This window comes from Folsomia candida, unplaced genomic scaffold (assembly GCF_002217175.1).
Source record: "Folsomia candida strain VU population unplaced genomic scaffold, ASM221717v1 Fcan01_Sc005, whole genome shotgun sequence".
Lineage (NCBI taxonomy): Eukaryota > Metazoa > Arthropoda > Collembola > Entomobryomorpha > Isotomidae > Folsomia > Folsomia candida.
This window is the reverse complement of record NW_019091197.1, coordinates 9,470,793-9,542,484: the sequence shown is the minus strand read 5'-3', so window position 1 is coordinate 9,542,484 and position 71,692 is coordinate 9,470,793. Positions and strand designations below refer to the sequence as shown.

The 71,692-nt window shown below is 36.2% G+C and overlaps 6 protein-coding genes and 1 long non-coding RNA gene across 14 annotated transcripts; 3 read left to right on the top strand and 4 right to left on the bottom strand.

Annotated features, from left to right (window-relative positions):
- Positions 1-10,190: 10,190 nt before the first annotated feature.
- LOC118435872 lies at positions 10,191-16,112 on the bottom strand. Of its 3 annotated transcripts, XM_035852364.1 has the most exons (5): positions 15,776-16,112; positions 14,461-14,604; positions 13,427-14,101; positions 11,389-11,697; positions 10,191-11,289 (listed from the first exon to the last, which is right to left on the bottom strand). In XM_035852364.1, the coding sequence occupies exons 1-5, from the start codon at positions 15,950-15,952 to the stop codon at positions 10,852-10,854; spliced, it is 1,743 nt and encodes a 580-aa protein (XP_035708257.1). In that variant the 5' UTR covers positions 15,953-16,112; the 3' UTR covers positions 10,191-10,851. The 3 variants fall into 3 exon arrangements, with proteins under 3 accessions (XP_035708257.1, XP_035708256.1, XP_035708258.1); XM_035852363.1 differs by having other exon boundaries at positions 10,192-11,697; XM_035852365.1 differs by lacking the exon at positions 14,461-14,604 and having other exon boundaries at positions 10,192-11,697.
- A 5,553-nt stretch (positions 16,113-21,665) lies between these two features.
- LOC110850531 lies at positions 21,666-35,010 on the bottom strand. 6 transcript variants are annotated; one of them, XR_004834943.1, is made up of 10 exons: positions 34,717-35,010; positions 34,496-34,580; positions 32,760-33,066; positions 32,627-32,692; positions 32,194-32,341; positions 31,420-31,683; positions 30,800-30,841; positions 30,219-30,467; positions 22,293-22,501; positions 21,666-22,120 (listed from the first exon to the last, which is right to left on the bottom strand). XR_004834943.1 is itself a non-coding variant. In XM_035851999.1 (10 exons), exons 3-10 carry the CDS (start codon positions 33,055-33,057, stop codon positions 26,329-26,331), a joined length of 1,293 nt encoding a protein of 430 aa, XP_035707892.1. In that variant the 5' UTR covers positions 33,058-33,066; positions 34,496-34,580; positions 34,717-35,010; the 3' UTR covers positions 25,814-26,328. The 6 variants fall into 6 exon arrangements, 2 of the variants coding, with proteins under 2 accessions (XP_035707892.1, XP_035707893.1); XR_004834944.1 differs by having other exon boundaries at positions 22,110-22,216; XM_035851999.1 differs by lacking the exons at positions 21,666-22,120; positions 22,293-22,501 and adding exons at positions 25,814-26,427; positions 28,757-28,883.
- LOC118435646 lies at positions 26,426-28,726 on the top strand. Its single transcript, XM_035851998.1, has 2 exons — positions 26,426-27,051; positions 27,142-28,726. The coding sequence occupies exons 1-2, from the start codon at positions 26,715-26,717 to the stop codon at positions 28,581-28,583; spliced, it is 1,779 nt and encodes a 592-aa protein (XP_035707891.1). The 5' UTR covers positions 26,426-26,714; the 3' UTR covers positions 28,584-28,726.
- Positions 35,011-35,599: 589 nt separating the features above from the next.
- LOC110850530 (putative uncharacterized protein DDB_G0289981) lies at positions 35,600-36,171 on the top strand. Its single transcript, XM_022097966.2, has 2 exons — positions 35,600-35,752; positions 35,823-36,171. The coding sequence occupies exons 1-2, from the start codon at positions 35,729-35,731 to the stop codon at positions 36,054-36,056; spliced, it is 258 nt and encodes an 85-aa protein (XP_021953658.1). The 5' UTR covers positions 35,600-35,728; the 3' UTR covers positions 36,057-36,171.
- A 5,940-nt stretch (positions 36,172-42,111) lies between these two features.
- Positions 42,112-42,976, bottom strand: LOC118435836. The gene is made up of 2 exons (XR_004835029.1): positions 42,764-42,976; positions 42,112-42,458 (listed from the first exon to the last, which is right to left on the bottom strand). It is a non-coding gene; the product is annotated as an uncharacterized LOC118435836 (long non-coding RNA).
- Positions 42,977-44,722: 1,746 nt separating this feature from the next.
- On the top strand, positions 44,723-48,050 carry LOC118435519. Its single transcript, XM_035851688.1, has 2 exons — positions 44,723-45,100; positions 45,217-48,050. The coding sequence occupies exons 1-2, from the start codon at positions 44,833-44,835 to the stop codon at positions 47,514-47,516; spliced, it is 2,568 nt and encodes an 855-aa protein (XP_035707581.1). The 5' UTR covers positions 44,723-44,832; the 3' UTR covers positions 47,517-48,050.
- A 14,548-nt stretch (positions 48,051-62,598) lies between these two features.
- LOC110850529 (putative nuclease HARBI1) lies at positions 62,599-63,812 on the bottom strand. The gene is made up of 3 exons (XM_022097965.1): positions 63,666-63,812; positions 63,046-63,577; positions 62,599-62,954 (listed from the first exon to the last, which is right to left on the bottom strand). The coding sequence occupies exons 1-3, from the start codon at positions 63,810-63,812 to the stop codon at positions 62,599-62,601; spliced, it is 1,035 nt and encodes a 344-aa protein (XP_021953657.1).
- Positions 63,813-71,692: the final 7,880 nt, after the last annotated feature.

Here is a 71,692-nt window from a genome sequence, read left to right as displayed (position 1 = left end):
TACCCCAGTATACCGTATCATATCCCTAATTTCCAACATAAAGATAATCACTAAACCCGATAAGATGGCCAAATTCAGGTAAAACAATGATCTTAAATGTTTCAAGAGAATAAAACCATCCCCCCCTTCCCCTATCTTGTCAGGTTTTCCCCATCTCGCTATCTCGGCAGAATGAATCCTAAAAGCGTTCGAGTTAATGGAGTCTTGAAACATTAAAATCCCGCTCTGCAGATAGGCATTATGCAACATGATGGCTTTCCTTGCTAGCACAAATTTGAAATATGTATACACCGTGTTGACATGGGAAAAGGGAAATTGGTCACAAATATACGTCTCATGTTCCCCCTTCACTTTCCACGAATCCATATGCATTTGCAGCCTTTCCATATAAACCGGAACCATGTTTCGCACATTAGTATCTAGATAGCCCAAACTTGACAAGTTTTCCCACCTTGTGAGATACTGGTCAGAAATAATTTTTGTGTTCCGAACAATAAGAAATGACCTTGTTTTACCAGCGACACCGTGACGTTCCAATTCTGTCGAAAAAACCGGGCTTTTCTCATCTATGGTCTGGGCTATGTTAAGATTCGCCGAGTGAATGATAACTATTTGCGAAGAGTTTATAAACTCTCCGACATTCTTGTACCTGAACGGTTTCGATGGTGTCATGAGGCTTGTTGTGAAGCACCCCTCATAACCCCAGGAGAGGAGGAGGGTCAAAATGACGAAGGTGACGTGACCCCGGGTGAAATTTCGGATGGGTTCTCGGGTAAGGAGGAAGAAAAGGAAGTAGGACGATGATAGCCAGACGGTAACATGACTCCAAATCTTGTCAGTGGTAGAGTTACTTGTTGCAACCGCGGTACTAAGGTCTTCGGTGGTTAACGAGATTACGAAAAAGGCTAGAAGCAGCCCGACCCATACTGGTGTCTGGAAAGGGGTAAGCCAAACTTTCAGTGAAGTCAGTCGTCTAGTGTAAGGACGGCAATATTTGATAAATGCTTGAACCTCGTCTTTCCACATGTACCGGTTCGCAAGACCGTGGGGTGGATCTTCGGTTAAAATGAATTGTAACGTGATACCAGACATGTCCGGGACCCGGCGGAGGCTAAAATTAAGATTGATCGCTAGCTCGACAATTTCTTCGAGATGGCTATGGCAAATTGGAATCCTTGAACTGTAATCCTGGGACTCGTAGTAACCCCTAATTCCACGATGTCCATATAAGTGGCATAGCAGATCATTCCTACTTCCCGGGCTCATAAAGGTGACCTGGATTCCTATATGGTCAGTATCGGTGGGAAGGAGGGGCGTTTTGTAGAGTTGGCGGAAAGCGAATTCTTCTCGAATGGGTTCGAACTTTTGCAGCTGTCTCGAGTAGTAGTGTCGGATTGGGATATCCTCGATTTCAAAGTGATTAAACGGATTCGATCCGTCAGACTCGATTAGGACGAGGTATACCGAAAAGGGAAATGTGAGACAGCCATACCAACAAGACATTCTTGGTACACGGTTACTTCGAATTATCAAAACAAATATGAACTCAGGTCTGACAATGAGATGTCTTAGTGAAGGCACATATCCGCCAAATACTATTTCCTTATCAAGGTCCGGTCTATTTCCATCCTCTTCAAGTAAACTTCTGCTTAGAAGACTGACACCGAGGTTGCCATTGTGTCGAGATATTAACGGCAAAGATGTCACGGGCAGGAGTGGTACGACATGTAATGCACGGTTAAAAATAACCAGGGAATAGTGGGCACTACTGGGGTGGGAAAATTTGAGAATTCTGTCATCCTCCAACGCCATGCTTTCCACATCCTGTCCAACTCTGAGATAGAGAATGCAACCGGTTCTGCTATCTGAGGATGTTGCGCCTTGTAGCAGGGAAAATAAGGGTAAGAATGTCGCAAAATTAGGATGGCAAGTAGAAGAACCCATGATAAAAAATGTGCCCAAGCTACGCAGGAAATTGCTACTGGGATAAGAATCAATTGTTAAGTATTCTGGCCACCTACTTGTCGAGGAGGATAAAAAAAGTTCCAATGCAAACAGACCCTCGTCTGGATAAGGTTTAAATATGTAACCTCAGCATAAAATTCTTCTGGATATTCTTAAGAATTATGAACATAAGTAATACCAACATAGAATTTTATGTAATACTGTTATGAAAATCGATAGACCACCATGCGCCGATTTGGGCGCTATCCATTAATTATATAATGCAAGAGAGGGTACGTGGTGGGTAGCGTGAGGTGCGTTAAAATTTGGGAGACAAGTTAAGAGTGGGCGTAACTGCGTTACAAGGGTGTGAAAAATCCCAATTTTTACGTTATCTATGGATGACACTTGGGTCAGAAGTTGTGCAAGTTATTAAATTATTCAAGCAGATAAATCCATATTCTGTAAAATTGAATTTTTTCAAGCTACATAATCGTGTATTGCTTCTTTCTATCTAGATTACGACACTCTTCATCGCTATTATACAAACATATATATCTAGTAAGACCAATGTTACTTATGTATACAATAGTTAAGAATTCAAGCTTACGCGACCAGGCCTAACCAGCAATGGAGAATAGTCCGGCGTTATACAATTTCCAATTTTAATCCAGTCAATCAAATCTGGTCGTAATGCGTCAAACAATTTTCTTAAGGATTGAGAATAATTCTAAATAAATTTTTAAATATAGGAAATGGAAATTTTGGAATTCCCAAATATCATATTTTTACTATGAAATTGATAATTTGACAGTAAAACTTGTCGATGGCATCCACCTCGCTATGTTACCAGGTCATGAATCTTACCTGATCGTGGAATTACCCGATCGGATAATAAATATGTAATACATCAGCGCCAATAATTAATTTATGAAACTAAATACAATTCGTAATCCTGATAAAATAAAAGCATTACATAAGCTTATCGTAATATTAGTACATACATACTCAATTCGTATAATCAAGCAAGAATTGATCACATCAAATATTTATTTATAATACAGGAAAATTTGCCAAAGCACCTAACCTAACCAAGAAGGGATAAATCTCAATTTACAGATATCTTCCTTCACTAACCTACACCACAGAATTATGAAAGGAGTAGATCAAGTAACTCACAACAAATAATAGCGTGTCAATCAAACACTTTAATGTATTCGTTGCAATTCATTTTTTCGAGAAGATAAATATTGCCAATTTTTAGTGAAATAAGTAGACTGTGGACTTGAAATACTCAGACACTTTGTAATTGGCCCTGTAAATGGTCAAGAAATAATTTTTAAATTATGAAATTCATGTAGAACATTCGTTTGGTGTCTACCTTTATAGTTTAGTAAACAAACTGGATTTTAATCCATTTTGCTCGTATTTGATTTTTTTCTTGACATCCTTCATCAATGACTTTCCGGAAGACTTTCCAACTTCTTCACTTATTTTCTGCCACTTTCCATTTTCCAATTTTGCTCGGATTTTGATAATATTCACATTTTCGTAATTCGTAAAGAAAGTTGCTCTATCATACCCAACTGAAATCCCAACTTTTTTGAAATTTTGAATATTTTTGAAAATTTCCTGAGCAGGGGTCTGTATTGAAAAAAAAATCATCCGAATTCGACAATGTTATAGTCTAGACAAAAATCTAACATATTTGAAAATTGATATTGCGATAAGTTATAGGGTAATGCAATTTATCCTTATGTAACATAAATTGCTTAGGGCAATGAGTTTTGCATAGCTTAGTGTCTAAATTAGTATACATGCTTTCAATATCGTATGTAATTAACTTATATTTATGTGTGACTAGTAATTTAATGTCTTCTATTAGTAAAAGTAAAGGTCTTGTATCTAAAAGTATTGATGGAATCTGGTTCATGATCGGTTGTAAAATAAAGTCCACCAGAGCACTGATATTTCTGTTTTATGAATTACAGGTGTTGGTAATTGGTCGACCTGGTGGTATTTTGTTGTATTTTTTATGAATTTTTGGCAAAATATAAAATTTACAGGGTTTATCATCACGGGCTTTTTTTCATGATTTTCACATCTCTGAGGGGGTGTGGCAGACGCAAATGGGGTCATGGCATCTAACCGCTTGGTGGTTTGACTATACTCATATAGTACTTCAAAATACCAAACGGGCTTTCGATTTGGTGACTCACATATGTGAATCACCCCTCCTTAGTCGTTATAAGGTGCGGCAGTCCGAGTCTCGGTATCGTCATCTGGCACATAATGCACGGATAGCGAGAGAACACATAATTCATGTATACAACAGTCCACCACGTTACAAACACAAATTACGAGGCAACCAGGTCTAAAAGCAATTCAGGGCTTGACTCTTTCCCTCCCTCCGTACGAGAGAATTCATGTATGAGTGAGGATACATCACGGCGTGAAAAGCGATTCCCTCTCTCTCTCTCAAGAAATGAAAATAAATGTATCGCGCGTCCAAAATTTCTCCAGCACAGCTACATGGAACAATGGAACAGATCGTCATGATCATCATTATATATGCAGTATGTGTAACACTAAATAGGAGTAAGTAGTCTAATAACTTTGTGCTTGCATTCATTGGGGGTTCCATCTCTCTGGTAAAGGGTTCGATGATCAGTTTTTTTCTGAAATTGGATGGAAATCTACAAAACTGTGCAAAGATTCAATTACGAAGCTATCCTGAAGACTATGGGTATTGTATCATCTCTTAAGAAGCAATAGGACAAAAAAGCGTGACTTGTCCTGTGTCGCCTTATCATGGTGAACTTGTAGCTCCAACTATTTTCTAGAAAATTTCCAAGTTCTTGGCCAAAAATAACAATAATTGTCGAAATGTTTTTGAACCATAATTTCGGATACAATCTCATCAAATATTGTTTGGAGTGTAGGTTAGGTTTAGCAATTCCCACTTCTTCCCACACTAATATGAAGTCAGATTACGAAATATTTCTAATTTCCCACTTCCCACTTGGACAGGAAGTGGGAATTTCCCACTAGTTCCCATCCCCATTTCCCTGTGGTAATTCCCACTCCGAAACCCTGAGTGTAGGTGTTGTTGTAATTTTGTGCATTTTGCACTTTCTTGCTAGATTATACAACTCGCGCATGTATGTATCTATCAGCACAATGCTTGCCAAGGGTGACAAATTTTAGTTTGGTTAATTAAAAGATTAAGTAATTATTTACTTTAGCTTGTTTTATTAGTTAATTATTATTTTTTTTACTGTTACTCGTATATAAATTATGAGCATGCTTTATTCATAGCAAACATTTACATATAATAAGGTTTTCCGTTAGTAAGTGTTAAAATAGTTTTATAGAATTTTAAATTTTCCAGATATGTTCCAACTATTTAAGGTATGGATTGCATATTTTTTTCGAAACTATGCCGCCCTTTCCATGGCATCCGCAAACATTTGCATATCAGTGTAGACTGGTTGGGTTTACTCTAATATGCAGACTTCCTTTGGGACGTAAGAAGTAAGCTGTTTTTGTTTCGTCCATGAACCAATATTGTTATAGAACCATTTTCGATAGATATCGGACATAACTCTGTTGTGGATCAGGTTGACAACTCTGAAATTATTTTTGGATATTTCGAAAATTATTAACTGTATGGAACGCATTCATATCGATGGGTTTGTTGAAACAGGAAAGTTTATCATTTGAAAATTGTATTTTACTGCATATCGTCGGCTTAATTCTAAATGGTGCAAAGTACTTTTCTGCTTAGGTTTATCATAGAATTGACACGGAATGGATTGCAAAAGTTATAATTAATTTGGCAGAGAATTTGGTTGCGATATATTTTGCATGTTCAAAAAAATAGTTTTAGGGTTTAATATTTAAATACAAGTTTGAAAAAATTGAGCAAAATGAAGTCGTGATTTTCATATACCCCGCAGGGATTACATTTGAATGGATGTCGCCTTCATTCTAAAGATTAATATTCTAATAAAATTAAATAATTTTAATAAAATAAAATCATTACATTTATGTATGTATTGTGTATGAACTACATAAATTCCCAAGATACGAATTTATTTGCAGTAGCGCATCCAATTTGTCAAATTCTCGTACCACTCAAATTTCTCCGTGTGTGAATTGGGTGTAAACTTTGCTCTGCTATACTCTGAATCCAAGGGGACCATTATTAAATAGGAAAGACAAGTGTCGTGTGATTTCCTGACACTACTCGATAAAAATCACGGTGTAGCTTGAGAAACGGTCCCCTTGTTAAATTGGAAATGTACAGGTAATAAAAATGCCATCTGATAAGTGTATACGAGTTGAGCTTGAGCGAAATGAGAAGGCTTTACTCCTTAATGCCATTTCACTGCCTAGGTAGTCTCAAGGGCTTCCACTCTAAATAATCCGGTAACAAAGGGCATTACCAGGCGGAGTATTATTTACTGGTAAACATTTGTTAATAATCACCTAAACTGGTAGCATCTTCAAATCCCGCGGCTTAACCTTTTCCCAGCTTTGTTGTAAAATTACTACGAGTCGATGACAAATTTATTACCGTTGAAAAACAGTCACATACACATTTGTTTTTCCCGCATTATTTAGAGTTAGAGTGCCCGATTTATGCACCTTCAGGTAGCTGACCTTATGCATGAGGTAGCAACCCTTCCTTTCTTATTTGTCAGTGAACAATAGACCTGTGTAAATTTATAGAAAAGGGTCAAATAACCAGATTTTAGTCCAAACTATCTAGTAACAGTGTTACTTTTATTTTAAATGCACCTCACCGCATTCTAATTCGAAGTCAGCATTACCTTGCACATTTTTAATAAATATTTATTCATGTTTTAAGGTTTGGAATATTTTTCACGATAATTAATTTCCTAGACACGTTTTGTATGTATGTAAATACTCGTCATGTGCATTAAGAACGATGGCCGTGTGCCTAATTTGCACATAATTTAACCATTTTAAAAACTGAATTCATCTCCATGAAATTTAGAAGTGACATTACGACAAAATCCCATTTTGCCGTTACCCTCCCAGAGGTATTTTTCCCATTTTTGGCACGTTTTTGAAAAATGGATAATTTTTCAAAATTGAATTATTATATGGAATGAATAGCATCTGTCATGATTTATTATAGGATGAAACCCTATAATGGACAGAGTTGCGTTAAATAATGCAATAATTATTTAAATAATAAATAATAAATAATTTTCATTTTCAAAATTATTTAAATAATAAATAATAAATAACCACAAAATTCTCAAAATTATTTAAATAATAAATAATAAATAACCACCAAATTCTCAAAATTATTTAAATAATTAAATAAGCAGATTATTTAAATAATTAATTAAAGCACTAAATAATTTAAATAATGTTTCCTTATTTGATACATCCTAAATAATTGTTGAAGTAGTACTATATCAATTGTTGCAGCCAAACACTAGCAAAGATAGCTTCAAATAATTCACTGGTTAATTTGAACGCTTTGCCCACTGGGTTCGGAAAACCCCGGGTTTGTCTAGAAAAACCCTAACCCTTGGGTTTTTACGGGGTTTTTGGGGTTTTTTAGGTTTTTGGGGTTTTTGTGGGTTTTTGTGGGCTTTTGTAGATTTTGGGGCGGATTGATACAAATTTCTTCAAATTAAGTATTAGAGTAAAACTAGGTCAATATTCGAATTCAGGTTGAAATTTTAAGCATTTTCATATGTGACTTGGGTTCTTAAGTCTAAGGTTCATGTTTAACATGTAAACCAAGTAGGAAATCAGGATTTGCTTGTTAATGATCTGTGGAAATTCAAGTAGCATATGAAAATGCTCAAAATTTCATTCTGAATTCGAATATTGACTCAGTTTTACTCTAATACTTAATTTGAAGAAGTTTGCTTCACTCCGCCCCAAAATCTTACAAAAACCCCTGAAAAACCCACAAAAACCCACAAAAACCCCATTAAGCATTGGGGTTTTTCCGAGATTTGATACCTCAAAAACCCCAAAAACCCGGGGTAGCGTACCCTGTTTGCCCACGAAATCATGCCAGCATAAGTAAAATCTGTTTCAATAGGAGTATAGGCAGAGAAGTTGTTTTAAAGTTAAAAAATACTTCTAATTATTGAATATGAGAACAGCTTTTCAATATCAAACTCCCTTATTTATCTTCGAAGTATTTTAAGCACTCCAACTTAATCCGATCCTTCGAATTATAACTAGCTAGCGGCCAAACGGTCCGAAATATCAAAGCGAAACCTCGTCGTTTCAGCAAGTGCATTGGTTTTCTTGAATTTCAATGTTCAAACTTTTGGATTAGACTGAAGTTTTGACATCATTTTGAGAAATATTGCACTTCAAAATTATTTAAATAAGGCAATTATTTAAATATTTAAGAAACTGTCAGTTGGAGATTATTTAAATAATAAATAATCTTCGCACTTATTTAGTTTTAAATAATAAATAATAAATAATCTCCGGGCGTTATTTATTTTTAAATAATAAATAATTTTCGAGCGTTATTTAAGCATTATTTAAATAAAAACTTATTTAAATAACGCAACTCTGATAATGGATGTGTCTTGTCTGTGAGTCAGTCCATCTCAATTCCTACTCTGCGAGGAGAGTCATGAGATATTGTCTATCCACGCGATGTAACACTAATATAGGGTTTGAAATGTAGTACTTATGCGCCAGAGGGGCGTGTATATGTATGTATATGTATGTATGTACTAAAGTCCCTATAGTGACCTGAATCTGACCTCCAGAGGGGAGGTCACCCTTTCTATTCGGTGCAAAGCAAATGGTTAAGTGCTATGTAAGCAACAATGTGAATCTTCAGTAATAAATAAATAATTTATTGACCAAATAAACTTGTAAAATATTATTTAAGGAGAAGATTGTGGAAAATATGTTGCTGCTGAGAGAGATTAGACTGAAGTTGTTTAAGGTAGGAGAGTTTAGACTGAATTCTGAGAGAGAGGAAGAAGGCGAGGAAGAACCTCGCTTCCCTGAGAGAAAGTCAGATTGGGAAAACCTGCCAGGTGGCAGGAAGGATAGAGTGTTCCCGGGAATGGGGCATTTCCGGACCCGTATCACTGGTTTGATCACGACCAGTGGTACGGGTTACAGCGACCTTACGGATGGTTATGCCCACCTAAAGTGCAGAGGTCAACGCCGCCAACCTTACGCCGCCGCCGCCGGTACTATTTTACGCGCCGCCGCCCCCGGGAGAAATTTTCGGCCCGCCGCCGCCGACGCTGCCACAGGCAGAAGTTTGGGGCCGATTTTATTTTTTCCTCAATACCTAGATTTTGGTCGAATTAAAATTTGGAAGGTCGATATTTTGTCAATATTTCAGTCCGAAACCATACCTTTCATTATATGGTCACTTCTGATGCACTCACTATGCGTATGCATGACGAAATTTTATTCGATTTTGTCCAGACAAATTTAAATTATCATTTTTTGAAAATATTTTGGCTTTACCTTAATTATGTCCTTGGATTTATTAACATTTTAAAAATTTCGACTTTTCAGGAAACCGTAGAAAATTTTACTAAAAATTACGGGTGATTCTTAAAACCTTTCCAATGAAAATATTTTCAATTTATTTCAAAAAATTTCAGAAAATATATTTATCCTCAAGATATTAAATATTTGTCGCGTAACTTGTGGCCAGAGTCCGGCTAAATATGTTCTTAAAAATCCTGAAATATTTATATAAAATGTTTAATCAAATCGCCGAAATACGTATAAAAATATTTTTAATTACTTCTAAATTTCTTCAAATTAAATTATTTGACTACAAGAATGTCAAAAAAGTTTTTACATTTCAAAGTGACAGATATCCCGCATTTCCACATGCCTTGCTGTCAAATTTATGTATACGATGATGGGACAAAATTAATTTAGTGCATACTTTAAGCACCCAATGCTACTGGGCAAATAACATGTGAAGTTAAAAATTTTTGTACATCATTTATTAAGTAGCGCAAGCTACTTTATGCGATCGGTTTGTTAGTCTGTCTGTCTGTCTGTCTGTCAACACTATAACTCGAGAACGCATCAAGATAATCGAAATCGGTTTGCGGCATCATACACACGACCCCAGGGGGAGGATCCCGTAAATTTTTGGACCACACCCCCTCGGCGCCAGGGGGTGTGGTCGCAGTGTGATCGGGGCAAAATGAGATTTATAGCGCAAATTAATTCTCAGCATTCTCAGCATTATTGCGCTACTTATGTATCGTGCTTTGCCGCACTTTATTAAGCATGAATTTCTGGCGTTTTTTACAAGAACATATTAATATTTTTGACAAAATCGCCGAAGTATGTAACAACATATTTATATATACAATTCTTCCAAATATGCAAAACATGTGAAAGCCTTGTGGCCTATTGTTGACCATAAGCAAGATCCCAAAGTTTCAATTTATTCTGATTATTATTAAAAACAAGAAGCACACAGAAGGATTCGTACGGAGGTCAGATGTACGTAGGCTTGCCGTGAGAAAAAAATCGCTGAAATGCGTATTTAATATTTATGAAGAAAACGGCACAATATTTTTTATAGATATTTTATACTAGCCTTATCTACAAAATTGTTTGGCATAGGCAAACTCTGTGAGACACTGCTCTACTAATTACTCAATAAAAACCATATTAATTTTTTTATTATAAAGAGACGACGTATAAGGGATCATAATAAATAATTGTGATCAACACACAAGGTAAGCTAACTATTTATTTAACTTTTTATTGAGATAAATAAATTATGTATCTATGAAGTCGCAATTTTTCAATTTACATAAGGTACCTACAAAAAAGAGGCTGTAATTTTAACGATTATAAAACTCATACCCTGTCCCATCCATGTTCACTGGAAAATTAGGGAATATCATTTAAAAACTTAAGTCGATGATAGAACACGACTCGCCTAATCCCACCAACCAGTTTTAGCCCTTGAGCATAATAATTATCTGCGATCGTCTGCTCGAGATACTCCTCAGGGGTGAAGTCGATACCAAGCAGGGTTTCACTACAGCCTGCCGGAGCTGTAGGAAGCACTGGAAGTGGTGGCGAAGGCGGTGGGTCGTCGTCCTTCTTCTCCATCCTCCTTCTCCCCTCGGGGGGCAGTAGACTTGTCGCCGACCAACCACTATCAGAAGGAAAGAGGGACGGATTAAGTTTTATTATGGCATAAGGGTCCGTCACGAATAACAAAACATCGGGATCGGACGGAGAAGGAACTGATCCTGCATCCGGTTGCTCGTCTGGGCCTGATCCCGGCGTATAGGGATCTTCGCGTGCACCTATCTGTTCAACCTTTTGTAAATCCACATTCGAATCGGGATCATTGTTAATCGACGGAATTATCAAGTCAATTGATTCTCTATGGTCTTCTTGTAATTTTTTATCCGTCACCTCAGCAATTTGATTGCCACTTTCTTCGCCCACTATCTGGATAACGTCTGCCTCGAGATCCAGTGAAGGTGTCCCCACTACCCCTTCTGGCAAATCTGCGTCAACTTTTCCCTGCTTTGCTGGTGTGGGTAGCATCCTCGAAGCGATCGGATTAAAGAATGTATCCGGCTTGTAGCTGACTAGATCCTCGGGGAGGTGCAAGTCCAATTTGGGGTAAGTTTGGCGCAAGATGGCAGACGTGACTGGATAAACACCCATGTGCGACAATCCCTTAACCGCATTCCACAGATTTATGATGTGTTCGCTATTCTGGAATTTAAAAATGGAAATGACATATTTCGTCAGTAACTGTTGAGGTAATTTGTTTAAGGATACCATGTAGGGTCCTCCTACATTATTTGAGACAATTTTACCCCCTCAAACAGTAAATGCACTCTCAATTTTATAATTATTAATTAAGTCTGAAGTATGTAACCTATACTGAACACATACTGTGAATTGAGCATAGTTTACTAAAAATGCAGAGGTATAAGGTGGTCCTCGCCGATCTTGGCCGGACTAATTTTAAATTGTTCACGTTCAGAAATAAACCGACCCGTATGTTTCCTTTCCCCTGAATGGGCACGCATTCGCGTGTAGCGGGATTTTTAAAAAAATCAGCCAAAAACTGGATTTTTTAAAACTTTTCGTATTTTCCCAGATTTCAAAAGTTAATCCCAATTTTTGTTCAGAATTACTTCCCCGGAAAAATTCATTTGTAAAAATTTTCAAAATTGGATATTTTCTTTCATGCCATTTCTGAATTTTTAATAACTCAAAAAACGTTATTTTTTGAAAATCACAATTTTCATCAAATTGAATTTTGTATATTCTCAGGGAAGCAGTTCTAAGCAAAAATTGTGTTTAATTTTTGAAATCGGGTTAAAATTAAAAAATTTATAGCGTTTTGAAAAGTCGAGATTTTGGCTGAGTTTACAAGCAAATTTGAAATGACAAAAAGTTTCCACTACGGGTTTCAAGCCAAATATTTTTTTAAAACTTTGAGTTCTGTCAATTGTCTCACGAAGGCAATGAATTTCGATTTATTTTAAATGTCACGGTTTACAAGAAAGTTACAAAATGTTATGAACAAACACGTAACAAAAAATACATTTGTGATGGGAATTAAATAAAATGTGTGTTATTTGTAATTTATGTTTGATTAAATTAGAGAGAAATGTTAGGAAAGATGAGAAATATTATGCTAAACTATTAGCTATTTATGTATTATTCAAAATACCATTTAGTTTGAACTTCCCACGGCTTAAATCAACCAATCCTGAGTTTTTACCACTTGTTACCAGTTTATACCACTTTTTACCATTTTACCAATTTTTACCATTTTACCACTTTTTACCACTGTGATGGTAAAAATCAAACCAAGTGGTAAAATTTAAAACACTGCTTAAATACTTAAGTAAGGCTTATTTCTGAAAGTGAAAAATTAGAAATTAGTCCGGTCAAGATCGGCGATGACCAGCTTACACATCTGCATTGTAAGTACAGAGTTTATTTACTTTTTAAAACGGCAACATTAATTGTACCTACTGAATCCGTCCAAATATGTTCGTTTCTTATTTACTCATCACGCACTAAACTATGGTTATCCCTTCACCCTAAATTTCATTCACCAATCAACCAGTGTACTGATTCTGCGCATTTATGTACGAACACAAAATATAATAATTATCATAAATAAACTTGACAACTTCCAAAATAATTTATGCATGTACATATTTATTTTGGAAGTTGTCAAGTTTGCTGCGCTTGGTGAATTTTATGTGTTCTGTGTTCGCTCACCAATAAACATTTGTAAAACTTCCTGAGTATTGAAAAGAGAGGACAACGAGGGGAAATAGTTACTTATAAATTATCAGGCTGGGTTGCAGATTTCCCAAGGAGATTAAACAAGTTTGGAATTGCGCCCATTTGAAAACCTGCAGTAATCTGGGTCCGCGTGTTGATTCGCTCCACAAATGTTGCGTATTATAAAACCTACCTCATATTTATCTTGAGACGCTGCCGTTTTAAACAATCCCCCCAATCGAGCGTCCACTGGGGTGAAGGCGGTCTCTGGGGCCAACTTCCTGTCACGTTGCAGCACGCCAACGTATATCCAGAGAAGCGCGAGCGCCACGACGTGTTCGTATCGAGGTCCAACTTTTTCGCACATTTTGTTCAGCATTCCACAAATTAGGATGGACGGATCCTTGGCGGTCGAATATTTGGGGGTAATGACCATTTCAGCGATCAGCGCGGGTAGCCCCGCCAGGCCGGCGGGGGAACAGATCTTATGACACATGGCTAACTGCAGTGGATCGAGATGAGCGGCAATGTTGTTTTTTTGGACCGGTTTTTTGTAATAGTCGCAAATTGACGGTTTTACGGGGTCATATCCATCCATCTTTTTGGGTGGGACAAGTTTGGGGTAAAAGTCGAAAATTGACCGTTTAACGGGTTTACCTCCGTACGCAGTTAGGCCAATAAGATCCACTCTAGTCAATATTTTTCCCTCAGGTTGAAACGTATTGGCTTTGGTCAGGATGATTTCTTCCATTGTGCAACGTTCGGAGCCTATTTTTCGAACATCTTTTTTAACCATTTCCTCCCAGACGGGACCCAACTTCCCGGAGTGGTGAATCATCACCATGATTTGGTGGAGGTCGAGTAAACTCTGAAATTTTAACGAATAAGCAACGTTTTAAAACAAGGGGATTCTTAAACATCATAGTGACGTTATTTTTTCGAAAAATTTGCAATTTGAGTTTTCGTTTAGTTGAAATTAGACTTTAGTTTGCGTAAATGGTCCATAGCTCGCAAAATGTCTACGAACGGTCCTTGGTCCAGCATGTTAATGAATGATGGACCAAGGACCGTTCGTAGACATTTAGTTTGCGTAAATGGTCAACCGAAATTTGAAACCACTTCGGAGAAACGATTCAGGTTTATAGTTTTAAACAGGTTTCCAAACTTTTTCGTAACGTATTCAGATAAGATTGTTCATGCAAACTAAGGGAAATACGAATTACAAACCTTGGCATGATTTTCTATGCAAAAAGTGAACAATTCCTTAACTTTCCGACATCTTTCACCTTGAAAGAGGGAGTTCTTTTCTTTGCTCAGGACTTCAGCATAAGCCCAACAAAACGCGACCCATTGGTCGCCGTCGACTAACGGCTGCAAACAAAATTGTCAAATTAACCATTTTTTTATTTGTAGGACTCCTGTGCAGTTTTTTTCGATAAAATTCTCTGCAACTTTTAAATACCAGAACTTAAATAAAAGAATTAGATTTTTTAATCAATATTTTCCTCGATGTAATTCTCATTTTACATCGTTGTAATTTTGCAATTTTTAGTGACAAGAGATGAGAGATAGATGGTCGATTAATCCAAATATTTTCCTGATGACTAAATCGTCGTAAAATTGGACATGAAATACTAATGTCTGAGGGATTTATGTAGACATTGTTTGCGTCAGGAAATGTGTTACACGACCAATTTTCCCAAGAAATTTGTGAATCCGCAAATCTCAACTAAATATGTCGGAATTTACGCGTTCATGGGTGGGTAGCTTTTAAAATTGGTAAGTATCACAAAAAAATAATTTTACCAACTCTAACAAAATTCAACTACACCCTTCACCTGTCGTTTGAGTTCAGGTAGTCCATTATGTTTTTTAGAATCTACTGTGACCTAGATGAAGGAATCATTCATATTTCCGTGCAAAACTAATTTTTGGCACCACATTCGCCAACTTTTACTGTTTTTAATTTTAAAACCGCCATAACTTTTGAAATCCTGGACGGATTTTCATAATTTTTTACGAAAATCATGACAAAGAGTTCAACTTTAGAATGCCAAAAAATTATGGTTTTTAAGTTTGTAATTTTCTTAAACAGGGATTCGTCTAAAAAATGGTAAAAATATCTCAAAGATTCTAAATTTTAGTTTTTTTATTTTTTCCTTATTATTTTGACTTTGGTGACCATTTTTAGTATACAAATTTCAAAACCTGACGTAAACAGCAAAAGTTATTAAGGTGGTCGAAAATACAGAGTTTTAAGTTTGGCGCCACGCCATAGCGCCAAAGATTAGTTTTGCACGGAAATATGAATGGATCCTTCATAAATTTATGGTCCTAGTAGATTCTAAAAAACATAATGAGCAAATTTTGTAGTTTCCTAAAAAAAATATTGATACGATTTGTTAAAAGTTTGCACAATTTACTGAGTTTATAATGTTACCAAAACCTGCGCGAATTGCCTCAATACATTTTACTTTTTTTGTGAAAATTCTACGAAATTTTGTCATAATAATATTGATACACGAATTTTAAGAATCATTACCACTCTGTCCTCGAGATATCGGAGGCATTTATGAACGTCCCTGTCGCGCCTAACCAGACTGACTAATTTCTCAATGTAGACGAACTCCGACCCCTTGGGAATGTTGCAATTTTTATATGTCACATTATATTCTTCGATTAATTCTCTAAAAGCGGTAAAGTTTCGTTCTGGTTTCATATTTTTATGGACACTTTACACTTTCTAGGCCAACGTTTTAAAGGATTTGGAATTTATTAAAATTTATAATTTCCGAGAAATCTGTGTAATTGAGGAACATGTGTTTATGAGCAGCTTTTATGTACACTCGATCCTTTAACTGGGTGAGGATGAGTTTGGTCTAAACAAGATTCAGCGTAAGAAGATATAAGTTCAGGTTGGAAATGCATGACATACAAGAAGAAGAAGCATGTGAATGGCCACACAATAAAGACATACGTCAGCCCAGCCAGATTCTAGTGTTACTAGATAAACTGTTATACAGAAGATAAGTTTATAAACCTGGTCGGATACCCGTGACATAAATATGTCTGTCAGCAGCATGCGAATGGCCACATATCTATGTATGCACCGTATGCACATACCTGCAATGGTGAAGGAGTCAGGGCAGGGGCGTAGCCAAGGGGGGGCTAGGGGGCTTGAGCCCCCCCCCCCAGAGCCAGGAAAAAATAAAAAAATAAGTGAAATAAAACAAAATACGAAAATAAAAATAAAATTTAAAAACTGAAAATTGGGTCACAAATTAAAGGTATAAATGTGAAGTTATTTCATAATAATAACCGATTATCTTAGTTTTTAGATTTAGGTCGTATTTTCAAGTTTTTTTGTTAGCAAATTTTTCTTTAACAATTCCCATGCAGTCTTTCTGCCACATCCGAATTTGGATGTGGTTTTTTTACGGGCTTGCACATAGTTTCCGCTTTTAAATAATCAAAATCTGGCTATTATGATGGTCATAACCAGCTTATGTATTAAAACACATAAGCAATGGTCGTTCCCTCACATTAAGAAACCCAGATAAAAAAGTTATGTTTATTCAAGTTATGTTTAAATTTGTCTCCTGAAAAAATAGCAAATTCATTTTTGAGGAAATTCATTGTGCTAAAATTGGAAGTGAATTTGCTAATTTTTTAAAAAATTCACGAGATAAATTTAAACATAACTTGAATAAACTTAGGGTAAAATTCATAAATTCTTTGTAGTACCAAAAATTAACTTTACATTAAAGTATCAAATGTTGCATTTCTCTCAAAATTCATGACGTCGACGACGTTTTAGAATTTGCATATAAATACATTAAACTAGGGTTGAGTGAGACGATGAAATGGATTTTTAAACCTGGACATAGAACATGCGGTGCAAAAATCACATTTGCGCGAAATATTTGGCGAGAGCTGTACTAAAATATGTGGCTTTTCTTACGCTTTTTCAAAAATAGGACTGCCGTTGGAACGATGAAATGTTTAGAATTTATTTATCTTTCCCTAATTTCATTCCTATGGTTATGCAAAATGGCGATGAACAAGTTTGCCAGTTTTAGTTCGTAAATTGTGAAAATCCGGAAAGTTTTCTAAATTTTAGTTTTTTCAGTCCCATCATAATTTGAAAGTTCAACTTATTTTATAAAGTGCAAAATTTTTTTTAAATATTTGTTTGTATCGCAACAAAATTGGCGGGAATTTGAAAATTGAACTTCACACTTTCATGAAAACGAGACAAAATGATCCTACTGCTCTTTTAACGCATTTTTTAAATGATATGATTATTTTTCCAAGTTTCAAAAAAGGTTGTAAATTTCCAGTTTATAGTAGAACAGTTATTTTGTTATATATAACAAAAGAACTGTTCCAAGCCCCATTGGAGATTTTGAGCTTTTATGAAACTGGAAAAATTGTCAACTGGTCGGTGTGCTGCATGGAAAAGTTATTTTGGACCACGTTAAAAACCGAAATTTCCAAACGCTTTTGAAACTTGAAAATATAAATAGAAGGAAGGAAGCTTATGAAGGAAGCAATGAGGGTATTCATGAGTTCGCGTGCTCGCATTGCAGCATAAATTTTTCGAAATTCCGAATATTTCGAAGCAACGAACTGATGACACTTCTCAAATGAGAAAAATTTGTAAATCTCCACTAATTATCAAAGTTTTGCATCTGAAATTTGTCAAGTCAGAAATTTCAGAAATTTCAAAAGCCAAAACTTCGGTAACTAATTGAGATTTACAAATTTTCCCATTTCAAAATTACTCATATATATATGAGTAATTTCACATATATGTGAAAAAAAATAATTTGGCAAAATAATTTGTCGAACTCAGCACTAGCCCTGGAGATGCGCAAGTTCCCGAATAAATTTTCCAATCAATTTTTGCGAACTTGCGAACTTTATTTTTACAAACGTTTCTTACGATGCGAACTTGAAACGTATACCCTAAATATTTACAAATACGTAACATAGAACATCATGGTTATTGTAGTTTATTATAAATTTTAGACCATTCTGTTGCGACAAGAAAGGAATTTTGTTTAAGAACTTCTTTGCACATTATAAGAGAAGTCGTACTTTTAAACTATTTTTCGAAAAAATGGGGGTTTAATTTTTTCCCCAGCTTGGCATTGGCGAATCAGTGTCCGGCTAAGTCAGGAATGTGGCAGCATTCTTCCTAAATATTACATTCTAAAACAATGGGTTAAGTTTTCTTCCAAAAATTACAGAAATTGAGTTTTGTCAAATCTTGCAAACTTCGGTGATTTTTAGCAAAAAACCGTGACACACCCTACCCAATATTTTTTAATTATATTATTTAGTATAAATGTCCCAACATTCCTGACATGCCTGGATACGGATTGGACAACGCCAAGGTTTCGAAAGAAATTGAAACCCCATTTTTACCACAAATTGTATCGTATCTTGCAAGTTTAGGTTATTTTTAGCAAGACAACTATGACACCTCACCGGCGGCTTTTTATATGTTATGCCCATATGTTGCAAGTATCTAATCCAGTCAATAGTTGGACCGATATCGATGAGTAAGATACGATAAAAATTTAAAAACTAGAAAAATCTGGACATTTTTCAGGAATATTTTGGCATCCGCGCTAAAATTTTTCCTTGGGTTATATTTTCATGAGTTCGTTTATTAATGTTTTAGTGCATAATGTAAGTGGCTTCATTTTTTACCTCCGACATTTCCACAGATTCGGTTGGGTTTTAAAGATATGGCCCAGCAAACGACAAAAAGATGAGTAATTAAAAATTTTGGTTTTTTTCTCAGAAAAGTGGTCGCCGGTAATTTTTTTCAACTTTTCGTAATTTATTTATTATTGACCCATTATGACCTTCAAAATAAAATAATAAAAAGTTGTGGCCATTTATGACCCTCTGATTTCCTTTAAGAAAAAAACTAAGCAAAATTCACGGAATTAAGCAGATTTTCACAATTAAAACTGGCAAACGTTTGGATCATTTTTTAGTAGATCGACGCGAAATTACGGACAAATAATAATGCATAAATACTTCATCCCCATACCGTTATCTATTCAAAACCAGCATTAGAATTACACATTGATTTGCAGTTCTCGCCAAATATTTGGAATGATTTTCGAAACATATTTTCGAAAAATCACGTCCTCGAGAATGAGATGACGTTATTTTACAACGCTTCTGTCGTGACAAAGTTTAAGTTACACTATATTATCTGTCAATTAAGATTGTATGGAAGGAAATTGAGATGCGACAGAGCGTAAGGTAGGACTGCCAATGAGTTGAGTCGAGTTGAGTTAGGGGGTTAACTAAACTCAACTCAATAAGAAAAATCGTCGACTCAAACTCAACTCGACTCAAATCAACCTCAACTCAAACTCGACTCGACTCAAATGCCAACAACTCAGACTCAACTCATGTGAGTCGACTCCATGAACCTGTATAAGTTATATACATTCATGGTTGACGCACGTCTGTAGCGTAGAGTATTTATTTATTTAACTTCTATTTAATTAGTCATTGTTAACAAGGTTTTGCAGTGCAAAATTTGCACTTTAGATTAGAGGTTGGTTTGGTATTAATTCGATACTAATATATTAGTACTAGAACTGATTTAGAGAAATTTTAGTGTCAAGGTAATTTTTGCAGTATAGTATACTGAGTATACATATTTCATTTCTGGTCCACCATCGAAAATGCTACATATTTATATATACCGTTAACTTGATACTTCAAAGTATGCGGCCAGGTTATGTGTATTTCGTACTCACGAGTTAGACAAATATTTAACCCTTAAGGCTAATAAAATTGAAGAAACTATTTTATTTGTCGTCGAAATTATGAATTTGAAATGCACATGGAAATTTAAGCAGGGTGACGTTTAGCTTCATAATTTCGACGACAAATAAAATATTTTCGTCGAATACATAAGTACATATCTAACGCAGTACAACTATTAATCTTGCACTTGCAATCAAAAATTTGACAAAATTCCATTTTTCTGCAAAATCTTTGACCACCTGAAAAAAGACTTTGGACCATAATGATATTGCGAGAGAAATATGAGATTGATGTCCCATTTGTCTCCGCATGTCGCTTAACAAATCTTGGTCAACTTCAGATTGTATATTTTTATTTCAGCCTGCCTAGGAAATTCTAGCAATCCAATATGCGAATTATTTAGAGAGAAAGTAATTAACGACGAAAAACGTGATTAATTTTATCGCAAATGGCTGCCATTATATTTTAGTGTCTACTTCCGTAAGGTGAAAATCTTGAAATGCCCAAACCAGCATCCAAAAAAATCCTTAATGAGTTGACTCATGAGTCAACTCGAACTCGTTTTTCGTAACTCAACTCCAACTCATTATTGCTCAACTCACTCATTTGGAACTGAGTCGAGTTATACGCTCGACTCAAACTCAACTCGAACTCATTAACTCATGAGCCAAATGAGTTGACTCGAACTCATTGGCAGTCCTAGCGTAAGGTTCTCTACAGACAAGAATTTTTGAGAAGTTTATTTACATGAAAACTTGGTGGTTCTTAATACATAGGGCTAAACTAGATGTGCTAATGTGTTTATTCGGTGTTAAAATGTTTTACTTAAAATGGTATGAGCCATTCGGTAACTGAATGTAGAAATCTTAAAGCTAAAAAGGCCCATTTATTTGGGTAATATGTATTTTTTTGGCTGAGCCCCCCCCAGGACCCAATCCTGGCTACGCCGCTGGGTCAGGGGCCCTTCCGTGTAACAAAAATTTGCAACGCACGAGAAGCAGGGTTCGTATGTTTGTATAAATGCTAGGGTAGGTTATCCGACGGATCGGATCGGATCGACGGTTCAACGGATCGGATACTCCATTATGTATGTCGGATAATCCGATCGGATATTCGGGCCAATCCGATCCGAATCCGACGGATTTCCGATCGGGTCGGATAGCCACCTGTAAATTTTTAAAAGTCAATCAAATCTGCTAATTATACATGTAAACTAGAATAATAAGCTTATCTAAGTAAGTGCTGTAATAATTAATTACAAAAACAATTACACTTGATTTTACTTAAGTAATTGATAACAATTATTTTTATAATCAGTTACTTCATTAACTATAAGAAACAATAGAGAAGGCAAAATTAATTTGTATGATGGCTTAAAATTTGTGCAATTTTATGTACATGAAGAATCTGAAATAATATTGGGGTGGCCCATGTGTGCTTTTTGCACTACGAGCCAAAATGTGCGAATTTTTTGCGAATTTTGAGAAATTTGTATTTTGTCATAAAATCGTCAAATGTAGTGTAGTGTAATTCACGAATTGCAACCCAGCAAATCCTTCTCTAATTTGGCCACGTGTTTATTTATATTTTTCCATGAAATATGAAAATTATGAACAAAAACTTTGAACGAATCTTTCTCTCAATGTTTTATTACTGAACGTTAATTCTTCTCAGCGACATGCAAAACACAAATGCTCATAAGGGAATATTTTCTAATTTCCTAATATATTTTTATTTTTTTTATACTAACATATTTAGTTTATTATGCCATTTCAGCTTGATTTCGCAGGTTAAAAATTTTTCCAAAACGTAGGATGTCTGATCGTCAGGTTTTCTTTTATTTAAATTGAAATGTTCTTTACGTTAGGAGCGCGATTTCGACAAAATTTTATGCGAGAGGTACAGGTAGGGTTAGAGGTCTTAAAAATGGCTTGTCGTTTTGCACCTTTTAGGATATTTTTGGCAATATATTTGTTGCTGAATTTCAATGATGTTTCCCGGAGTCCACGTCATATCTCTATCTTGGTTTTGAAATGGGTCGTAAGGGGATCCCCACCCCCACCCTCCAGACAGACCTGGGGGGTAGCTACATAAATAAAATAGTTACAAGTACACTCTTACAATAAATCATGTTTTTTTTCAAGCTACGCCGGGATTTTGACAGATATATTAACGAATAAATCTGAAAATTGTGGTCCAAATGACTGTAATTTTCGCGTTTTTGAAAGTTTGATATTGAAAAGTAAACTTGAGCTTACCATCCTCCATAAATTATGAAAGGGTAGTTGCTCTGACGTGCCGATCGGGTTTTTGTGGGCGTTAATACTTTTGCGGTGCGATGATTCCCCAAATTTAGATCAGATTTGGGACTTGCCAATTTCTCAGGTATATTCTCCACCATTGATGCGTCCTTTATCGAGGCAGATAAGACTAATAGGATTGATGATAGCAAAAATAATTGCAGAACCTGATTTTTTAAAAAACGGCGGGTTATTCTAGATATATAAGAGGACAAGAGTACGCACGTATACACATTTCAAAACGCCGCCCTTTCGAAAACTAAATGCACTGTGAATTCTTTGTTAACCCCTTCGCTCCAACAACAGCGACTTCAAAATTTCCTTAGATACCATTTTAATTCCAATCTCAAATCTCAAACATATGAAAAAGTAAGTGAAAAACTCGAAACGTCGATACAAGAATCAAAAATTCCACTTTTTTACATGGTGTTGGTTAGGAAAGGTTTAAATATTTGACAGAAAAAGTCTACAAAAATTCCACCTTTTAGAATCGAGTTTTCGGCTTTTTGAATTGCAGTTTTCCATTTTTCCATTTTTTCCTTGGTTTCAGGTTGTCATCGAACAATTTTAAACTATACAAATATGCAGAGTTGGGAAAATCTGGATTAGGGATTAGTGATTATTAATCCGGATTAGAATTAACTAATCCCTAATCCTTAATCCAGCGACGATATAATTTTTAAACTAATCCTTAATCCCTAATACACAATTTCATTATTGGCAAACTAATCCTAATCCCAACAAGAAAGATTGAAAGTAATCCTTAATCAAAAACTAATCATGATTCGGGATAATTTTTTTACGAAAAATACTCTGGTTGCCTATGAATTCCTCTCCCTTCTACCCTGAATTGCTCTATACCGTCTACTTATCGTTCAATTTCCATGCAACACTATTAAGTATTCTCCTGGTTCGACTAATCAATCTTACAGCTGCACTTTGCAGTCTGAAACTTTTCTAATTTTCTAGTAAGCTAAACCAAAAAAATTATTTCCGGCCTACATTAATTAATGTTATGTTCCATCTAACTCTTCCCAATTTAACTGTCATCCTGAAATTTCTAAATCTTTCAACTGTTTAAAACCAGGATACTTATTTCTACCGCGCAGCAGATGTAAATTACATTCAAAGTAATTATGGTTCCGAAAGACTGAATAAATTAAAATTAATCCTTAATCACAAAAGTAATCAGTATTATTTAAAACTAGTCCTTAATCACAGGACTAATCCGGATTATTTAATCCTAATCCTTAATCCGGATTGTTGTTAAGAAATATCTAATCCCGGAAAAATCTAATCCCGGAAAAATCTAATCCCAGAAAAGTAACTAATTCTAATCCTAATTATAATCCAACAATCCTGAGAAACTAATTCTTAATCCTTAATCCGGAGCAAAAAAACATTTAATCACCCAACTCTGCAAATATGTATACTTGGTCCTTAACGGGTTAAGTAAATTCAATATAAAATCCAGAGTAAACTTTACTCTCTAACCTCATATTGAAGTTAACCTCATATTGCATTTTAGTAGAAGTTAAGTTAAATTAAGTTTTGAGCGCATTTATGAAAAGAGTAACACTATTTTTAACAGTGTATAAAAATATGCAAAGAGAAATATACAAAGTGAGCAACGTTTTCAATATACTTTTTTTTTACTCGTGATGGTTTATAGATTTTGTTATGGGAAAAAACTTCCAAAAAATCAGAGATACAAATATATAATAAACTTTTGAATATGTGTGTAGTTAAATATGGATTTTAAATACCTACTAATAATAAAATTTTAAAATAAAGTCAGAATCAAAATGATAAAAATACAATTATATAAATTTTCAAGTGGTCCATTTACCAGCAAGATTTTTTTAGATTTCCTCACTGTTAAAAATGTGCCCATCTTTGCAAATGATGCAATTTAATCGTCTTGTTACCCCGATGGTGACAACGATACTAAACATGTAGAACAAAGGCTGGCTTCTTGGGGAAACATTTGATTAGGTAGAAACCGGTATTCTCATTCATACGCCAATCAGGCCGACACTATATTTATGCAAATAATGACTATCGCAGAATCAACATTTTTCTGATAGTTGGTCGCAGTGGCCGTGGAGGCGCGGGGACACCGGAAATTTGTGTTTGCATCGGGGATTATCCATATAGTACGTCATCAAAAATTCTTGATTTTAGCACCCACCCACCCAATGTAAACATTAAAGGATAGGGAATTTTAACATGGGAAAGATAGGAGGACCAAAACCACCCACCCACTAAAATGATGACGTAATATATGGACAATCCCATTGTGTATTTAATTTATTTATTTTTATAGGAATCAAAAAGTGGGCTCGCTTTGTTGTGACAAGATTTAAAAACGTATTTAATTTTTTTTTTAACAATTGTTCACTCATTTGAAAATATATTAGAAAATATTATTAATTATTTATTCATTTTATTTCGAATTCGCCCAATTAAATAGATTTCCCAATAAGGTGAAAAATGAGTAATGAATAAAATTAAGCATCCCTTCTTATTAAATACATACGAAATGAATAATTATTTAATTTTCATTGGTTCGAAAATTTGAAAACTTTATTCGTGAATTGTTGGAATAATGAATGAATATTTTGTTCATTTTATACGTATTGAATTGATTTGAAACACTTAGGCCTTTATCCCCGTATTGTCGTTTGTGTTATACGAGGTAGTTTAACGGGATCAGAAGCAGTTTGGGGCCGCACACATATTACGTGGCTCAAAAATTTTCTAGACCCTCTTCAACATGGGTCATAAACATTGGTACGACATCATACAAGGTGTATGGAGACCCCCCACCCCCTCTCGCGCGGCGTAATCTATGCACGGCCCCTGGGACAATTAATTGATCGTCAACAAAATAAATAGGTACAAGAGCATTAAAAACTCGTTTCTACCCATTCAATGGGTTGGAGAGTGGCTCATTTGTTGGACACGGGTACCCGGGCGTGACACAATTCGGGTACCTGACGAAACTAAAAAATCCGTTGATGACCTTACATACATAATCAAAATTCCAATCGAAAGGATGTACGCAAATACGGATGATTAAATCTATTTTGACGTCAGAGTGTCACTGAATTAATTATCAGACAAGTACGGGAGTCAATATATATTAAACGTAAAACAACTCGTTTGCCATCCGTCAATGACTTTGTGAACGGATGTGTTGTCGTGGAAATCTGCAGAATTAGTTTAGCTGAAGGTACGTTAACGGGGCTTCCCCCTTTTCGAGGTTAATTGGGGTTGGAGAAATTTCCTAGTCTCGAGAGATCAATATCAAGAGGTCAATATTGAATTGACGATTGTGTGTCCTATGGGGGGGAGAGGGAGGGTCGTGCAGAAAGGATGGCGCCAAATTTTAGAAGAATTCCTAATTTCTGAAATCAGAGGGTTGGTTTTTTAATTATAAAATTTATTTAAATAATACGATGGAAATGAGCATTTGATTTCGAAAAACTCGATTATATTTAAATTAGTATGGTTACATATTTTTTGGGATGGAAATATAAGGAGGAACATGAGAATATTTGCATATAAAAGGAGTTCCTAATTGTTAACGTGTCTACAAATTTTTGTAAATGATAAAGTTAACACACTGATAAATTTGTTAGTTGGTAATGATTTAATACCAGTTTTTTAGGGGTGTAGAAATTGATTGTAATTGCGTCAAGATTTTGAAATTTCTTTGAAACCAAATGTTATTTATATGCACTCTTAGATTAGAAACTGGGTATTAAAAGAAGTGAGCTGTATTGAGATGTGAATCTACCACTTTGGCACTGGGGGGTTGAACTACCCTGGTAAATCTGGTATTAAAATAATACTTTGTCGTAATAATTTTATTACTAATTGGTATTACATTGTATACTATATTAGTATTGACAATAATAATTTAATACCAAGTCACATATCAGTCTACCGATTTAATTCATTTGCTTTTAAAAAATTATTTTAATTTTCGTCAAAACATTGACTTTTTTAAGTGTTTTAACAAAGTTTTCCAGCAGATTCGTTTATTAAGTAGCGTTAGCTGGTTTATGTGATTGTTTTGCCCGTCCGTCTGCAGGATAGGATTTAAATATTAGCGACTCCTAAATTGATGGAAAATGTCTCCTAAATAATATACAAGCTGCCTACATGCAAAACGCCTCCTAAATGAAAAAAAAAATCTCATATGTATTTACATTTATCTCATAATTTGGTTATCTATGTAAAACCAATTCTTATCAGTTTCTTCGCTGTATGTTCCACACATCATTCTTAATATCCATTCTATCGGGCATCTCAAATCCTCCCATTTTGTACCAAGGTTTTATGTATCTCGTTTTAAAGTAATTTTAAATTAAAATGGCATCCCAAGTGCTCCGATTTGAATCTGGTGACTCTGACAGCGATTCGAACTCTGAAAATGAGACCAACCCAAGGAAGAAAAGAAAAATATGTGAGTGGGAGTTGCATCAGGAGTTTAATAGTAAACTTGAAGCACAGAATTTCCTAAAAGAGCAAAAAGAATGGAAATACTTGAATCAGTATTCTACGGAAAAAGAAGAAATTTTGAAATATGTTTGTCGAGTGTCAAAAGCGTGTAGCTCGAAATCAAGGATTATTCTACCAAAAGATTCATTGAAAGCATCAGTCGAAAAGACAATTGCAAACCATGACCATGAGCCAAAACCTTTTCGTGGTAATGCTAAATTTTACTTCATATTTGATTCATGTTGATCTGACTCATGTCATCTAGTTTATATTAAAATATATATTTAAATATTTGCAGGTATTTCCGATGAAACAAAAAAAATCATAGATAATCTTTTTGAGATTGGAACGACGAAACCAACTACCATTAAAAGAGCGTTACAACAACAAAATATAATTATAAAGAAGACACAAATTGCAAACTATTTGGCATCAAAGCGCAGAAATCGGGGACCTAAAATCATCTCATTAGGAGAACTGCAAGCAGAGGCAAACAAATACAGTCAACTTCCTCACGACTTGGATGAACCGTACGTTGATAATTCTGGACTTGAATTTGAAGAGAATCAAAAGTGGTTTGGAGTATTTTTATCGACAAAGAGATTGCTAGACATTGCGCTTCAAACACAAGTCATTCATTGCGACGCAACATATAAATTATCATGGGAAGGATTCCCCGTACTGGTTATAGGAGTGTCTGACAAGGACAGACACTTTCATCCTCTTGGTATTTCCGTCACAGCATCAGAAACGACGAGGGACTTCGAGTTTCTTTTCCGTAGTATGGTGACAAGCGTCGGACACAACTATTCTCCCAAGATTTTAATTGCGGATGCAGCAGAAGCAATCACCAATGCATTCAAGACAGTTTTTGGAGATGACTTCATTCGTGTATTTTGTTGGTTTCATTTATGTAAGAACATTGACTCGCATAAATCCCTTGTTAAGGATAAAAATTTGTGGGCGGGTATAAAAAAGAATATGTCACAACTTCAACTGGCTAAATCTGTGGAGGAGTTTAATGTTGCCCAAACATTATTCTGCCAAAAATACAAAGAAAGTGCGAAGGATTTTATTGAGTACTTCAAAAATGAACACATTGCTCAAAGATGTGGCTGGTATGAAGGCTTGGCTCTGGGATATCCCTCTACAAATAATGGTTTAGAATCAACAAATGGATGGATTAAAAAGCAAGGAACATTTAGGGAATGTTTGTCTATGGGTGACCTGTTTCGATTTTTCATGCAGCAATGCAAAGTTTGGTCGGATGAAAGAAATCCTGCTACTCCAGATGCAAAGTTGTTCATCCACACTCCAACATTAACTTTGCAAATGCAAACTAACGCATTCCAGTGGATGACCAAAAAACCTGACATCAAATATCGTACAAGTGGTGACTCAATTCTTCATTTCATATCTGCAAGTGGAAAGCCAAAATTGAAAGAAGATGACATCAACAAATTTCTCCGAATGAACGAAAAGCTATCATGGAAAAGTTTTGACACCTATCAACAATCTACAACACGTCTATGGAAAGTAACTTTCAAAATCTCTAATTGGCAAGAGTCAACATGTACCTGCCCAGTATTCATGAAAACATATGTGTGTAAACATTTAATAGGACTTGCAGTTCATAAGGGTTTATTTGCACTTCGGCCTGAGGCTAAAACTATTCGCCTAGGACGTCGGCGTGGTCCTGGTCGCCCCAAAAAATCAAGCAAGGCGTTGTTAAAAATGTAAATCTATGATAATAATATGAAATAAAAGATGTTTTTTATAAAACAATTTAGGAGCTACTTATGGATTTATATGAGGCCGCAAAAAAAATAGTTAGAGACGTTTTGCATGTAGCCACCTTGTATATTTTTTAGGAGACCTTCTGCCATTATTTAGGAGATACGTTAATTGCATACCTGCAGGATATCTCCAGAATAAAACGCGGTTTTCGCCATTGTGCTTCTAATTTTTAGTTCTTGGTCGAGTTCGATAATGGGGTCAATCGGTCCACCCCCGGGGGAGTGGTCCAGACTTAAATTTAACCTAAATTTTCATATGTGTTGTCATTTTAAATGGAATTTCGCCACGAATTGAACGACGTCAATATGTTTGACCTTAGACCTCGCTTAAGTCGGGGTCAGGGGGTCAAAAAACATTTCATTTTCATATCGGGTGTCATTTTAAAGGAAAGTTCACCACGAATTCAAGACCCTTAAAATTTCAAAATTTGTGACCACATGACTGTAAGGACAAGGTCAAAAATACAAAATTGCCGTATATGGGATAATTTTTGAAGAAATTTGAGTCGGTCTGACGCTACTTTTTACACCCGTTTGGAGGGTTTATTTGTTAATTCTTAATTGATTTCTTGGTTAGATTTAGGGTCGCTTCCTACACCACGAGCTGCTCTCATTCGTCGAATATTTCAGAGAAGGGTTTCATCACTTGGGATGGCTTGAATTACTTCCGCGGAATAGTTGGCTTTCACAGCGGAAACAATTTCACTCGGCCCAGTGAACGGATTGTTAAGGGCTTCCGATTTCAATTTATCTCTTAAGCTGGCAACTTGAAATCTAAAATTCGGCATACAAAAACTTGTACACCATTAATTATTTCATTCGAAAAACTTGGCGACGCGTAGGCGGTACTGTTTTTGGGTAAAAAATAGTGTAGACTCTAAATACACTCTAATTAAAATTTACTCAATGTTGAGTAAAACTGCCGCTAACGCAATTAAATGTGCAAAATGGACGCAATGAAAGCCAAAATTTATCCACTCTAAAAAAATTGAGCAAAATTTACTAACTTGGTGGCAACATTGCCACCAAGACGAGCTGTCTTGGACAACTATTGAGTAAAAGTTACCCAATCAAAGTTAAAATTTATCCAACTTTAAAAGATTTTTGCTCAACCTTGAGTAAATTTTAACTTTGGCGGGGTAAATTTTAATTAATGGTGCAAAATTTACCCAATTAAACTTAAAATTTATCCCACTTTGACGGAATTTTGCTCAACTTGCTGGGCAAAATAACTTTTAAAAACAAAATAAATTTTACCTTGGTCGGGCTAAATTTTACACAATTAATTGTGTAAGTGGCAATTTCACTCAACTTTGTTTTGAGTGTGCCGAGAGAAAACATCTAACAAGGGAACCTCGCGATGTAATTTTAAATTTCATTAACTAATTTAAACTTAATTTAATTTATTTGAAATTTAATTAATTTTGCACAATTAGTTGTGCTAGAGGCAATTTTACTCCACATTGAGTAAATTTTAATCAAAATTATTGTGAGTGTAGCCTCATATCGTCACAAAACGTGTGCTTAACCATTTTCAAATTTGTTGCAAACGTATTTAGAGTATTGTGCGTGTACTCACTCGATTCCGGATCTCCTACAAGTATGTTCCTTTGAAATGATGACCGTGTCGGCGGTGTTGCTTTTAGTATTTTTGATAAGGCGGCCGGTACATTTTGTCGTCCTGCACCTCCAATACTCGCGACGGCCACGTGTCTTGTACGAGACGTAGGAATGGTTTTGATACTGTAAGCAAGGCTTGTTCCTCTGGGTAATGGAAATGCTGAATAAGTCATTTTCAGGAATATTGACATCTTGATCGTCGTCAGATCTGTGGGAAGAATTTAGTAAAAAAAACAATGCATTTAGGTGATAATCATAATGTGAACGGGTCAAGTGTAGCGCTAGAAGATTTTAAAATCGTGAAAACCAAGCTTCAAGACTCGTGAAGCGGTTTGTGACATGGTTGGAATATTTGAGGGTAAAAATAAGCGATTTTTAACCAAGCGAAGCGGAAAATCGCACATTTTTCAACTTTGACCTCCAATACGAAGTACTCGACAAACGTTGCTTGTACTGCATAACTTTAAATTTGGACAAAATTCGAGCATTACACTTGACACCGTCGTATTGTCGGTTTATATATTTAATATATTATCTTACTCTGTGACCATATTTAGCAATTTGGTGTCATCCTGAGGGGGGCTACAATTCATCATGAAAATGCAACATGAAATATAATTAAATTGAGATTATTATGCACCAATGGAATCGTATCGTAAATAAGCTTTAATTAAAAAATCGTGACGTAGTTTTTGTTCCGAAAATTTATGAAAACTCGTAACTTATTTTATTTTACGATACGATTACGAAGGAATATGGGATCTCACATAAATGATGTCACGCAAAAATGCCGATTTTTCCAGCCGGGTCCCCCAACCTTGTCGCGCCACCTTTTAGCATGTCGCGCAAGTGGGGCTGTGCCACAAATATATTCCGTGCCGTGACATAATTTATGGACGCCCCGCCCATTTTATTAAGTAGCGTCAACCGCTTTATGCTATCGTTTTGTCCGTCTGCAAAACCCCTCAACCTAATCAAACCAGGTTTTCGCCATTGTGCTTTTCTAATTTTTAGTTCGGGGTCGAGTTCGAAAATGGGATTAATAAATACGACCAACCTAAACAACGCGAGGGGTGTGGTCCAAAATTTTGCTATTTATGTTACGCGGCTGACGCCACTTTTTTATGCTTGTCTAAAACAATTTAGTTAAAGCTACTCACTCGACTGGCGATCCCACACGTGTACAATTGTGTTCTTTTGAAATGATGATGCTTTCAGTGGTGTTGTTCTTCAGGGTTTTGATGAGGCGGCCGGTGCATTTTGTCCTCCTGCATTTCCAATACTCTCGAGTGCCACGTTTCTTGTACGAGATGTATGAATGCTCGAGATACTGCAGGCACGGCTTATTCCTCTGGGTAAGGGAAATATTAAACGAGATATTTTCAGAGGTGGGATCATAGTCGGGGTCGTTGTCATCTCCAGATCTGTGGGAACATGTAGGTCAAAATTATGCACTCTTAAAAATAATGTGACCCTTTCGACAGGAAAATGCAGTCGGAAATTAAGTTGAGTAAACTGTTCAGAATAAATGACACCCTTTATCGAATTACCTCTGGATTCATTAGTACACTGTAATAAAAGTCGAGTAAAATCTATCCCGCCAAACTTAAAAAATTTACTCAAGGTTGAGCAAAAGTCTTTCAGAGTTGGATAAATTTTAACTTTTATTGGGAGACTTTTACTCAATAGTTGTATTAGTGGCAATTTCACTCGAAATTGAGTAAATTTTACTAAATCTTTTTAGAGTGTATATTGTAATTAATTTAGAATTCAGAGTGCATTTACTGCTAGAAAGAGTCACACAATTTTTAAGAGTGTGCATAACTGGGACAAATAGTTTATAGAAAATTTGTTCCACAAAGAAACCTATAGATTCCTTAGTAGCACAAATTTTGTAAACAAATATATTTTACTCAAGTTGCGTCTTATCTTACTCTGGCAAGTCGTTATCGTAACGTAAAGCTTGACTGCTTAACTGGTCCATTTCTTCTACAGAATCAGGAATTATTTCGGCATCGAGGTAAAACACATCGTCAAATTCTTCTTTAATGTGAACGTCGTCATTATCTCGTCGGATGGAATCTGTACATTATCAGGGTAGAAATTTGTTTAAGAAATGTTTGGTGTTTTCCAAATTTACAGAGCACAAATTTCAAAAATATTCGCAAGCCCGAGTCGTGTTTTTTTTAAATAATTGAACACCTAAATTTGTAGAGGATTTCATTGCCACGACAAATTGGAAAATTTTCCAGATATTTTGCTCATCTTAAAACTGGACTTTGTAATTTTCATTTTTTTACAAGTTTGAAATATATTTTATAAGTTTTACAATTTGCTCAAAATTCTGGTCACAATGATTAAATTCACCTTCGACTTCCGGTTCCATCAGTTTTGCTCTATTACCGGTCGTATTTCTAAGGTTAGTTCGTAGCCCTGTCAAAATTCATGAATTAAAAAAAATTGAGACTTTACACATGTGAATAAAAACATTCTAAGCTACCTTTCGTGTTCCGAATATTTCCCAATTTTAACCTCGCCCCCTCCAAAAGTGCGTCGAGTTGGGTTTGCAACGACACGATTTCCTGTCGAAGGTCGTAAACGTCCTTAATCATGGCCAAACAGGCGGCGCAGGATTCCACAAGGTCGGAGGAGCCGCCCAGTTTTTGCGGCACGTCCGCCGTCATCACCAAAGTTTTAAAGAGCGTCGTCAGTTTGGCGTAACGGCGACGCGGCTGCGCTTGTGAGGAGAGGTCGGCTGACCCGCAGACAAAGCAGGAAGGGTCACCTTTTGTCGCCATTTGTAAACTCTGCAAAAAAATTGAATGTGAAAAGTTTTTATAAAAGCTTGTTCATCCAAATAAGTTGATAATTATTGGATTTTAAAGAACGTCCGGGAATGAATGGGAATGCGCGCTCTAGCGAGTATATTGACAAATCAATAAACCCGCGAACTATAATAATTTAAATTTCTGAAAGCCCACTTCATTAGGGTCAATTTGGTATATCACTCTTAAATTTCAAAAATGGATAAGGGTAGAAGAAGCTTGTTTGAAAGGGAGCTGTTAGGAAAACGAGTGATGGAGTTCTACAACACGACAGCCAACCGAGACTCCAAGGTGACCTAGAACTTTTTTAAGCAGGAAGGAATTCCAAGTTCAAATGTGTATTCCTACATAAAAAAGTTCAAGGATTCCGAAAATGTGCAATTCAAGAAGCCAGCTGGTCGTCCGGCGAAGCTAGCGACCACTCGAGTGAAAAATAGAATTGAAAAAATTTTCAAAACCAAGCCATCAACGTCAGTAGCTGTAGCTGCCAGGAAAGTCAAAATTTCCAAAAGCTACCTGGGGGAAATTAAGGTCCATAAATTAGGAATCAAAGCAAGGACCAAAAAACCTGCACCAAATTACAAGCCCGTACAAGAAAGTCGGATCAAGGATTGCTGTCAAAAATTGTTGAAGAAAATGCGTGGAAAAGTAGTGATCCTGGATGACGAAACGTATGTTCCGGTTGACCCTTCAAATCTTCCAGGGCGTCATTTTTTTCATAGCTCGGATCCCTCTGAAGTGGCTTATGAAGAAAAAGTACGAAAAAAAGACAAATTTCCAAAGAAATATTGCATTTGGCAATGCATCTCCAGTCACGGACATGTATCAGACCCGGTAGTTCTCGAAGGGAATATCAATCAAGATATTTATCTGAAAAATTGCGTCAAGGCTGGATTGGAAGCATTTATTAATAGGTTTCACAAAAATGATAAAGTTTTGTTTTGGCCTGACCTCGCCACTTGTCACTATGCAAAGAAAGTGACCGAGTACCTCAGAAAGAAAAATATTGATTTCGTACCAAAAGATATCAACCCACCTAATGTACCCCAACTCCGCCCAATCGAAAAATTCTGGGCACGTTCTAAGTCAGTATACTCCCGGCTTCAAGATGTGCCTGACACCTTTCGAAAATTCAAAGGACGATGGAAGAAAATCACCTCGGAAGTGGCAAAAACTTCGGGAAAAAATTTAATGAAAAATCTTCGCAAGAAAATCGAACTAGTCGCCAACGGGGGTGTGGCGGCCTTAGCTATTAATTAAATTATGTAGGTACGTATTTGGTATTATACATATGCAAAAAGTTTAAAATTCCGATAACTCATTGTGATTTTATGACCACATTTTCAGACCATTCCCATTCATTCCCGGACGTTCTTTAATTTTAACTAATTTTTTCAAAGTATTCGTATACATTTTTTTGCAGCCTAATAGATTATGAGACCGGTCGCTGCTGCAAAATGATCCTAATAAACGGCTCGTTCCATTAGTTTGATTTGCTTTATTTAATTCAAAAAGTAATTTAGTCTGATTAAAAATTAAAGCAATTCACGCTGTCCTTTATAACATATTAAAATCCGTAAATTTAGATTCACGGACGGATCGTATCTATTTTATGAAAAGAATTGGCTGAACCTTTACAAGAATCCGACTTCCATGTTTTGAAATATGCGAACTTTTGATATTGCTGATGAGCACAATTTATTTTTCAAAACTTGGTTTTGTTATTATTTCGCAACCTGCTGATGTTGATGTGGGGAGAGTTTGTCGAGACGAGGGTAAAGTGATGAGAAAAGTGAGAAATTGTCGCTTGAGAGTGAGAGAGAGTTTCATGTATTTTTTTGTTTTCATAAAATTTTATTTTTGTAAGGTTATCAGGTGAAATGATTATTCAGATGACTGCTTAGTGCTTATTAGGTTATATTTTAGAACAAGAAAGATCCGTTTTTTATAGGATGAAATTTTCAAGGGTCTTTTTTTTAAATATACGGTTTGTGGTAAAGTAAATGAGGCAATATTTATTTACAATTCGAACAAAACCATGTCACTTTTCCTGCCAAAATAGGAAGCCATCTTATTTTTTTAAACCTCAACGTATTTTGTAGGTGGGGAGAAAATTAACTAATATTGAGATCTCCTGGGTGGATCAATTCCTCTTCGTTGCAACGTGCCGATAGGGAACGTTAATGTAATACGTCATAATTCAAATTGGTAAAAATCATTGTATATTTTTCCCATAAACGTCAATGCCAATTTTGTAGACACGAATAAACCACCTTAATGCATACACCCATAAAATTAATGACTTTGAAATGACCACGTACGCCATTCAGTCACCTTGAAGAATAAACCAGTTTAGCCCGGCTTTGGTATTGCGCCAAGTTAACTTTATTGCAGCAATTAGATAATATTTGATTCTAATTATACTTTCGATCCCAAAAACCCCTTCATTTTAAAGTAAACGTTAATTGTCGGAGATTAAATAAATTGCTAATTAATATATCTTCTTGAGTAATAACTCATCATTAAGCAAATAGAAGAAAGTTTTGGTATAAAATGAGGAACGAATTGGTAGCAAATTCATTCACTAATCTTCCTCTGAAATTAAACAAGTTTTCAAGCCAACTCTACCCGGGTATCAAGCAAGATGAAGTGGATGGTTATTGTCACGGTAAGCGATATTTAGCATGAAAGTTGCTGACAACAAATTTATCATATTTCTAATAATATTACAATTTTAGGTTTTGGCACTCTGCGTTTTGCACGTTTGTTCTGCTACTGAAGTTGAGGTAGAGGTCGCAAAACGGCAGTTTAACAATAACAATAACAATGGTGGATTTAGAGGCGCTTCCTTTAATAATAACAACAACAATGCGGGAGGCCGAGTAGCGAGACAGTTCAACAATGGTGGTGGTGGATCCTGGCGCAACAATAATAACAACAATAATCGCAATCCTTTAAATGAAATCTTTTAGATTAGCAAAATCTATCATTTTGAAATAATATGTGTGTTCAATTATAATTTGTAAATTGTTGATCAATACATTCTGACATTTCAAAACAACAAATCTTATCCCCAGAATAAATTTATCGTGGAAATTCAAGCATCGTAAAGCTGGCGACCTGCCAATGATTGCCCCCTTCGAAATAGAAACCGGTTCCGTATTGGTCGTATCAAGTGGCACATTGTTCCACCAAATATTTACCACACTTGGATCCCGACTAAGGTCAAGTTCCATTCAGCAATTCTTCCGAGAGTCGTTTGGTTGTCGGGTTGATTCGTTGCCTTTGCACGACACCACCGAATCCGTAAAAGATGCAAAATTTAGCCAATTAAAACGTCGAGTTGGAAAAGGGCGGCATGGTAGCTAGAAATGAGTACCATTCTATCGCTTGGTGAAGGTCGGAAGCCCAGGAGTACTTCATACGGTACAAGGCTCCATTGGGATCTAAGTATGTCTATAACACATCCGAGATTAAAAGTACTCGCACCAGCTCTGGCAACAATGGAAATATAAGTTGTCAAAGGGAATGACAGAGCGTTGCATAGTGGCCCCTATGGAGAAGATCTCTTTCCCGTCAAAATCTCCGTTTGCCCCAATGCTGGTGAGTACTTGATCAAACCTCTCGTCTGATTCAGGCCATCTGGAATACTTTCGTATTAGCTGAGCTACCTCGGGACCGAGGGATTTATTCTGTCCGTCATACATTTCCGAGACGTTTACATTTCCGTGACGGGAAGCTATAAAAGGGACCGGCCTTGAGGGCCTATAAGTTGACGTCATATCTTTTGCATCGATTCCGTAGTATCAGAGAAAAATCAGGCTCAGTAGATATGTAGAAATAATAAACGCTCCAAGCGCCAGAGTTTCCTTTAATGTGACTTTCCATAAGTGTTTTTTGACCCCATGACCCCGACGACGACGTCAAAGGTCAAAAAGTTTGGCGTCGTTGAAGGTATAGGTGCAGGTTTGCGAATTTTGGGCCAAGATGTTTTATTGTTTAATTTTGCAGATTATGGTGGTACAAGAACAAATCAGTACGGTAGACTAAAATTACCTTAAACTACTTTTGTAGGCCAAAAAGAACTGAAGATTTCGCCATGTCAATTTTTTACAGCTTCAGGGGCCATTATACCCAAAACGGCTAAAGATTTCTTAATACTGCCAATTTGAGAAATGTTGGTACTTACATTGGGTTACTAAAAAACCGCACACCGAGCTATCATCATTCAAACCCGATCCACAAAAAAAAATATTTTGTCTACGTTTTTTTCTAATATTTCGCTTACAGTACGTTTACTGTACTAGGCTTAAATCTGACCGTAGGTTTGGGCTCGAGTAATTTTTATTTCAAAGAGCAACTACACCCATACAACATATCAAAAATTTGGAGTTTGGTATCTCTTAGCATTTTTTCTCATTTTTTGTGCATACTTTAGCTCGCCTGAAAAATTTTGAGGTGTAAGTTGAGAATTTTTTATGTAGGAATGATCTACTCATTAATACCTACAATTTGGTATATGGGTCGACCCTAGGTCATTCACTTTTAAAAACGGTGATTTAGGGTACCAAACGGTGGTAGTGAGTTACGCCGGGTTTAGACTTCACGTTATCATCACGTTCTCTCCCAATCCGATTTTTTGATTGGTCGAAATTTTTAATCGTCTTGGTGATATTTTTGATTGGCCAATTAAAAAAATCAGATTGGAAGGAGAACGTGATGATAACGTGAAGTCTAAACCCGGGGTTACAATTATCGGTACACCCCTGTGTTCACCAACCCGTTTTATTACTCTCCCACGCGTTTTATTACCGGTTTTATTAAAGGGTGTTGATTGAATTCTTTCCAAGAACTCGTGAATATTTGAAAACGTGTACCTTGAAACGATGAAACCTTAGAGGTTAATTTTTGCTATCAGAAATATTTACATCACTAATTAGTCTTTCAGCAATTTATACTAATCATTCTCTTAACTCGCATCTATCGATGTTGTCCTAATTTTAGTAAATTTGTCTCGAGTCGCTATTGGGACGAATTAAAACAACATCGCAAGCGAAGAATAACCAATGAAAAAAATATTCATTTGATTCTCTCCATGAGAATAAATCGAAGAAAAGCAAAGATTCACCCAAGTATCTATTTACATGAAAATTGACAAGAAAATACTTCCAGCAATGAAAAAAATGATACATTTCATGTTTTCACAACTATTTGGTGTAGTTGAGTGGATTGTGGTGGATCCACGGGGCGTCGTGATAAGCCAGTCACATCCCGGTAGTACCGCCCCAATTTGAATAGCTGTATTAGTCTGATACGTAAATCCGTACCCGTTCGATCCCACGATGTCCGAGTAGAAGCGGCACGTTCCCCACACGTCAGTCTTGTCCGCTTTCAGCTCCCATATATTCAATCCAGAGAAATAGTAGGAACGGATGATACTCGGCTGAGTGAAATTTTTGCCAGGCGGCTCCACAAAAAATGACGAACCCGTAAAATTCGGTCCCGCAAAGAATCTTATTGTCCTCTCGATTTGGTTGACATCCCCGAAACGGGTTAATTTCAGTAAACCACAGTACTCCATAACGGCGACGAAAGAGCAGTTGTCATGTTGCCCGGAATATATTAATCTGTCATGGCATTCGCCATTATCATTCCTGCAAAAATCTACGGACCATCTACATAGTACGTATTTTAGAAAATAGTTTAATTAGGGAGATATTTAATTTATAAGGTTTGATTAAAATAGATACGTACAATCCGTTAACTTGAGCGTACAAAGTGGACACTCCGACGGGAAAAGTGTACGTGGTTGATGCAGTTGCCGAGAAAACGGGGGCAGTAAGACATTGTGTTGAATTGTACAGATTTATAAATTGTGAACGTTGCCCGGTTACGGTGGATGTGATTATCAAGAAAATTAAGGTCAGGAAAGAAGCGTAATTTGACGACATTTTCGGTCTGAATTTGTTCGTGGTGAATACTGAGCACAATTTGTACCGAGTTACCTTACGCGACGTATGACAACTTTATACTGGTGTTTGATGTGTATGCAATATCTGCCATGTATATACTGCAATATTTCTATAGTTGGTGATAAGTATGATGATTCAGGATTTCAGGGTTGTACAAACTCGGAGAGTAGGGAAGCCGTGTCCTCGGGGTTTTCGGGGTTTTGTATTTCCGTGTGCGCCCAAAGTTATTATTGCAACCGTGGAAAAATTCACGGTACATACCCTGGTTGATGATAAATAGGTACATATCGTGCGGTTTACCCGTATATGGATGTAGGTGTGCGATACATTTGTATGCATACATGATTAAGCTTATTGAATGGTTGATAAAAAGCATCTTAACAGTTTTCTCGTTCGGCACGTTTGCATCGAATAACTAATGAAAATGTGACCATGCTAATAAAGTCTTTGAGAGCATCTGGCGTGAAATTGATGTCCCCCTTTTATCCCAATTCTTCATTGCATATGTTAGAAAGCAATGATGAAATAATTATGATTTATGATGATATTTATTTCCTGCTGCAAATTAATAGTTCACCATTACGACATGACAGAAGGAGTTGGCATGTAGATAAACCTCTTAACGATGACTTGTACGTATATTTTGTAGCATTTTATTTTCTGTGCGGGTCGAAATATATAAATTCGATTCAATAATTGAATTTATTCAATTTGTTCAAACGATGGCAGCAGCCCATACACTATTAGCAATTTGATAATAAAAAACAGGCGAAGTAGATATATTACTCTAGCGTGACGAAATTAAAAATTTATACCGTGTTGGTATAAAGTCAAATTACTAAAGGATGACAAAAATGATAACAAAATATAACAAATTAGACACCATCAAAGTTCAACACTCGTGCCACCCACGAACAAAGACAAACAATATTAAAAATCGGAATCTGTTCAGACACAGGCAAATTTGGTTTGGACAAGATTCTAGTGATTTGCAGATGTGATTTTCCGAGTCCCACGGTAGCAATTTCTACTGTCCCCCGGCAGAGCGGGAGGAGCTAAATGTTTGAAAAAATTCCTCGGTGTGAGATTTTTAGTTAAAACGAGTCTAATTATTTCATGTATCATGATGCCCCAGAATTTCGAAACGGCACTGATTTTTGCTCGGCAAAAGGGCACAAAAGCTGTTTTGTCACATGGCCGTTTTGCTAGGGAGTACACACATTCTAAAAACTGTGGTAACAACGCGGTTACCACTGTACTCTATATATGACTATACCGCCATGGTAATAAAATTGTTACGGAATAGTAATAATTTGTTACCGTGCCGGTTGTATTTTTAAAACGGGTGGTAATAAATTATTACCACTCGGTAACAATTTTATTACCATTGCGGCATAGTCATATATAGAGTACAGTGGTAACCGCGTTGTTAACACAGTTTTTAGAGTGCAGGGCATGATGATGATCATGTTCGAGTTCAGGTCAGAAGACGTATTGCTTCCTTGTTTTCCAAAAATTATGGAACCAGATAAATATTTATTATTTAACTTGTTGGGATAGACAACTCCAACCCAGTGACTGATAATACATTACATTACATTATATATATATCAAATATCTTTAAATGATAGTGAACAAATTCTAAAAATACAGACTTATTATTTAAGTCATGATATTTACCCACTTAATATATAAATTGATAAATTCATGGAAAATTATTATTAAGTGGATATTTTTATAAAGGAGTTTAACCACTGAGGAAAATGCGCAATGAGCCAAATAATCATGCACATATTATAACGAAATAAATAATATCAATCATTTGATCTCTTGACATCTTGGTTTCTTATTAAGTATCCCGATATGCCACCACTTTCGATACGAATTCGGTACGAGGTCAGCAAAGTCAGATTTGATTCGTGCGAATTCGCCGACAATAGAACGAGGCCGGAACGAGTTCTGTTCTACACGTTCAATCGGAAACGGAAACTCGACATCGTCCCGAAGTCCGACTTAAGTCTGTAAAACCGCTTTCGTAAAAACGACTCAGAAACGCAGTCAGAGTCATGTCGTATTACCGCATTCTGATCGAATTAGGATACTCGCATCATTTCTGATTCCGATTTAATACAGGTTCCCATAATTCGTACTGAATTCGTAATGAGAAATTGTAACGAAGGTGTAAATCAGAATTCGCATCCCTGATTTTAATACACCTTCGCTCCGACTTCCCCAACACAGCTTGACTAAATACGGGTTTGTGTTTTGAGTCAGACTCAAACATCGACATGTGCAAGTACCAGCTCCCTCCATCATTACCAAAATGAGAAATAAAAACGTGAAAACTAAAAAGTGAGCAGTCTCTAATTTCCATCGAGAAAAGAAAATTGCAATTGTTTGCTGTTGGTGGTTGACTGCTGCAAAGGCGTTGTGTTCTTGGCCTACCGGTCCTTCTTCTGACGAATTTTTAGGAAAAAACACCTCTCCAAAATATAATTGGCCAAATTATCCGTGCACCGTTGCAGGAATTTAGTGAGTCTTAATTTATACTCCCCACTATACGTCATCAGTTTACAGTCTTTCGGTTTAATTTCTAAAATTGATATTTCATAATTCTTTAGGCTCCTTAGAATCTGCAGAGATAGGATGTTCAGGCAAAATAAATGGACCAGGTCCTTCTTCTGGACGGAATCTGATCAGATTCCGTCCCTAGTAGGAATAAGTTCGGGAAGCGAATCGGAACAGAATCCGATCGTGGCAGGAATCCGAATACTGATTGGGTTCGAATTCCGAAGTAGATGCGAATGCGTTTGGAGAATTCGTTACGAACACAACTTGTGCGACAAATCCGTAGTTCGATCAGAACGTGTTATACGAAGTCATTCAGAATTCGTTCCGAAGGCGGGTGGCATGTCGGGTATGACCTCGATGCATCATCTGAACATATTTACATTAAATATTCATATTACATATTGATTTATAAATAAGTATGTTGGATGTAAGTCTCACCACACGTTATAGATGCCTATTAAATATCACTAACGAATGAAAAAAGTAAAAATAATAATTTTATTTTTTACAGAAATATTCACTTAAAACAAAAATTCAAGAAATATTTCGTCCTCGACAACATTCTTAGCTGACAGAAAACTTATCCCCGTGGGCGCTTTCCCGAATGGACACATTTTTTCAGATGTTTCGAATAATGTTGACCGTTCGGACACCGTTGTTCCAGAGTTTTCGTGACTTGTAGAAGTTTAAAAACTGGGGCGGAATTTGATTTTTTGATAGTTTGGCGTGCAGCAACATCACGGGACTGGACAGTGGTTAAGATAACCAAGATAGCAATAACCATGAGTGTGGATAATCTCAGTTTTATCATCGTTATGCTGAATTTCTGCACTGCAAATAAAATCAACACAATTTTTAGAGTCATGCACGTTACGATTTTTGCTAATGGCGTTATACATATGGTAATCTTGTACTACAATTCGGTTAAAATTTAAATCCGAAATTGTGAAGATTACTACTAAATCTTTACTATAAGTTGTACGTGTAATTTCCAAATTGCTGAGTCAAATACGTTACGAATTTGTAGGAAATTAATTACCAAATTATTTGCAATGTGTACTAGGAAATGACAATAATTGCAAAATGGTTCATAATATAATTAAGTTTATAGTAAATTCGATATGTATCAATCTCACCAAATTTTACCGAGATGAAAGGAGGATTGAGCTGTATAAAATTCTAAGAAAAGTTGTGATTCTGAACAACTTTATTGAGAAAAAGTAACCAGATAAGTCTTGGTAGAAGGGGAACCTCCAACTAATCTCAGATCCCATGAAGCCTGTCGTTAAATATGTACATATTTACGTACATACATATCAATGTATAAATATGTTTGTGAAGCAGATTGTGTGACTTGTTAGTACCTATATATTCCATCTAAAATTGTCGATTTTTCATCTCCCAACGATTTTCAAGTTTGATAGCTTAAAATTTTCGTAATTTTGTGTACATTAAGAATCCGTAATAAAATGGGGGGGGGGGGGTGGGGGCCCGAAGACAGTTTTCGAGATGAAAGCCAAAATGTGCGAATTTTTTGCTAATTTTGAGAAATTTGATTTTTGTCTCTAAATCGTCAAAATTCAGCTGAATAGCACTGTAAATAATTTAAAACATTATTTTGCACCAAAATTTGGCCACTGCCTCGAATTTGGGCCCCCACTTTACAATTTGCACGATTTTCAAAAATAATTGAATTTGGCGTATTAATTAGTAAACGATCGAAATATGGAATTTATTAAACTTATTACGTGATAATTCAAAATTTTGTTACCAACTCGGACGTTGTTAATAAGTCATATGACCTTTGGAATAATATTTGGCCACTGCCTTGAATTCAGATACCCCCTTGACCAACTCGAGTCAAAAACATTTTAAGGGGTTGCTTGAGCCAGCTCGAATAAAACTAATCGACCTGATATATATTTTTAGGATACAACGGATTCTTTAGATAAGTTGTTTCTAAATGAGAATTTTGTTAATCACGCGTAGACTTGTTTTTATAACTATGTAAATTATAAGTTGACCCGTAGATGAACAACGTCCGGCACAAAATTAATTGAATTTTACTACGTAATTTTTAAGTATCGTGGAAAATGGGGGACATTGTTCGTACAGAAATTTACTTCAAAATTTAAGAAATTTAATTTAATTCTAATATATCACTTCGACGTACTGCGTCATTGTAATTTTTCCATGAAGCTGTGCTGAATATATTGCTAGGCTAGTAAGAGGCCCGTCGTACGACGGGGTCGAAGGCCAGACGTTAAGAGTTAAAACGATCCTGCAGAAAATTGCCGGCGCACCGCGGAATTAAATATTTCCCGCCGAAGCTATGTATAAATTAACCGCTAAATGCGTTGTAGTAATATTAAGGAGAAAAAAATTATCTTACAATTCACTTAGAAATAAACTGACTATTCGAAAAACCCAAGTTCCATGTTTTAACTTCTGGCCTTATTGAGATTAGATGTTGGAAAGGTATTGGTTTTAACCATTTTTCTCATTAAAAACTGCAATATCAATAATTTTGACCAACGCTATCGCCCCCGAGCATTTTCTTGGTATTGCGCCGCTTAAGTTAGGAATTAGTTACGCCGCAGCCGATTGGATGGTTGACGTCGATCTATGGGTTTGCAGTAAAATAAAAACTCAATAATTTAATGCTTGTATAACTTATTTAAATTTCCCGCAATCTATTTTCCTATTAAGTGATCTAACACTGGTTCTTATATTTTCCATTTTCATGGATTCTTTATACCCTATCGGATTTTAAAATCAAAAATATAAAAATCTAGTTTTGTGTATTCATCAAAAACTTATAGGAATTGTTGTCATTTCAAGATACATATTTTATGCTTTAACTCGTCTACGTTCAGCACCTACAGTGATGATATGTTATGATAAGGCTCACATACCAGGCCGAACAATACACATACATAAATTCACAATCGGACTCTTGAAGATAAGGAATTGGTAATATACTGATAAGCATTACACAAATGAAGTTGGTTACAAATATTTGTACATACGGCATACATATAATATTCTGCAACCTTGAACTTCACCAAGTCAGTCGATAACCGAATGTCCAAGCCCATAGTTACCTAAAAAATCAGGCAGCCGCATTTCACGGCCAACCCAACATTAAAAGGGTTACAACTTTGAAACAAAATTCCAGTTAAATTTAAACCACCGATTTTACAATATGACAAATAATTTCAACGTTTCGGAGGTGGTGGAAATTCTTTGTAGTGATGCATACCTTGCCCAAGAAATTGAAAAGTTTGCCGACTTGCTAGACCTTAGACCAAGCGACAGGATAACTTCAAGAGCTCAATGCACTATGGGAACGATTACACTGACACAGTACCTCACTATTTTGCTACAACAATGGGTCGGACGCTCAGGGAACGATGCAACCGTGCCTAACTTGATTGAAATTCTTAAAAATGGGGAATTCATCAATGCCGCGGGTAAGCTGCATATGTAGATTTATATTTTAGACGCACTTCTTCATTAAAATGTTACATCTAAAATTGTAAAATTGTATTATGATTCAAAGCTCTTTTAAACTTATTTATGTTCCCAGATCAACTTAGCGCCTGTTTAGGTCAAAGCGAGGCATCAAGCTATGACGATGATCTACCTCCTTCAACGAGGCTCTACGTTGGACGATCAGAACAAGAAAAGGATATCGTTAAGTACAAGGAAAACTCAAATATCTGCATCATTCACGGACCAGACGGGATTGGAAAGACCCAATTCGTCCTAAAAACATTCAAGGAACGCACTAACTTTCAATTTTTTCGTGGCGATAGTATCACCAACTTGAGAATGTCGTTGGAAAATCGGGCCAAAAGACTTGGATATAACATTTCCGAGCAGGGTGGTATTAAAAAATCGTTAACCGATTTATTCAAGTACGTTTCTCGAAAGGAGAACAGAGCTGGTTTAGGATTAGTAACGGTTATCGATGAATTGAACCTGCGTCGTAAGGAAACTACTGAACTGAAGGAGGAAATTGCTAATTTCATAAAGATCTGTTCCACCGGTACTAAGCACTTCCTTGTCATCACATCGATAAGGAGAGACGTAATATGCCTAAAAGGTTTTGAAGCAATTGGCTCGAGGTTTCTGAAATTACCTATTTTTGAAAATGACGAAGCCGACGAATATGTGCGAAAGAATTTTGAACACGAAGCTGAGAATAATATTAGGGAACTAAACAGGGAATTAGGGAATTATCCACTTGCAATTCATCAAGCAGTTGAAACGATTAAGGGCAATGACATTACAATCGAGACATTCTTGGCTGACTATAAAAGCGAAGGGTTATCGATTGACAAGCCATCTGAAAGTAATTTTAAGACATCTATGCTTTCCATTATGAGAATGACCATGTCGAAAATTGTTCATGAATCAAACGGTTTGATGGCAGTACAAGTTTTGCAACTTCTGGCCTTCATGGAAAGCGGTCGCACATTATTACTAGATTTGAAAGCAATTTCGTGCTATTGGCATGAAGTTGACTCCACGCATGTAGAGCATTGCATTCAACTGCTTTCAAATTTTTCTTGTATCGATCAAGATTCCGACAAAAGAAGTGTGTCGATACACCGCGTCATCCAAAAGGTTGTCCGATTAAATTTGCGGAAATATCAGGGAAATGGCATAAATATGGAGGCATTACACCTTAAACAATTTTTCCACAAATTACTTTCCAAACATAAAGAAAATATTCCATTTATACAAGAGTCCTCACAAAGTAGACTCACACAATTGGCTCGAATGTGGACTTTATTTTCATACAAATATCTTACCACAAATCATGAGTTACACGAGATACCAAATCTGATATATTCCGCATATGTGAAGCTGGGGCTTTTCTCGTATGCAAAGTCGTTCATTTTTCAACAAAAAAAAAATTTTACGAAAGATTTAGGCGATAATATCATAAGTACAGTAGATATTGCTAAAAACTGCGCCATTGCTATGCGGAATTTAGGAGATTATCTCACGGCGGAAAAATTATTTCGGGGTGTCCTGATCGATGAGATAAAACTTAAAGGCGGCGACCATGAAGAAACATTGGACACCGAACACTGGATCGTGTCAATGTTATTTAGGCAAAAACGGTACAACGAGGCGGAAAGTGCGGCCAAACACCTAATCACTAAATGTCAAAACAGCAAGTACGAAAAGCTTGAAATGAAGGTTATACAAGTGTTAGCATTTATTACTGGCGCGAAAGGTGACCACTCGGGCAGTCTGGAGAAGCATACAAAAGTGTGGAATTGGCGAAAAAAAGAGCTTACGAGTCGGCATAAAGAAACAGTTGCATCATTGCATAATATAGCACAGTGCATGTACGAGCAGGGCAAGTATGACGACGCATTCAACATCTTTACTAAGATTGTGACAGAATTTCTCGGATTACGAGCAGATTCTGACGATTTGAGATCTAGATATTGGCTAGTTATGTGTGAATATCGAAAGGCTTTCTTCGATCCAATTGCGACGTCAAAGCGTTGTGTTGGAAACTTGGACAGCATTATAAAAAGCCTGAAAGAATTAGGATGGGATGACCGGCACCCAGACCTTGACGAGGCTCTAAAGAGCAGACGCATGATTATGGAACAGATAAATGCAATGGGTCTACAGGGTAGTTCGTCTGTATCCAGTGAGCTATCGAACGTTCCTCCGTTGCATGTCGAGCCACACGTTGTTCTGGACGTTGACGACAACGTTCATATCAACGGTGATGTTGAACAAGGTGGCAGTTGTTTCTCAAATCGAAGATGTTCTTGGGCATGGTTGACATTGCTTGTCGTTTTCCTCTTGTTGTTGGTCTGTATAAGTTTGTGTCTGTTCTTTTTCGTTTTCAAATGACCAAAAAGAGCACAAAACAAATTTCTTGAACCCAAGCACACGTACGGCGACTTAAAAAATTAATACTTTTTAGCTTTGGCGACTAATTTTTTAATTCCCGCGACTTCGCTTGCGCATTCAGTACTATTGATTCTATAGAAGGACCACGTATGATACACTCTAAATCATTTCTTCCTTAAAAGATTATTATAATTTTAATTTCATTAAACACAAAATAGCTTATGACTTCCTTGATGCATAATTACTTTTAAGCAAAAAGTTCTCAAAGGATACACACTTGCAAATTTGAGAAGTGAACAAATTGAAACTTTTTAGCGATTAATTACACAAAATTTGAAGATCAGTTTATCAATTACTGCTTAATAGTTTACTGATGTAATTTTAAATTAGCTAATAAAAACTTCTAAACTATACTTCCTAAACCACAAAATATATTTAGTCCTACTTTACAATTAGAATATATATAGAATACGAAATTTACTGACTAATTTTGTGCAACAATAACAGGAAAAATAAACCGTTGTAACGTTAGAAGTAGCTCACCCTGTAGTAATGATAATTTGGCATAATTTTCCACCAATGGTGCAGAATTGGCAGATAAAATAGATACGCAATTTAGCATAATTTTGCATTAATATTACAGAATAGGCGGACAAAAGATATACATAATTGTGATATAATTTTTCACCAATGGTGGAAAATAAACGAGGAAAATGAATTCATAATTTTGACATAAAATCTTGACAAATTCGAAGTAAAACATTATAGTTATTTTTTTCGGTTCTTATGCACGTTTGGTGTCTTTTACATCTATTGTCCCAATTGTTTGGCACCATTTTGTGTTACCGACTGTTCGAGACCAATGGTGCTACTAATTTGCTAAAATTTGCACATGGGGCAAATTAATTAGCATCAATTGATGCAAAAACCTCGTGAACAGACAGACAGACAGACAGACAGACAGACAGACGGACAGACAGACAGACAAGAGGAATTCAATAGCTCCTCTGCTACGCAGGGTGAGCTAATAATCTAAATTCCGGTATTTATTTCGAAAAGGTAAACTTTTAAAAAATTCTGTAAATAACTAACAAACTTTTAGTTGTATTATGAAAAATAAGCAAAAACATGTAATCAAATCACAACATTTCTCAAAAACAATACGGTAAATAATTGTATTCTCAATTTCAGACTACTATTAGTTTTAATTTAATTTTAATTTGCTCATAATTATTTTTAATTTGGTTATAATTATTTTTAAATTGGTTATAAGTAATATTAATTTGATTATAATTATTCATTAATTCCTTAATAAAACAATTCAAGATCCGATCATGTGGAAATGTAGGCTGAAAACGATAAAAAATTTGAAATACTATGCGTCCAGTATATAAGTATCTGCTCCTTGCCATTCGAAAATATTATGATAAGTGTAAAACTAACAAGGCATTTTCAATTTTTGGCCACAAAGCACGACCAGCTGTCTCATTTTGGAGCATGTTAGGGATTTTGAGAGAGGAGAATAATTCTAATCGCGTCGTCATTGGGAGAGGATGAGACACTAGTTTTCTAACAAATGGAAAAACTATTCCATAAATATTTAACTAGTGTTGCCGGTGAGACGAATTAAAATTTTTTTTACAACCATTGGAATTTAAAATGTGAATCTATTTTATAATTTCGAAAAGTCCGTCCCGTGAAATTTTCCGTGACATTCCTGTGTTCTGATTGGCTATTGGCATTCTTGCTCAACCAATCAGAGAACGGATTCGATTTTTGATTCTGATTCTGATTCCCATTACCATTACCATTCTCATTCTCATTCTCATTCTAATTCCCATTCTCATTCTAATTCTAATTCTCATTCTAATTCCCATTCTGATTCTGATTCTCATTCCCATTCTGATTCTTATGAATAGAAGGTGCCACCGCACAAAATTTATTCGGCAACCTTGAAAATATTCCTTGGCAACGTTAAAAAAATTCCTTGGCATCGTTGAAAAAATGCCTCAGCAACCTTAAAAAAATTCCTTAGCAAAGTGGAAAAAATTCCCTAGCAACCATAAAAAAATTCCTCAGTGACGTCAAAAAATTCCTTGGAAAGGCTAAAAATGGCTTAGCAGAAATAATACAAAATATTAAACAAGCCTAATATTGTTATGGCCACATTATTTGATTATTACTGCTCTTATTTAAGACCGTAAATATAATTTTCATTGAGACCAATCAGTTGTACAACGCTATAATTTAATTTTGTTACATTACTGTTAGACAAAATGTGGCCCGGCTTTAAGACGGGCTTATAGGCTAGTTAAAAATTATAAAATTATAAAAAATTACAATTTAAATTAAAAAACAATGAACAATTAGAAGTTGAATGACTCCGGGCGAAGTGAAAAATTAATAACAGTACAAATATATGTAAAATGATTACGGCACTGATCAAACATTGCAGTCACGTGTTCATCAGTTGAGTAAAAGCGGAAAATTTTTTATCACTGGTTCCAAACTGTTATCCAAAAGGGTAATTTAGACAGGTAAAATTTAGTACGTCTCTTAGTACGCTTAGAACTTAGCGTCTCTTTTTCGTGTAATAAGGACAGACAAGTCCCATGAAAATTCAGTGTCGTCTCTCTGGTCCTCTAAGTAACATCAATTCTCTCGTCACTCTTAAATTTGTACACTCACATTCGAAATCAAAAATATTTGTAGTATCCCAATTGTGACTAATAAATAACTATCAATAAGTTACCATTTAGTGACCCCACCACCGCTCATTTCCACGGTCACAGCCACACCACCATCAGTCAGTCATAGTCGTCACACATGCACTTACATACAGTCGCCCAATAAACTACACGTTGTATACAACAGATGTGTTAGACGAATATTTTACACTGGATAATATTAATAGTAATAATATAGCAGTGGTGGATTAGAGACATAATTTACGTTTGTATGAACTTCCTGTCATTTGATTTAAAATGACTGGTTTTTACATACCTGTATAATTTACTCCTCAATTCTACACCCAGATATCACCGAAAGAACTAGTCATCTATTCATCCACAGCCTGTGGACCACAGGTCATTATTAGAAATTGCGCAACAAATTTCGCACATGCCGCATAATTTAGGATAACTCTGTCTGAAGTGTAGAAATAAAAATGAAGTTGTGCCAAATTCAACACGTCGATTTCCAATTATATTTTTATTGCACAGACTTTGTCATTCTTTGTGGGCAAAACTAGTTTAGCCTCGATACATCTGCCTTTTGGATTAAATTTAGTTATGATGGGTGTATATTAAACTTTGTAGATGGTAAATATATATAAATATAACAAGCTCTATAGACCATTTTTCTCGCCCTTTTTTGAAGTACAGAATTTTCGGACAAATTTACAAAATGCAGGTGTCGTTAGCTATTATCGTTTTAATGTTTTTGGTCGTTGCTGCAGTAGCGGGTAAGTTTTGTTTTTAGACGGAATTTAACTTTATAAATATGTTTGCGCATTTATTTATTTAATTTTACGCATAGCTCCTCAACTTTCGTTGGATGTTGCGAATGGGAAAGTGATTCTTACCGAATTAGTTCCTGCTCAACCCAATCCGTACAATTTTATTCCGATTTGAAGTACAAATAAAGTTCTATCCTGAAGAAATAGTAAAACTAAAATTCTAAAAGTTTGTACAAACAACGATTTGAACTTTCTTATGAAAACTAAATTTTTACTTTAGAACCTTTGTTTTGTGCAATGCTTCGAGTTTTTTATCGCTGCAAAAACGATACCATGTTCATATCATCCTCATTGTAAACCCTATTTGAATAAACAAATTGCATTCGAAATCAGTTATCGTTATTTTGATGTTCATTCAGTAATTATATTTAATCATAATTTCATTTCGCGTCATCCGAACGCTTTTCGCACTCCGCTTGATGTAAGAAACACAGGGAGAAAAATGAAAATAGTGAAAAGTAGTCATTCATCTGGGAGGGAACCTTTCATTCATTTTCTTTCACAAGAAAACAAATTAATTTCGCATTCAGTGAATGAAGGTGAACTCATTATTTTGAAACCCACTACAAACTTTGTCAGTTATTGTTAGTCGGCATAATTAATTATAAATCAAAATGCAGATTTTGCAATCCAGGGTAAACCAGATTTCTGAATGGGAGGGATGTTTACAAAGACTTATGGTGTTATATATGAAAATATGCGGCATGTGCGGTATTTGTTTCCAAACTTTTAATAAAGTCAATGTTACTGAACAGATAAATAATTCTTTTGCTGGGTATATTTAGCTTTTAGACATAAAATGCTAACGAAACAGGTCTCCCAACGTATGCTGTCATATTTTTACCAAATTAGTCTCAATCCATCACAAATGTAATAATATCCCGTATAAAAATCGTGTGGCAACTTATGCATAATACCGCACACTTAGTTGGCATAATGATTTATGCAGAAAAAATTGTGCATAATTGTGCATAAAATTCTGGAGAGTATATTCTGCATAAAAGTTTATAAACTGAAATTTTTATGAAGAGACTTTTTCTTCATGCAAAGCCTATGGCTAGCAATCTCTGTTTTTAATAGAAAAACCATAGCATAATTATGCATAATCCTGCACAGTTTATGCACAAATCACGATTCATAAATTATTTATGCATAAAATCCAGCCAAAACTCGACATAAAATTCAGCCAAAACTCGACATAAAATCTGTTAAAATTTTTATACGGGATGGCATGCGCAAATAGATGTACCTATCAATACTCAGGTTTTGCAGAGATATGAGCATCCAAGAAGGAGAAAGTTGACAAATACGGAACTATCCAAATTTACTGCGGGTAACGGGAATTTTCTTGGTCGCGAGTACGACAAGCATGTTAAATTAGTAAAAAAAAGTTGACGACGTTCGCGATAAATATCTGAAAGAAGCTCGCAAAAAGTTGTTTAAAAAAACGTTCTGACATGCCGATGAAAATGCTTCAATTAAAGAAAAAAATCAGTACCTAATATTATAACTATGTTTTGTGTAAAATTAATAGGCCGTTTTTTTTTAATTTTGGTAAAATTTTCAAACTTCATTACTAATTATGGAACTATGGAAATCTTTTTAAAACAGCTGGAATTTTAAATGCAATTAAAAATTTATCTAAAAATGCAAATTTAAGTTAAACATATATTTAAAATTACTAACTAGACGACTGCACACGGAGTCAAAATTTAAAAAAACGCCTATCAATTTTGCACAGACCATAGTCAAATGATTAATGATTTTTTTTATTTGTCAACCTCACATCCGACTTTGTCCATCTTAGAACTCAGCCAAGATTTTGACATGTTTTATGCATAGAGTTTTACACATAAAACATGTCAAAACATATATTTATGAATATAATTTTTGCGATAAATAACTATGTATATGGCGTCCGACCGAGAAGAAACATTGGTTATTTCAATAGTTTATTATCCATCCAGTAAAAAGATCGATAATCTGAACTACAATTTTTATACCTTAATTAAAATTTCCCCCTGTCCCCAAAAATATTTAGGAAAAAAACGTCTACAATATAATTCGTTTTACACATTTGCATCAGAATAGTTTGACTTTGGTCTTGTCCGGTTTCATCTGGAATCATTCTTTTGCGGAACGCATATGTCGTTTAATTATGCAGCAGACATTGATTTCATTCATGTATTTGTTACCAATGATCAATTAGTTCACAGGTTGCCCAAATTTTGTGATTATTCCATCCCTCATCCTAATTATTATAATTAAATCCAATTGGTCTGATATAAATACCTGTAGAATAGGACCGAATTGGATACAAGCTTCTTTACTGTATAATAAATAAGCTTGGGTTAACTGCTACTAAAAACTTTCTGGAAATGAAGGCAATTTTAGTATTTGGGATTTTCGCAGTTTTATGGGCTACCGCATTGAGTACTGTTGATGGTAGTGACACAACAAATATAAATTAAATTGTAATGTGAATTTTCACAAAACTGTCTTTGTTAACCTCTAGGTGACAGTGTTCCAGTGTACAGTCTGAAAGTAGCTGGGTATGACTTGATCCACATCCGGTTAGCCGACCCTTGCAGCGTGCCCGGTGTGATTGCCCGATGTAATGCGGATTGTGTGACGCTTCGATATTCAAGAGGTCTTTGTTTGACATCGACGCCATCCTGTGTTTGTATGTAGGTTGGTAATTCTATCATGTATGCTCCAATCTATCAGACGCGTTGAATTGGATTATATTAAGTTTCAAGTAATTTTAATGGCAATTCATAAAGTTTTGGCGGTTTTGTTGGATTTGTAACTTTTAAAATTTTTTATGTATTTATTATGTACATACACTCTTAAAACTGTGGTAACAACGGGTTACCGTTTGTACTCTATTTATAACTAAACCGCGTTGGTAATAAAATTGTTACCGAGTGGTAATAATTTGCTACCATTGCGGTTGTATACCTAGTCTATTCACATAAAGTGTTACTTGCTCATCACTTTTGAACCCGATAAGATAAAATTAAAAGATAAGTTGAATTTTGTACGTGAACTGAGTGGCTATCATTGATATTAACTCTTTTTACCTGACCTCATTGGGTCAAAAGTTGTAGGAGCTTAACAATAATTTTTTACTTTTTACGAGAGAAGAAAAATTCACAATGTTTGAATTAGTGTAGCAATCCAAGTACACGTATTATTTGTTTGGCCAAACTTTTCAAATACTCCTAGAGACATTGTCTATCCATGAGCATACAAGTTCCGTTGGTCCAAGTTCATAGAGGACTCCAGTGATGTCTTACGCTTCGAGCGCCAGAATAACAGAAAATCTCTGTTGCACGCCGAAGACTTTGGCTCTACATAAGGCCTTTCAACTTCAGCGATTAGACGAGGACTGAAAAATGACCCCAGGATAAATGCCTTCTAGTGTAGTAAGCGTCACATGTTAAAGATTTTCCAAACCTAAGCTGTGGTCAGAAAATTACACTCCCTCCTCACGCGGCACGGAGAAAAAAATAAAATTCCACCGTGTTTACAGATGAGTACATCTTCACGGCGGAGGCTTATAAAAATAAACGAAATGGCAGATATTATGCCAAATCTATCCAGGATTTATCTCCAAAACTAGAAAAGGTCAAATGTCGCACCATCCAGGTTTAGTTATCGTTTAGGCGGAAATGAGCGGAATTTGGCAAAAATCGCCCAATTTCCTCGATTACGAAGAGGCGATTGTTTAAAACCATATTTAGTTAACGGTTTAGTGAAGATGGAACACCCCCTCAACAAGTCCATATTGGGTGGAAAGCCGTTAACCTTTGTGCACGGCTCTATAGTAGCAAATAAAGCGAAATTGGTGAAAACAAGGCTAAGGATCCACATTTCTGACTTCATTTCCAGGTCAGATTTGACCTTGGCATTTACGGGTCGCAATCCTCTTCACCACCAAATATCGATAAAAGTTGAGGAAAAAGTCCGTTCTGAGCCCCTTATTAGTGTCAGGGTCATCAAAAAATTTCTGATCCCGGAATGCAACACTTTGTCAACAAATGAAGTGCGTGCCGCGGTGGGTGCTTGGCGTTCGCGTCTTCAATTATGTGTTGCCGCAAGGGGGTCAAATTCTGAAATGTGATACATGTTTTCCATTCAAAATTTAACTGCCTTCCAATGAAATTAAAATGAAATTAAAATTCCTAAAACTGAAAGCGTTGTCCCCGTGTATTCCAGTAACACATTACCTGAATAGACTGGGTATATGTCGAATGTTATAATTTGTTACCACATTCGACATAAATACAACCGGCACGGTAACAAATTATTACCATTCGATAACAATTTTATTACCAACGCGGTTTAGTTATAAATAGAGTACAAACGGTAACCCGTTGTTACCACAGTTTTAAGAGTGTATTTGTATCATTTGATTGAACACTGAATTGAATAAGAACTAATTTAAATTTACGGTTTTAATATTCATTTTTGTTCAACGTCTATCTAAACTTTATCTTACACTCTTAAAACTGTGGTAACAACTGGTTACCGTTTCGAATTTGCATATGTGATAGATAATAATGTCGCAGTTAAGATAAAAATGTAAATACCTTGTATCCTGTAACATTTTTTTGAAATGTGCGCAGAGCTAGGAGGGAACTGGATTAGTCGGAGGTAGGAGGTCGGTACGCAAGGGACTAGTCTAAATCGATAAAATAGTACTAGTGCGAGTTGAGTTTCTAAGTATCATCAAAAAATATGGTTAGCCTACTAAATCGCCGGACTGTACTAAATTAAATTAATTCGGTAAGAAAACGAACGAATAATTTAATTCTCTTCATGTTGTCGAAAGTAGCAACTAATGTACCCACAATAATGACATATCAATAATATAACCAATTGTTTGGAACAAAAGGACACGAGTCGAAGAGTAGGAATTCGTAACCCGAATTTTTCACTGCTACGAAAATGTAACCAATTTTTACAAGAAAAGGGTCTGGCAATATTTTTCAGGTTTATATCGCCCAAAATCAACTCTTTACGGTGTACTGCAAAGGTATGGGGTAACAAAAACTGCATCTATCAAAAAATTCCCTGGCGCTCGGTGTCTCCGTCGACTCTCAGAAGCATGAACGCCTGTACAAACGAAAGCCGTCCACTCCGCACTGTACCACTTTCACAAAAGTACAACTATGCCTCACCACGCTATGCTAATTTAAAGCAGAATAATTACTGATACGATTTTATAAGAAACAGATGCATAAAAAAAGAAAGAGAGAAAAGCCGAAATGTGCGAATTTTGGGCCGATTTTGAGAAATTTGATTTTTGTCACAAAATCGTCAAAATTAAGTCCAATACCACTGGAAATAATTTAAAAAATTATTTTGCACCAGAATTTGGCCACTGCCTCGAATTTGGACCCCCATTCTCCAATTTGCTAGATTCTGTAAAATAATTCCATTTTCCGTATTAATTGGTACACGATCGAAATATGGAACTTATTAATCGTTATTAACGTTTTGTTCAATCATACAGTTTGTATTGAGGCATCGTTTGCTATTTGGAGTGTTCACATGTTTCTGAGATTATTCAGCATTCCAATGTTTCAAAGGTTGGCAAGTGATTTCAGAAATATGTTGATTTTCTATAATTTTTAACATTTCATAAGATTGATGAGCTAAATGAGCTCTTAGCAATATGTGCATACAGTTGCTGAGTCTACTTGGATTAATATGTTAATATGCAGTGGTTAACATTACCCAGAATTTCCAGACCCGATTGATAAAAATAATTTACAACAAAACAACGTTTGAACGTATTATCGATCTTCTACAAGTCCTAACCTCACAATGGATTCTTTAGATAAAATAATTTTCTAATTTGTAAGCAACACGAACTTTTATTAACAGGCGAAAATTTTGTTACTGACGCGTCGACTTGTTTTTTTGAACTATGTACTCCTCCCAAATTTTTACTCCTTGGTAAAACTGTTATCAACAATAAAGTTGCATTATTGCAAATATTGAATTTGCAGAACGTGGCGGTATGAAATTCACCATGCAATATGTGGATAAACTTGAGGTCGAGGTAAATACATACATAAATCTTTAAGCGATTATGTGCGTCAGACAACACTTGAGTTTATGCATCCACATAAGTTGCAGAGTTGGATTCTTTACTCGGCAAAGTGAAGAATGTGCCGAAGTTAATGGTGAGTAATTTCCAGAGTATTTGTGTTGTACGTACGTACAGAGTTATAATATTTAGTAGTGGCCAGAGAGAGGAAGAGAGAGAGTTTATGTGTATAAGTTGAGAGGGTGCGGAGACGCAGGAGCCGCGGAGATGCGTGTGGGACAGCAGCCTCATCCGTTTCATCTCGTACATAAATTCGTATAAACCCCTCTCCCTACAGCGTTAATGTCTTCATTACTTCTGCGGCTACGGGGAGGCGAGTCATGTTTTCATTGCTCGTTACGTAACAGGATTTTCGACAGGGACTGTGCAAATGGCATGAGATCCAAATTGATCGCATGCCAAATATTTAAAAAAGGTCTTTATTTTAAAAAAACCGCCATAACTTTTTAAATCCTCGACCAATTTTCAAAATGTTTGACTGAATTAATGACAGAGAGTTCAGCTTTCGCATGCGAGGAAATTTTTCCAAAAATTGATTTAAATTTTTGCAAAATTTCAATTTTCTTTTTAAATATCCCAAAAATAAAATTGGTAATTTTTTATTTAGTTCGTTAAGCCTTGACCTTTGTCATCAGATTAAGGCCAGAAGTTTAAAAATCTCACAGAAATTTGAAAAGTGATCGAGGTTTGAAATTGGTCGAAAGTGCAGATTTTTAAATTTGGCGCCACTTTACGGCGCCAAATATAAGTTTTACACGGAAATGTGAATGGATCTTTCATCTAGGGTCCCAGTAGATTCTAAAAAACATAGTGAGTACCCTGAACGCGAACGACACCTCGTGATCGTCCCTTGTAAGACGTTGTTGTGAGCACGCTCATCATTAGACCATAAAGTGAATAGACGTAGAAACTATTTACATATTTATTGAATATGACCCAACCGTTTTTATTGTGAAGCGATACATTTCATTAAATTCTATGCAAAATTGGCAGAGCTCGGCAGATATCTTGAATTTAGCTTATTTACAGGTTGAAAGGCAATAAATTTTCATAGATGTGGATATTTGGATATTGGTGGGTGTGATGCTGACCTGGATATTTGTAGGTTTGCATCCAATATCCGCCGAGCTCTGAGCATTAGTCGGAACTCTTCCCTTGTAGGACGACGGTCTTGAGATTTTTTTCCTTTAATCGTGCATATGTGTCATTCTCGATCCGGTTATCAATCATGAAGTGCATGACGAGGGTGCTCGGTTTTCCGTCTCGTTTTATATCCCATTTCGTCGTGGGTCGTATTGCTGGATCGTACATCTCAAACTTCTTCGATACCCCATACCAGCCATCGAAGTAAGAGGGATTAAACATAGCTATCTGCCCGATAAACTACATAGATAATAAAAGTAATGAAAAATGGTTTGTAATAAATTATTCCAGAATAGTCCAAATAAAAATATGTTAAATTTGCTCAAAGTCAAGTAAAACAACCAAAATTTATGCAACCGTAGCGCAAAATTTTGAACCGGGCAAAACCTTGGAGATTTTACCTCTTGATTGTGCTACCCTCCATTTTACGCAACCTTGAACAAACTTTACTTATTTTTATGTAGAGTGTGTAAGTTATTTATTATGTCGTTGCTTTCCTTGTACCTTATCACTTCCCGCGAAGTAGAAATTGATGTTGATGTTATTCTATAAATAAATATCAAAACCGTGTAGTGAATATTTTAATGGGTGCAGAAAGTTATTTATTTGTGCAGAGTTACTTGGCCCCCATAAAAGTGCTTGTAAAATTCGTAGATGTCACCAATATCGGAATTCACAAGGGCAGTGGGGACTGGGGCAGATTTAAAGCTGATAGAACCACATGTCCCCTTCATGTAGACTTCTGTAGATTAAAGAAATTGGTACATCAGGCTGGGCACTTTTTTGGGTGTCCAAAGATTTTAGGGTACCCAAGATTTTTTTTAGGGTCCTGTAGGACCCGAGATGAACGAATCAGTCAAATTTCCGTGTAAGGCTCATATTTGTAGTCCTGGCGCCAAATTTGAATGTTTTTATTTTAAAAAATAACAAAAAATAACTTTTCAAACTCTTGACTTGTTTTAAAATTTTTTACAAAAATCAGGAGATATGGTTAAGCCTTCGAATTCCAGGAATTTTTTTAAAACCTCGTTTCTATCAATTTCTTGAAAATTTTAAGACTTCTTGTAGACATGAGTTATCGAAAAAATATATCAAAAATAAAAATTTTGTTATGTTTCATTTCAGAATTTCCAGAGCCAAAATTTTTATTGTTCAGTATGAAATTGGTTGAGTTACACAGAAAATTTTGAAAATTCCACGGAAACTGTAAAAGTTATGAGGGTGTGAAACTGTTCGAAAACGCAAATTTTTAAATTTGGCGCCAGACTGTGGCGCCGAATACGAGGTTCTCACGAAAATATGAATGACACCTTTAGCAAGGGTCCTAGTAGATCCGAAAAAACATTGTGGGTACCCTTTCATCTTTGGCCAGGTCGGAAATCTCCCTTGGGAGAGGGCCATGTGGACAGCCTCTCCCCGGAGTTTAGTCTGAATTAAATATTAGACCTCGGTATTCTCATATTTCCCATTTTCAACTCATTTATACCATTCCTACGAAAATTAAAACTTAAAGAATATACATATGTATGTATTATTACCCGCTTTAGGATTTGAGTTGACCGGGATATTTCTAAAATAAAGTGCGGCAAAGCACGATACATAAGTAGCGCAATAATGCTGAGAATGCTGAGAATGATGAGAATTAATTTGCGCTATAAAGCTCAAATTAATTAAATTTAATAATTAAAGTAATTAAGTAATTCAATTAATTAATTGATTGACTGATTGATTGATTAATTGATTAATGATTGATTAATTAATTAACTGATTGATTGATTGATTAATTAATTAATTAATTGACCGATTGATTAATTAATTAATTAATTAATTGACTGATTGATTGATTAATTGATTAATGATTGATTGATTAATTAATTGATTGACTGATTGATTAATTAATTGATTAATGATTGATTAATTAATTAATTGACCACATGCTGTATACTGCGACATGTCGACAACAGAAAAACATGTTTTGCCTAAATTTCATGCATATTGACCGCAAAATGCCGAAATTAGGGCATGGCGACAAAATTTGTCGTCGAAACCTTAATCGCCATATTGCGACATGACGACAACACCGAAAAACATGTTTTCCCCAAATTTCATGCATATCGACCGCAGAATGCCGAAATTAGGGCATGGCGACAAAATTTGTCGTCGAAACCTTAGTCGCCATATTGCGACATGTCGACAACACCGAAAAACATGTTTTCCCCAAATTTCATGCCAATCGCCCAATTAATGCAGAAATTAGGCCATGGCGACGAAATTTGTCGAAAAAAGTTTCGAAACCTTAATCGCCATATTGCGACATGTCGACAACGCCAAAAAACATGTTTTGCCCAAATTTCATGCCAATCGCCCAATTAATGCAGAAATTAGGCCATGGCGACGAAATTTGTCGAAAAAAGTTTCGAAACCTTAATCGCCATATTGCGATATGTCGACAACACCAAAAAACATGTTTTGCCCAAATTTCATACATTTCGCCCAAAAAATGCCGAAATTAGGGCGTGGCGACGCTTTTCGACATGATGTCGACAAAGTGGCCACACCCCCTTAATAGGGTGTCACCCCACCCCCGTGATGAACATGTGTTAAAAATTTCAGGTCGCTGCGACAAACCGTTCTCGAGTTTTAGTGCTCACGGACAGACAGACAGACAGACAGACAGACAGACGGACGGACAGACGGACGGACAGACTAACTAACCGATCGCATAAGGTAGCTTGCGCTACTTAATAACGGAAGAAAAATATATATTTCACGCCCAAATTAGTACCGTAATAATTTTCTTACACAAAGTTTGTCTACTTACTTCAAATAGAAGCATAACCTGTAGTACACATCAGCCGTGGAGGCCATAGCCTGAGACCAGGGCCCCATTTTTCATGGTTCCGCTTTTCACTCTGCACTTTTCACTCTGCATTTGCAGAAAAGTGAAAAGTGAAAAGGTAGCGCGTTTTTGTAGGGACATGAACTCTGCACTTTTCACTCTGCAGAAAAAGGTCAAATGCAGAGAAATTTTGCAGAGTTTAATTTTTCTCATTTCAATTACCCTTCGCCTGCGATTTAGAAATCTTCTTTCTAATTTCCACCAATTATTTCATTCTTCGAGTTGGTATAATTAAAAATGGTAAGTTAATTTTAAATCCTGAACAAAAATGTAAATAAAGCAATTGGATCATTTTAAATGTTATATTTGTTGTACTTAGGCTCCAAAAGCACAAGAGACGAGAATCAAGAAGATTTCTCTCTTAAATTTTATCAAATCAAAAAAATCCATCCTCTTCGGTAAATTTTCTAGTGAATTGGATAAGCGGGAGAAATCTGCAGCTTGGGACGATGTAGTGAATAAGGCAAAATCGTTGGGGCTAGCGACTGCTGAACGCGACAAGGCTTTCGTCCGGGACAGAATGTGGGGCGTATGGAAAACACGGGCGCTGGTTGAAAATTATAATTTAATATATATTTAAATAGTAATGCTAATTAATGGGTTTTCGTACCAATAGGAGAAGCGTGACAACAAGAACAAAACGGGTACTGGAGGAGGAATTGACAATGTTCTCACCGAAGTGGACAAATTAATTATAGACATAATTGGTTCCGAGACGGCAGTGGTCGAAGGACTCGCAATTGGTGAAACCGGAAATGCCGTTCCGTCTACTGCGTCTACTAACGAAGATCTCGTCGAAGGAGACAATGGGCGACACCTTTTGCGCCTTGAAAAGCGACGAAACTCGAGGGTCGAAAAGTCCGATGAGAAGGAAGAACAACTTGCTAAAAAGAGAACATTGCAGTGCGAATTATTACACCTTTCGGTTTACAAGACGCGACTTGAAGCGTTGAAGTTAGAAAGAGAGCTAAGCCTTCCAGTTTCAACTTTCACCGAAGCTCTATTTAATTAATTTCTATGATTTAATGTGTGTAGAAATAGTACCATTTGTCCGTTAGCTTAAACTTTTTTAAGTGTGTCAATTCACGCTTAAATTTCCATATTTTTTAAGTGGTAATATAGTCGCCATATATTTACCGTTAACAAATTTGAGAATTAGCGAGCTAAGTTCTATTTAAATTAAAGTGTTGTTAAATTTTATTGATTCATTCTGTTTTTCTGTATAATATCTCTACTGTAAATGATACAAGTTGGTCGAAAGAAAATATACAAATTTTTCATATTTTTTCTAAAAAATGTGTCCAAATTCATAGATTTAGTTACTGCTGAAATTTTTTTGTGGAAACGTCGAGGCACGAATTTTGGGAGATAATTGTAAATCAGACGATACATAAACATATCTTCAAATGAAATAATTTAGTAATTCTTGAACTCTTGCTCGACCGCTTGCGCACATATTTCCACTCTGAGCATGATCACCTCCATCATGCGGCGTATCGTTATTTCCAACCGGAGGATCGAAGTCATCTTTACTTGCAATATTGTGAAGTGCGGAGCAAGCCATAACAATTCTCCCTGCATATGCAGGATTCAAACGCATAAAATTTAAAATGGGAAAGCGCTCTTTAAAAATTCCAATCGCGTTTTCCACTAGACGCCGAGTTGATTTGTGAGCCCGATTGAACCGGACTTCTGCGATAGTGTCATTGTGAGGATGAGGAGGGATAAGCCACTCTTTGAGTCCATAGCCTGAATCTGCTATAAAATGTAAATATTATTTCAACATGATTTTTGAACATATTTATTTGGATTACTGTATTTATCGAAAATTTATTTACTCTCAATTTACCTAATATTACTGCTCCTGCAAATGAACGCCAACCGTTTTCCAGCTGCGACGATACCGCGGAGGTGCGAAGTACACGGGAGTCGTGTACTGACCCTGGCCAACGAGAATTGACGGCATAGAATGAAAAATCCGGCCCGCAAATCACCATCACATTGAGCGAATGGTTGCCATTTCGGTCGACGTACTGTTCTTCATTGATTGTAGGGGCATCAATTTTTATCAGTGTCCCATCGACACAGCCCGAAACGCAGGGAAATCCACCTTTTCTCAAAAATTCCGGGGCGATGTCATCAGTGTTATCCGGCCACCGAACCACGTCTTGAAATAAATTGTCCACAATGGCGTTGACAACATGTTTGACTATGCAGCAGACAGAGGACTTTGAAGGGCCGTGCATGTCACCAATTGCGTGGTAGTAGGTACCAGTGCCGAGCCAGTGAAGGGTTAATAAAAGTTGTTCTCGTGGGGTTAAGGAATAGTATCGTTGCGGTATCGGGAGGTCTTGGCCAATACGATCAAGAACCAATTGAACCTGATATTATCAATTAAGAAAGACAGAAGTATTATATAATTAACTGATATGTGTCAATTCTATGTATAGGTTTAAGGTTCGAACATACTTCGGTCCGACGGAGTCGAAATTTTTCCTTGAATTGGAAATCATTTGCAATCTCAAAATTGATTCTTGGTTTGTAAATTGGACGTTGTCCACTATTTTCCCCATCACTGTCATCATCGCTCGAAAATAAAATATTATTGAGGTCCATTCTAGGGAATTTATGTGATTTTATAACCTTGTTAAAATATTCGGTTGTGATTTACAATTGCTTTCTTATGTAGCTCACCTTTAGCTTGAATACAAGACAATAAGCAGCCAAAATTGATAATTTATTGATCACCGTCGCTTCAGAGAAATTTTAATAATTTTATGTGAAATTTTTGCAAAGCGAAAAGTGAAGTGCGTCTTGACCTTCTGCACTTTTTTGTGAAAAGCGCGGAGAATATTTTGCAGAGGGGACCCTTGAGAAACTGGTGTCTTCTCTGCACTTTTCAAAAGTTGAAGGGGGTCGACTTTTCACTTTTCACTTTTCACTCTGCAAACCACGACCGGTGAAAAACCCTCTTCTCTGCAAAATGAGTGAAAATGAGTGAAAAATGGGGCCGGGCCCCATTTTTCATGGAACTTTTCACTTTTCACTACGCAACTTTTCACTCATTTTGCAGAGAAGAGGGTTTTTCACCGGTCGTGGTTTGCAGAGTGAAAAGTGAAAAGTGAAAAGTCGACCCCCTTCAACTTTTGAAAAGTGCAGAGAAGACACCAGTTTCTCAAGGGTCCCCTCTGCAAAATATTCTCCGCGCTTTTCACAAAAAAGTGCAGAAGGTCAAGACGCACTTCACTTTTCGCTTTGCAAAAATTTCACATAAAATTATTAAAATTTCTCTGAAGCGACGGTGATCAATAAATTATCAATTTTGGCTGCTTATTGTCTTGTATTCAAGCTAAAGGTGAGCTACATAAGAAAGCAATTGTAAATCACAACCGAATATTTTAACAAGGTTATAAAATCAGTATTATTAAGGCTGCAGGAATTAAGCAGGAATCGACTTTGCGAATTTTTAATTTTTACCCGAGTTATTAGCCAAAATGTACCCTTGGAAACACATTTTGACTTGTAGCCAATTTCCGGCATATCGTAGTTGCATACCTAGTTGCACAGATTTTAGAGTAAATTTTTGTTCAAATTTTAAGATAAGCACGATAAAAATCGGTTCAGAGATGACAAAGTTTTTCCATGAGAAGTGAAAACAATTGGATGAAATGTATGCAGTGAAAAAATTAACGCCATTGACAACGACAAACAATGATAAATAACTAAATTCCCAAAAATTACAAATACACAATTTCAACCGTTTCAAATTTTACTCGCATTTACGAAGTCTTACAATTTCGAAAATAAGGTACCCTAAAAAAGTGGCCGAGATGGATTTCTCTATTGAGATTTTGTTGATATTTTCTGTAGACCACTATTACTCAATTACAAGTCTTAAATAAACAAGGTCCCCAAAGAAGGGCAATTTAGTGAGGCTTGGTGCAACTACAAGTTTTAAATAAATTTCCCGGAACAGCACATTTGCATCACCGCTCTCCAAATTATCTATTCACACATTGGGAGATGTAGCTTTGACATAAATCATGGTTCATAATAATGGAAAGGGACAATCGAGGAATGAATAACAAGATGCTCTATTTTGTTTACTGCCACCGATAACCTTAATCATATAGTTTGTATAATAATTTACAATAATTTGTTAATATATTAATAGGAGCTTCTGATCACTTCATCCAAACCCCTTAGTTGAACATAATTTTAAAATAGTTGATCCGTCAAGGGTAAGATAATTTAGAGTCGTGATGAAAATGCTGTTCCAGGAAATATATTGAAAACTTGTACTTGCACCAAGCCTCACTAAGATTGCCCTTTTTTGAGACCTTGTTTTAACAACGACATAATTTTATTTTTTACGCCGCACCCAATTGTTTGCAGGATATGACGAATTTTGAAGTTATAAAAAATTACAATGTTAAAATTCTGGCGTTTCCGCTGGAACCATTTTGTTAACTGTCTCATCACTTCATTGGTGAAGGGACGACCGACATGAAGGGTTTATTTCCTGTGGCCTTTGTGGCCCTGACTGTTCTTTCGTTATCGTAAGCTAAACCCTCGAAGGCTAATGTTTATTACAAAATATGCCATCATTTGAAGTTGATAGCATAATAGTTGATTTAGCATATCTGACATCAATTTCAACTGTTCTGAAATTTTGCATTTTTTAATCGGGAAATTTTCGACAATAGTGAAAATTTCCGAAAAGCTGATTTTGCTATTGGATATGGTAGAGCGACTATCTGGGATAAAGAATATATACCCTTTTCGAAAATCCGATCAAAATAGAATTTTTGGCGAAGGTTTTAGTGCGGCTAGTTTAGCATTGGGCGCACCTTCAAAGGGGTGTGGCGGGCGCAAATGGGGCCATGGCATCCCCTTGACACTTTTGTTCTCTCATGGGGTACTACCACATATCCGAAGGTCATCAGGATCTGTTCAAGTCTTCCGTGGTCAATTCATCACAAACGGTAGAAATGGTCAAACGAAGCTCGTCAATACTATTAAACTGTCTTCCAATTGCATAAGCTCGTCGAGTAATTACTCCCCAAACATTTTCGATGTATTTAGATCTGGAGAATAAGGTGGCCACACCATAACTGAGATATTGTTCTTTCGAAGCCAGTCCATTGTTGTCTTGGCTCGATGGATTGGAGCGTTGTCCTGAAGAAAAAACATTTCTCGTCGCCTGGCCAATGGGATATCATCAACAGCGGGTAGTAGATAATCTTGTATGACTTTTTGATAAGATCTGGCGTAGATTCTGATGGAAATGAACCTAAGATTAGTCTTTCCATCAAACGTAAACCCGCCCCATATCATTACAAAGCCACCCCCGGTATATGGATTTGAAAAAAACCTGCTGCTCCTTTCGCAAATCATGCCAACAGCACGCAAAGCCATCCGGACCATCCAAATTAAATTTCTTCTCATCGCTGAAGATGACATATTTCCATTTCTCGCTCCATCCGACTTTCTCCCTTGTCCATGAAACCGTTTGGGCTTTATGGACTGGTTTGAGGGGGGGTTTCCTCTTCATTTCATAAATTTAATGTTTTCATTAGCTCGTAATGACCTCTAAACAGTTTGCCGACTAAGTCTCAGCTTCAGTTTTGCCTTAATTTGGGCGCAGGAGATTGTTTTGTTGCTGGCTTCACGGAAAATTTGTCGTTTTCCATTATTATTTAATTTTTTCTTTGCTCCAGGATGATTTTTGCCATATGTGGGGAAAATATGTAGTGTAGTTAAGAGTATGAATGAGAATTGACGGCTGCAATTATATGTAGCCTTCGTAGTTTAAAAGTAGAATACTTGTCCGGTAAACGAGAGGTGCCAGTTCGATTCTGGCCGGGGTTACTATATTTTTGACAAGTTCCGTTATTTCTCATTCCTACACAAAGTTTTCTTCATTTGCAAGGTAGTCACGGCACACCTTAGAGGATCTACTCACATTTTTTTAATTTGAAGCGGAGTCTTGCCATCTTCTTTAAAAATTTATATTTGTGCATTCGCCAGCGTAGACAGTTGCTTTCCTCTTCCCATGTCCTTCTGAACTATTTAAGAATGAACAAAATTATAGAGCATATTTATACGTCGAATAAATAATAAATGAAAAGTTACCTTACTCGTGCCAAACTCCGGATATACAAAATTACGATAAAAGTGCTATTTCAATGTTACAATTAAAATACCGATTTTTCTAGTTGGTTGTTTACAACTTTTTTACTGATTTAAATTTCGAGCCTAAATTTATCACAAGCGGGATAGTAACATATGCACTTCACAAGAATCACAAGAATTCTGGTGATAGACGATCACCGGGCGGTGACTAAATATATATGACTCTACCGAACTGGTGATAATATGCCACCCGGTGGCGGTAGCTTACCATCATATTAATGACCATGTGCTTCAGAAGGTGACAAATATCACCACCCAGTGATAAACTACCTCAATTCGGAGGCATGTTATCACCATTCCGGTAGATTGATTCATTAATGATTTATTAAAACTATACATATTAGGCTGGTCGTACGGAAGGGAGAAATTATTTTACACAGATTGAAATATTTTTTAACCCGTATTTGAAAAGCTTGTTGCATCTTAAGATATTAAATTCATGTGTAGAAAATAAGTTACGTATATTATGCACATTTCAGAACCATTGTGATTATTTATTGTGTAAAAGATTTCCCTAAAGATGGTTCATTAATCTATTTCAGTATCAGTAATGTTTTTGTAACAGTACTTAAACTTAATTTTTAGTAGCATATAGCCCACAACGGTAACAACATTTTGCACCAGGGCGTAAATAAAGTACCGACATTCCACCACCAAGCCCAAGCTAGCTGCCAAGAGGGTACTCCCACAGAGAACGAATAACGTTAAAATTGCCCCGTACAATTTGACCGGTTTAAACAGTTCTTCCGCTCGCACTTTTTTAATCGGTTTCCTTTTCAAATATTTTTTCCGAATATCTTCCTCCTTCAAACGTTTATATATTCCCGACTCTACTAAACCCTTTATATACCTAGGCACCTTAGACGACCCTTCTCGATAAAATGACCAGCGGAACGGAACCTCTAGCATGATTTCTTTCCCCTTGTAAAACTTTTTTATGGTGTAGTGTTTCTCAACGAATTGGAATTCAGCCTCAAGGATGTCTGAGTTTGCAATGAACACTGTCCTTCCGCACTTCACTAGGTCACTTTTAATGGTATTTCGAAATTCCAACATGGTCGTGTTTTGAGGTAAATATTTCTTCCCTATGGGAAAGTAGGAGTGTCGTGGGTCCAATAAATTCAGTACTTTAAGGATTTGTTCACTCATGTTAGCTTGTATGACGAAGGAATGGAGGTTTAGAATAAATTGCAGGAACGCAGGGTGACCTGAGGCATAGCCTGACGGTAGGGAAAGCAATTGGAAGCATTCCTTCGACGCGAATGGGTTTATTAGATCAGGAATAGGTCTCTTTGATCTCAAATTAATCGCGACGATCATTTGTATTGAGCGAGTGTATACCCAATACCATGCAGCCCTATCGTAGCCATACATTGATCTGTCATCTCTCGGAGATGGAAGCACATTATCAAATGTTCTGGCCCTGTAGTACTCAAAACTCAGAACAAATTTGTGCACATCTTCTATTCCCATTCTGTTGCAAGCAAGGTCGTCAAATGTTCCTGGGCGTATTGCTTGCAGAGGTGAATTAAGTTCAGAGATCATCATTCCGGTGTAACAGTTTGTCAAAAAGACAGCCATAAGGCACCACGGCCTAAAAATTAGGCGGTAAAATGGTTCTCGATCAATTTTCACAGGTATGTAACCGTCCTCCTCGAAAATGGTGGCCAGTATGAATAGCCACGGGGTGAAAGAAATGGTTTTAAAACCTCCGAAGTATTTGAAGGCAGAAGTAATCACGATGATGGAGAGAAGTGAGATGGCAATCATAAACCATAACCATGGCTTAAATGGTGTAATGTAGAATTTGAAAGTTAAAAATTCATCCCGATAACATGTTAAAAATTGATTCCCGATAAACTCAATTGTTATAGAGGTTTCTCCACCATATTCATGTTCATATTCGAAGGATATTTGTTTAAACACAAGACGTGATAACATATAACTTAAGATTTTTTGTTAGTATTTAAAATTTCGCGAACAGATTAGTGCGCCGCATGAATCCGATTTTTCCGGGTTTGAATCCGAATCCGATCACCATGGGAGTCGGACTCGGATTCGAATTTTCGAATCCGAACACATCGAGACACAAACCGGTCATGCCAAATTTCAGCTCGAATGTATGAGTTTGAAAAATTGGTATGGGTCACGAGTAGAATCTCAAATTAAAAATTGTGCAAGTATCATGTTCTTCCCTTATAGCCCAAAAGCAACCTATTGTACCGAATTTCGGCATCCTACAACTATTCTGCATCATTTACCCACACCGCTAATATGATCCCCTCGGTCAAATAAATAACCCGCAAATAACCAAGTTTCCTAAGTACAAAAAACCGACCCAACAGTATCCCATCCGACTTAGCCGAAGTCTAGCATTGACTTGTTCAACCATTAGCTCGAATGGGTTTGGTTATGTTGAACCCGATTGGCAATGAACTTTTGTGCAGTGCAACTCTCCGACTTGATTTAAATTTTAAAATTTCAGCCAAATCGGAGAGCTTCACTTCACAGCTTACACCACCGCATTGTGCGTTGTGTTCCCGTCTCACCTCTGAAGCAGAGGCTCTGCTGGTCAACCACTTGACCGATTTTACCCATATTCGAATTCGCCTATTTTCACCCCGCACATGGCAAAAATTTGAACTCAAAAGCCCTGCTTCGGGCTATGAATTTATATGAAATACCATCGCTTAAATTGTCTTGTAAGTTCCTAGAGAAAGCCACAACCAGTTGTATCGCACGGTGATTTGAGGCTATCGATTGAAAACCTGCAACTGTCATGCGCATGAAGGATTCGAATCCCATGACGGTCGGATTCGGATTCATACGAATCCGGATTCGCTCGAATCCGAATCTCGTCAGCTCTGGGCTCGGATTCGGAAAAATTTCGATGCGATAAGCGACACCTTTCTAAAAAATGCCTCGCATGCGGCGTGTGGCGACAAGCTTAGCATTTTCTAATTTGTAAGTCAAGCCAGTAATTAACAAATCGAAAAAATCTGATTAACAAAACCTGTTAACGTGATTTTTTAGTGACCTTAGTGATCATCTGTACGCCAAATCCTGGGAATTCTTACCAGTACATTACGGAACGCGTAAAGTTTTCCTTCGCAGCTACAAATACGATCGGCAAAATATAGTCCAAATTCATATTGTTGCTTTCTTCAGAATCAAAAGGGTTTCTTAATTCTTTTCCAAGATCTATCTTATGTGCTTCATAATAGCACCATGGTAGTACTGGGCGAGCTATATTTCGAATAATTTCATACACACTAACATTCCTTTGAAACGTTTTGGTTCCCCAGAGCATACCATTACTACGTTCGCGCACCACCTTTAATTTCGAATCATCCCATCTAAGAGGATACCAAGTGCATACACTGTATTTGTTGTCGGGTGAGATGAAAACGATGCCAGCTTTGCTGCGGGTACGCAATCCAAAATCTCCTGGGTTAATCTTGTTTAGTGTCGAAACCAACGCCATAACGGCATTTCCATCAAACGGGGAATGTTTTGGACCTTCTGCGGTATGAAAAATGCTCCCCCTCTCCGCCATGTACTGCCAATATATCAATTTACACTCTCCTGAAATTTTTATGTGCCTAGGCTCAAGTAAATGATGGCAAAGAAATATGATCAATTTACAGTCCAGTTGGGCGCGCGATTGAAAAATGTCAACGGGTGAGGAATTCTCGTAATTCTTGCCTGGGTACAACTTAATTCTAGCCGGTTGGTTTAGATTAAACCAGTCAATGTGATTATTATGTTCGTCGTGCACTATTTGAATATTACATGGACCCAAGTTTTCCAGCAGGATGTCAAACACGGGAATAATTTTTATCCAAGGAGTTACTTGGGGTTTACAGGAGAGAAAACAAAATTGTAAGATGAATAGAACATAGGAAGTACCCATTGCCAGTAATATCACGCGCAAAGAAAATTTCTTAAGTATTATAATTTTAATATCGACTGTACAATTCTACTTTTTAGCGAAAGGGGGTCATTTGAAATGGAGCTTACGAAGGCAAAAAGCACCTTGAGTGGTTTTTACAAAAGTCCTTAGAAAAAGAAAGATTTTTGCCGTTTTTGGTTCAGAAATAAGTTTTAGGATTTTGAAGACTTTCACCCTTCTGGATATTGACTCAGTCTGATTTAAGAAAGTTTGACGCTGAAAAAATCAAGGTGACCCATGTCAGCTTATCATACGTGGCCTGACTTTCTAAAAATCGATGGAACGTGTGTTAAAAAACTAGATAAATGTATTGCAATGAACGAACTCATTCATGGATTACGTTAATCTA

Bases quoted from the DNA above. Each gene is read 5' to 3' on its own strand.
- LOC118435519 (XM_035851688.1), top strand. From the start codon at position 44,833: ATGACAAATAATTTCAACGTTTCGGAGGTGGTGGAAATTCTTTGTAGT. The intron at 45,101-45,216 runs GTAAGCTGCATA...TTATGTTCCCAG, and splicing joins GGAATTCATCAATGCCGCGG to ATCAACTTAGCGCCTGTTTA.
- LOC110850531 (XM_035851999.1), bottom strand. From the start codon at position 33,057: ATGGCGACAAAAGGTGACCCTTCCTGCTTTGTCTGCGGGTCAGCCGAC. The intron at 30,468-30,799 runs GTAAGATAATAT...TTCTTCCCACAG, and splicing joins TTGCTAAATATGGTCACAGA to ATCTGACGACGATCAAGATG. The intron at 26,428-28,756 runs GTATGCAATTAA...CCTATCCTGCAG, and splicing joins ATTCTGGAGATATCCTGCAG to ACGGACGGGCAAAACAATCA.
- LOC118435646 (XM_035851998.1), top strand. From the start codon at position 26,715: ATGGCATCCCAAGTGCTCCGATTTGAATCTGGTGACTCTGACAGCGAT. The intron at 27,052-27,141 runs GTAATGCTAAAT...AAATATTTGCAG, and splicing joins TGAGCCAAAACCTTTTCGTG to GTATTTCCGATGAAACAAAA.
- LOC110850529 (XM_022097965.1), bottom strand. From the start codon at position 63,812: ATGGACCTCAATAATATTTTATTTTCGAGCGATGATGACAGTGATGGG. The intron at 63,578-63,665 runs GTATGTTCGAAC...TGATAATATCAG, and splicing joins TTCGACTCCGTCGGACCGAA to GTTCAATTGGTTCTTGATCG. The intron at 62,955-63,045 runs GTAAATTGAGAG...TACATTTTATAG, and splicing joins TGCAGGAGCAGTAATATTAG to CAGATTCAGGCTATGGACTC.
- LOC118435872 (XM_035852363.1), bottom strand. From the start codon at position 15,952: ATGAAACCAGAACGAAACTTTACCGCTTTTAGAGAATTAATCGAAGAA. The intron at 14,102-14,460 runs GTTTGTAATTCG...TTAAAATTTCAG, and splicing joins GCATAGAAAATCATGCCAAG to AGTTTACTCGACCTCCACCA. The intron at 11,698-13,426 runs GTAGGTTTTATA...TTTAAATTCCAG, and splicing joins CGTCTCAAGATAAATATGAG to AATAGCGAACACATCATAAA.
- LOC110850530 (XM_022097966.2), top strand. From the start codon at position 35,729: ATGAAGTGGATGGTTATTGTCACG. The intron at 35,753-35,822 runs GTAAGCGATATT...TTACAATTTTAG, and splicing joins AGTGGATGGTTATTGTCACG to GTTTTGGCACTCTGCGTTTT.